The 72,089-nt window shown below is 43.5% G+C and overlaps 3 protein-coding genes across 3 annotated transcripts in view; 1 reads left to right on the forward strand and 2 right to left on the reverse strand.

Moving 5' to 3' along the window:
- Positions 1-198, reverse strand: part of LOC311139681 (tumor necrosis factor receptor superfamily member 11B-like) — a 2,053-nt gene extending 1,855 nt beyond the window's left edge. The window contains exon 1 of the mRNA XM_084174600.1: positions 1-198. This exon is cut by the window's left edge and continues 203 nt beyond it. Coding sequence (XP_084030726.1) covers positions 1-152 — 152 coding nt within the window. The 5' untranslated portion in view covers positions 153-198.
- Positions 199-6,141: 5,943 nt separating this feature from the next.
- Positions 6,142-26,508, reverse strand: LOC311140116 (tumor necrosis factor receptor superfamily member 11B-like). Its single transcript, XM_084175053.1, has 6 exons — positions 26,439-26,508; positions 15,042-15,411; positions 11,499-11,714; positions 8,992-9,216; positions 7,742-7,953; positions 6,142-7,429 (listed from the first exon to the last, which is right to left on the reverse strand). Exons 1-6 carry the CDS (start codon positions 26,484-26,486, stop codon positions 7,250-7,252), a joined length of 1,251 nt encoding a protein of 416 aa, XP_084031179.1. The 5' UTR covers positions 26,487-26,508; the 3' UTR covers positions 6,142-7,249.
- A 33,162-nt stretch (positions 26,509-59,670) lies between these two features.
- Positions 59,671-72,089, forward strand: part of LOC311139506 (collectin-10-like) — a 13,973-nt gene continuing 1,554 nt past the window's right edge. Inside the window, exons 1-5 of the mRNA XM_084174389.1 lie at positions 59,671-59,808; positions 62,500-62,571; positions 68,481-68,552; positions 70,110-70,163; positions 71,966-72,061. Coding sequence (XP_084030515.1) covers positions 59,691-59,808; positions 62,500-62,571; positions 68,481-68,552; positions 70,110-70,163; positions 71,966-72,061 — 412 coding nt within the window. The 5' untranslated portion in view covers positions 59,671-59,690. The remainder of the gene's footprint in view (positions 59,809-62,499; positions 62,572-68,480; positions 68,553-70,109; positions 70,164-71,965; positions 72,062-72,089) is intronic.

Here is a 72,089-nt window from a genome sequence, read left to right on the forward strand (position 1 = left end):
GGACACGACGTACACACGGTCTGTGTGGTGGCTGTGCAGTGCGCAGACATATGATGGCCAGGTGGACAGCGATTACAGGTGAGTAACTGGCCGGTGGTGGGGTCCAGGTGGTGGTAGGTGGTCGGGGTCTGACTTTGAAGAACCTCCATCATTGCGCCACAGCTGAGATCAACCGCGGCCAGCACTACGAGGATTGGGAACAACTGTAAACATGAGAAAATAATGCGCTTAGTTTAATGCACTTTGTTTAGAGCACGTTGTGACAATTGCTGACGTAAAAAAGGGCTTTATTAAATACATTTGATTGATGTAAAGGTTTCAACTACCGTAGGCTAGGGGCCACCAATTAATTAGTCAACATTATTATACAATTTACTAATAATCACAAACAGCTTTTTGGTCATGGGAATATTAGATTGTTGTCACAGCATCACATTCCCATTGTACAATATAGCTAAATATTTGACTTTAAATGTTGCAAATATATAAATAATGTTTTAAAAAGGAACATCATTGTACTTTAACTGTATTACTGTATGTTTCATTATCCCATAATCAGAAGTGTGACTCACCATGTTGATGTTGTCTCTTGTCCAGCTGTAAAAGGACTTGATAATGGGTCCTTCTCTCTGTCCTTTATTGTCAACCGTGGAATGGAAAGAGGAAGGGGAGGAGACTGAGGTATTTGACCAGTCAGGAATGGAGACATATCCTCTATTAGTGGCCGATTCAGACCTTACCATCCTTTATTGTCAACCGTGGAATGGAAAGAGGAAGGAGAGGAGACTGGGGTATTTGAACAGTCAGGGATGGAGAAATACAGTGGGGGGAAAAAAGTATTTCGTCAGCCACCAATTGTGCATGTTCTCCCACTTAAAAAGATGAGAGAGGCCTGTAATTTTCATCATAGGTACACGTCAACTATGACAGACAAATTGAGAAATTTTTTTCCAGAACCACACGGGGGGACCTAGTGAATGACCTGCAGAGAGCTGGGACCAAAGTAACAAAGCCTACCATCAGTAACACACTACGCCGCCAGGGACTCAAATCCTGCAGTGCCAGACGTGTCCCCCTGCTTAAGCCAGTACATGTCCAGGCCCGTCTGAAGTTTGCTAGAGTGCATTTGGATGATCCAGAAGAGGATTGGGATAATGTCATATGGTCAGATGAAACCAAAATAGAACTTTTGGGTAAAAACTCAACTGGTCGTGTTTGGAGGACAAAGAATGCTGAGTTGCATCCAAAGAACACCATACCTACTGTGAAGCATGGGGGTGGAAACATCATGCTTTGGGGCTGTTTTTCTGCAAAGGGACCAGGACGACTGATCCGTGTAAAGGAAAGAATGAATGGGGCCATGTATCGTGAGATTTTGAGTGAAAACCTCCTTCCATCAGCAAGGGCATTGAAGATGAAACGTGGCTGGGTCTTTCAGCATGACAATGATCCCAAACACACCGCCCGGGCAACGAAGGAGTGGCTTCGTAAAGAAGCATTTCAAGGTCCTGGAGTGGCCTAGCCAGTCTCCAGATCTCAACCCCATAGAAAATCTTTGGAGGGAGTTGAAAGTCTGTGTTGCCCAGCGACAGCCCCAAAACATCACTGCTCTAGAGGAGATCTGCATGGAGGAATGGGCCAAAATACCAGCAACAGTGTGTGAAAACCTTGTGAAGACTTACAGAAAACGTTTGACCTGTGTCATTGCCAACAAAGGGTATATAACAAAGTATTGAGAAACTTTTGTTATTGACCAAATACTTATTTTCAAATTTTACTTATATGCAAATAAATTCATTAAAAATCCTACAATGTGATTTTCTGGATTTATTTTTTCTCATTTTGTCTGTCATAGTTGACGTGTACCTATGATGAAAATTACAGGCCTCTCTCATCTTTTTAAGTGGGAGAACTTGCACAATTGGTGGCTGACTAAATACTTTTTTTCCCCACTGTATCCTCTATTAGTCCATATTATAACACCTTCATAACACGCCTGGTGTCCCCGGGTAGTCATAACACGCCTGGTGTCCCCGGGTAGTCATAACACGCCTGGTGTCCCCGGGTAGTCATAACACGCCTGGTGTCCCCGGGTAGTCATAACACGCCTGGTGTCCCCCGGGTAGTCATAACACGCCTGGTGTCCCCCGGGTAGTCATAACACGCCTGGTGTCCCCGGGTAGTCATAACACGCCTGGTGTCCCAGGGTAGTCATAACACGCCTGGTGTCCCAGGGTAGTCATAACACGCCTGGTGTCCCCCGGGTAGTCATAACACGCCTGGTGTCCCCCGGGTAGTCATAACACGCCTGGTGTCCCCCGGGTAGTCATAACACGCCTGGTGTCCCCGGGGTAGTCATAACACAGGTCGCTTTCCATTGTAAATAATACAATCTTTCAGCATCTCTGATTTGCATGACATGCTGTGCAGATGTGTCAACCTTGGCAGTCGTGCATTTATTCCTCTGTCAATAGAAGAAAGGTACGTACTATATTGACTCACTGCTCGAATGGCACCCTATTCCCTCTCTAGTGCACTACTTTGCCCTATGGGCCCTGATCAAAAGTAGTGCACTATAAAGGGAAATAGGGTGCCATTTGGGACGCAAGCCTCTTGTTCTGCCAGCTAATGCCAATTAAATCATATATCCTAAACCACTGGCTAAGACACTCAGAAGTGAACAGAGTTTTGAGGTGGGTGATTCATATTAATGCTGATATCATTTGTATCCCACTAGGCTATTATTAAATATCTTTAATTAAGAAGAAATTAGGATAGTTTAGATCCATCTGTCTTGCTCTCTCAGTCACTCACACACATTATCATCACACACACATACACACTCTCAGTCACTCACACACATCATCACACACACATACACACTCTCAGTCACTCACACACATCATCACACACACATACACACTCTCAGTCACTCACACACATCATCATCACACACACATACACACTCTCAGTCACTCACACACATCATCATCACACACACATACACACTCTTAGGCCCCAAAAAATTGTCAAAAACTCCAGTCACCCAAGTCATAGACTGTTCTCTATGCTACCGCACGGCAAGCGGTACCGGAGCGCCAAGTCTAGGACCAAAATGCTCCTTAACAGCTTCTACCCCCAAGCCAGAAGACTGCAGAACAATTCATCAAATGGCCACCCGGACTATTTACATTGATTTGTTTTTACACTGCTGCTACTCACTGTTTATTATCTATGCATAGCCACTTTGCCCCTACCTACATGTACAAATTACCTCGACTAACCATTGACTCGGTACCGGTACCCCTTGTATATAGCCTCGTTATTGTTATTTTGTTGTGTTACTTATTATTTTATTTTGTTTTACTTTAGTTTATTTAGTAAATATTTTCCTAACTCTTTCTTGAACTGCATTGTTGGTTAAGGGCTTGTAAGTAAGTATTTCACGTTATGGTCTAAACCTGTTGCATTCGGCGCATGTGACAAATAAAAATTGATTTGATTTGATTCTCTCTCTCTCTCTCTCTCTCTCTCTCCCTCTCTCTCTCACACGCCCACACACACTCACTCCACGACAACCAAACAACTCTATAATCATATCTGTAAAGGTCACAACTACAACTTCCTAAAGTTAAAATATGGAAGTTCTAACTGTTGAAGGATGCTGGGTCCCTATGTAAACAGAGAGAGACCACAGCAGAACAGTCATGAGGATGTAGAGTCAGGGTTACTTCCTATGGAGGATCATAATATTGTTATACATGTTACTATGATATCTTTAAAAGGTCAGCTGACCCGAGTCTAGCCTGATCCCAGATCTAGTTTGTACTGTCTTACCAACTCCTATGGTCGTTGTTGCTGCCTATGACCATAGGACCTGGCAAGACAGCACAAACAGGTCTGGGATCAGGCTAGACAGGGTCTGCTTTCTGGTTTAAAACAGGTGTTTCTTCCAAAGAGTTATGGTTCGTTTCTGAGGAGCAAGGTGAGCCACACATGGCGTGACAATGACAATAGGTACAAAGGAACACAAACCAACAGGGACCAGACTAGTTGTAACCAGATCAGACTAGTTGTAACCAGATCAGACTAGTTGTAACCAGATCAGACTAGTTGTAACCAGATCAGACTAGTTGTAACCAGATCAGACTAGTTGTAACCAGATCAGACTAGTTGTAACCAGATCAGACTAGTTGTAACCCGATCAGAGTAGTTGTAACCAGATTTGACTAGTTGTAACCAGATCAGACTAGTTATGACTAAATACAGAGGAGCAATATCAGCAACAAATGGCCTGACAATGAGACAATGACCCTAGGCGTTAGGAAGACATCACAAACAGATCTGGGACCACACTAGTGGCGGTGAGAAAGGGAATAACCTTCCAGGAGACATGATGACACAGTGAATAACCTTCCAGGAGACATGATGACACAGTGAATAACCTTCCAGGAGAGACAGGATGACACAGTGAATAACCTTCCAGGAGAGACAGGATGACACAGTGAATAACCTTCCAGGAGAGACAGGATGACACAGTGAATAACCTTCCAGGAGAGACAGGATGACACAGTGAATAACCTTCCAGGAGACATGATGACACAGTGAATAACCTTCCAGGAGAGACAGGATGACACAGTGAATAACCTTCCAGGAGAGACAGGATGACACAGTGAATAACCTTCCAGGAGACATGATGACACAGTGAATAACCTTCCAGGAGACAGGATGACACAGTGAATAACCTTCCAGGAGACAGGATGACACAGTGAATAACCTTCCAGGAGAGACATGATGACACAGTGAATAACCTTCCAGGAGACAGGATGACACAGTGAATAACCTTCCAGGAGACAGGATGACACAGTGAATAACCTTCCAGGAGACAGGATGACACAGTGAATAACCTTCCAGGAGACAGGATGACACAGTGAATAACCTTCCAGGAGACAGGATGACACAGTGAATAACCTTCCAGGAGACAGGATGACACAGTGAATAACCTTCCAGGAGACATGATGACACAGTGAATAACCTTCCAGGAGACAGGATGACACAGTGAATAACCTTCCAGGAGACATGATGACACAGTGAATAACCTTCCAGGAGAGACTGGATGACACAGTGAATAAACTTCCATGAGAGACAGGATGACACAGTGAATAACCTTCCATGAGAGACTGGATGACACAGTGAATAAACTTCCAGGAGAGACTGGATGACACAGTGAATAACCTTCCAGGAGAGAGAGGATGACACAGTGAATAACCTTCCATGAGAGACAGGATGACACAGTGAATAACCCTCCAGGAGACAGGATGACACAGTGAATAACCTTCCAGGAGACAGGATGACACAGTGAATAACCTTCCAGGAGACAGGATGACACAGTGAATAACCTTCCAGGAGAGACAGGATGACACAGTGAATAACCTTCCAGGAGAGACAGGATGACACAGTGAATAACCTTCCAGGAGACAGGATGACACAGTGAATAACCTTCCAGGAGACAGGATGACACAGTGAATAACCTTCCAGGAGACAGGATGACACAGTGAATAACCTTCCAGGAGAGACAGGATGACACAGTGAATAACTGTCACATACTCATTTTACAGGTGAGTAAAGATGTGAACATGTCAGCTGTACACTGAATCTTCACATTCCATGATATTTCCAAGCGATGAATACCATGTCCTTATTGAGTCAGTATACCGAGTAAGCTATTTTGTGCTTCTTAATAAGCAAATTGTTACGAGACTGAAATGCCCGTAACAAGACTGAGTCATGCTTCTTAATAAGCGAATTGTTACGAGACTGAAATGCCCATAACAAGACTGAGTCATGCTTCTTAATAAGCAAATTGTTACGAGACTGAAATGCCCATAACAAGACTGAGTCATGCTTCTTAATAAGCGAATTGTTACGAGACTGAAATGGCCATAACAAGACTGAGTCATGCTTCTTAATAAGCGAATTGTTACGAGACTGAAATGCCCGTAACAAGACTGAGTCAATAGGAGGAGGGGTCTGTTTCAGGAACAATGGACCTTCTGTCAGGCTCAGGTTACTGCAGGACAGTAATGTCACTGGGACTCTACATCCACACAAATGTGAGGGGAAATCAAAATACAACACTTATCATTTTAAAAGTCATACAACAATTTTATCAAATGGATTTTAAATCAGATCATTCGACATAATGTTCACAAATATTAGGACTTGAAAAAGGGCCGGTCAAACCAAAAATCTAAAATAAAGATCCATACCTTTTTTATACAAAAATGATTTACAAAAAATCCCTTTGGCTTCAGACAAACAACATTGTAACTTCAAACCTGCAGCATTCAGAATCCAGTTTGGTAATATAGAGATAAAAAAACTACAAACTTTTACAAAACAAATCTGGTAAGAAAAATTACATTTAAATAAAACAAATCGCACTCCTTTGTACATTCATAAAAGCTGACAATGTTTGAACTGTTTTGACAGTTTCAATAGAGCTTTGCATGTCAGCAGTCCACACAGAACAGCAGGGGGGCGTCCCAAATAGCACCCTATTCCCTAAATAGTGCACTACTACCCAATGGGCCCTGGTCAAAAGTAGTGCACTAAATAAGTAGTAGTGTGCCATTTGTAACGCACACACACGAGGAAACATTTCATTATGAAATAAATCTCCTCTTTTTAAAACAGTGAAAAAGCAAGACGACCCTCTCCCTACCCCCCCCCCCCTTCTACCTCTCCTTACAAATAGTGGACTTATACACAACTTTTAAATAGTTTTCTCTTTTTTCGCCAGGGTTGGGATCAATTCCATTTTAAATTCAGTCAATTCAGCGAGTTAATTCAAATTCAATTCACGAACTGAAAATAAAATCCTAATGAATTGAATTTCAACTAAATTGACCGCAACCCTGCTTTTCAAACAGTTAGGACTAATCATCATTTCCACTTAAATTGAATTTTCACTTAGTCATGCATTGATATCAACGGGAGACCAGGTGAAAATTCAACGTAAGTGGACGTTAGGATCCACCCCATCAGACCTGGGTTGCAAATACTTTAAACATTAAATTTAAATCCTTTATCTGACCCTGTTTGAGTTTGCCTGGATTAATAAACCAATAGAAATGTCTCAAAACGTCAAACCCTGCCCATCTTGCACTCCAGGCAGACTCAAACAAATGCTAGATTTTTCAAGTGTTTGAATCCCAGATCAGCGTCCCTTAGCCCCGTCCCACTCTTCCTATTGGTTGTAGGGTTCGGTCTTGAAGCAGGTCCCGTCCTCGATCATGTTGAGGAACATCTTCTCGTACATCTTGTGTACGGAGGAGGTGGAGATGATCCGGTTGATCTTCTTGATGCTCCTGAGGAGCGGGCGTGGTGCCCCCTGCTGCCGGAGCCTGCTCAGGCTGTGGGCCAGACCCTTTAATTGATTGATTAATTGATTGATTAGGTTCATTTAAATACAAAATACAGACAGTAGTTGTTTTAACTATCAAGGAGAACACAAAGTTATCAAGTCAATTACTTATTTCCATTGTGTTCCTTTCGTCAAAACTAAGGCAATCGGAAATGGGAAACCCAGCACACTTCTACTTGGAGATTCCTATCTAGTTGTTGGTGCGTAGAACAGAAAATAATCCATGAAGAAAAGGAATATGAGGAATGTTCACACTCAGTATTTGGCTAGATGAAGGCAGGCATGTTAATGTGCATGGTGGTGGCGGAGCAATACCTTGTTGATGTCTAGGTCCTTGTTCTGGTTCTTCCAAAGGTGTAGGAGCTGCAGGAGGTACTGCTGGGAGCGGCATGAGGAGACCACGGCCCTGACGTCCTCCTCGTCAGCCCGGACCCCTGGGAGACTGTCCATCACCGTCAGGAGGTCACCCATGGTCAGGTTCTTCAAACCCGCACATCTGGACACCTTCCGCTCACAGTTGTTCACACCTGAGATAACAGGGTAGAGGAGGAAGTCAGGTTAAAACTGATACTACTGTTAGACACCTGGACACCTTCCGCTCACAGTAGAGGGAAACGGTAATGGAGAAATATTAGCAATGAAACGACTCTTAGCCACCTGGACTATAGGGCTGGCACAACTACCGTATAACCGTGGAACCGACGGTTATGGATGAAGACCATCATGAAAATAAAATAACCCTCAAATAATGTTTTATTGTTTTGTGGAACGAACAGCTGACTAAAGCCGGGATGGCTGGGCATTCGTGCGGTTGAGTCAGTTTCTGCTCTATCATGGACTCTACAACTTGATGAAACTTTGCTGCTCCTTGCTGAAACAAGCAAGGTGTTGTAGCAGATGAGTCTTTGGTTGCCTAGGCAACACCCCCCCCCCCTCCCTGCAGCGGCAGCACATGCAGTCAGGAGCAGAGGAGAACGTTTTCATTTTCTTTGTTGTTGTTGCTATTCCAACGGTTACTACGGTGACTACAGTCAGCCTTAACCTGGACACCTTCCGCTCACAGTGGTTCACTGGATAGTAGGTATAATGAGCTCAGGACATAACAGGACCCTCTCACTGGATAATAGGTATGATGAGCTCAGGACGTAACAGGACCCTCTCACTGGATAATAGGTATGATGAGCTCAGGACATAACAGGACCCTCCCACTGGATAGCAGGTATAATGAGCTCAGGACATAACAGGACCCTCCCACTGGATAGCAGGTATAATGAGCTCAGGACATAACAGGACCCTCCCACTGGATAGCAGGTATAATGAGCTCAGGACATAACAGGACCCTCCCACTGGATAGTAGGTATAATGAGCTCAGGACATAACAGGACCCTCCCACTGGATAGCAGGTATAATGAGCTCAGGACATAACAGGACCCTCCCACTGGATAGCAGGTATAATGAGCTCAGGACATAACAGGACCCTCCCACTGGATAAACGTCTTCAGGACGTAACAGGAAGTCATTTGCAGCAGCCAGTAGCAGAGCTCTACTAAACGGATCCTACTGACCTTGAATGACGCCGTAGAGTTTAACCTGATCTTTGTTCTGTTCTCTCCAGAGTCTCAACAGGAGTAGTATCTGCTGCTGGGGGGAGCAGACCTTTTTCAGCCTCTCCAGACTCTTCCTGTCAACCCTCTTCCCAGGCAGGCTCTCCAGGAGACGCTCCAGTGGGACGGAGGACAGACGGAGGGACGCCAGAGACTGGAAGATGGCCTCCTCACACAGCGACACGTCTGAGACAGAGAGGGAGAAAGAGGACACTGACGTTACATCCTGGTACTTACGTACTTGTTTTCTTTATGATACATTGAGATCTTGATTGATCCTGTGTGAAGAGCCAGATGTGTTAGGTTTGCTCTATTGGGACCATAATGGTATCTTATTCCAGAAACAGACTTTCTGTGTCAGGTTATACCAAATAAACATTTGTTAATTCTATTGAACAGATGACGAGCAGGAGATGGACCTCAGCATCCCCCCTGATACGGCTCACTGCGATACGTCACACAGCAGACCTGGTGTGATGGAACACAGGTGTTCTGTGTGTGTGTGTGCATCGTTCCGGTTCTAGAATGAGAACTCAGTACTGTGTTTGGTCTCCTGGGAGACTCATCAGGCTCACTCTGACGTGGTGTGGTTATGTGGTGTGTGTGTGTGTGTGTGTGTGTGTGTGTGTGTGTGTGTGTGTGTGTGTGTGTGTGTGTAATGGAGGGTGTCCAGTCATTACCAGACCAGATAATGAAAACATCACGTCCTCTCACTTCTTTGTTCCATCCCAGCTGCGACACACTCATTTCCCTCACAGCCTCTCCTCCTTCCTCCTTATTTAGTTTTGACTTCATTCCTAAGTCTGTAGTTGACTCCCAAATGGCACCCCTTTCCCTTTATAGTGCGCTACTGTTGACCAGGACCCATAGGGATCTGGTCAAAAATAGTGCACTATATAGGAAATAGGGTGCCATTTGGGATGCAAATCTGACTTTCAGCATTTTCTCAAAATCTAATCTAACTGAACATTGGCTTGGATTTGAATCCAGCATTGGCAAAGACATTTTCCCCTCAATTTGACATTTGTACTTCAAACTATTTTCTAATTCATTGCAAACAATCTGTGGTGTCACCATAGAAATAGAATGACTGAATCATTGTAATTGTATGGGTGTCGTATCCCACTAAAACAAATTCTGAATGAATTGTTAAGGAGAGCATCACTCCCCTGGGAAAGTAACAGTTCTGGGAGTTCTACCCTGATAGTTGTTAGTCATGCTATAGGAACTCAGTTTAATGTGAAGAGTTCATCCTCGTGGAAGTCAACCTCCCCCCTGATACGGCTCACTGCGATACGTCACACAGCAGACCTGGTGTGATGGAACACAGGTGTTCTGTGTGTGTGGGCATCGTTCCGGTTCTAGAATGAGAACTCAGTACTGTGTTTGGTCTCCTGGGAGACTCATCAGACTCACTCTGATGGGTTGTGGTTATGTGGTGTGTGTGTGTGTGTGTGTGTGTGTGTGTGTTCTCAGCAGCATTCTTCATGGTTTCAGTCTGAGTAAGACCATAAACCAGGGTTCTCCAACGGGCGGCCTGCGGGCCCAGGTTTTTTAAAATTATTGGCCCCTCAAGTTTTCTGAGCAAATAAACAAAAAACTATTAATTGTTGGACATAAAATACTGTAAAAACACCAGGAAATCAGCACCAAGTGATTTTAATTTTGGAAATCTGTTCCCAAGTATTCCCACGCATAATATAGAGACACGTGATCGTATACAAATGTAAGCAAGGTTTGAAATGATTATGTATTAGTGAAATATTATATCTGTTTGGGCTTCTTGCGGTCAATTTGCAGTCTACAAATTATCTGTAATTATAATAATTCCGGCCCCACGACCATCCGCTCAAGAAGAAAACGGCCCGTGGCTGAATCTAGTTGATGATGCCTGCCCTAAACCCATGTCCCCATGTCTCCTCTTTGACTGACTCAGTTTCCTCTCTGGTGCAAGCTTCCAAGGTCCAGGATATAACAGTCACACACACTAATCATTACATCATGGCTCTTGCTGGATTTACAGGAGTTAGCGGGATGACGTCAACCTGTTGCTCAGGTGAAATGCTGTAGGCAGCTGAGACAAACTGGGTTTGAACATTTGTTGCCTGCTGCCGCAAGAGTTTATCCGCTGAGATTAAGCCTAGGTATTTTTTTTGGGGGGGGGAGCTAAAACAAGTCGTCTAGCCTCAGGCAAAGTTACTCATGAACCTCTTTAGTCAGTGTGAAGCTGAGCCGGGTTGTCGTGCAGTGCTGTAGATTAGGATTATTCACTCCTTTTTAATAAACATTACATGGTGTGTGTGTTGTGGCTCAGTTGGTAGAGCATGACGCTCACAACGCCAAGGGTAGTGGGTTTGATTCCCACTGGGGCCACCCACACAAAAACATTTTAAGTATGCGTGCATGACTGTAAGGCGCTTTGGATAAGAGCGTCTGGCATGTATCACCATTATCCTGTATGTTCTCACCAGTGTGACACTGCGTGTGGTGATGGGAGCACTCCAGGACAGATCCTTTAGCCTCGTTCTCACACAGTGTGTCCTGGGTGGTGGTCCCCGGTCGGAGGGTCTTCAAGCCCAGCTCAGAGCAGTTCCTGTGGGACACACACGGCTCGCTGGCAGACACCCGGCTGGAGAACAGGCCCTGCGAACACGCCTCACACACTGTGTCAACCTCTGGTGTACCTAGGAGGAGAAACACAAAACAAACAAACAAACAAACAAACTGCAATTTACGAACCAAGATCATTCTTACAGGTGTGTCATTCTTACATGTTATACATTTCCAATCTGTCAAGTCACAAGTTGTGGTACGTGGTGCTGGTCATAAAGCAGCTGAGTTTTGTGAGTGGAAGTGTGGAGTTTCTGTAGCATTGTTTAGAGCGGCGTAAACTACAGCTCTCCTAATAGAATGGGTGTCAACGGTCTCTACCACATCCTGTTTCAGAACAGAGATGAAGTGAGAGTCAGAGAGAGTGTAAAGGTCCTTCGTGCATCCAGTATGATGACCTTGGACTTGGTTCCCCACCACCCACAGAGATGACAAGGCATATGACAAGGCATATTTGTGTGAGAAAATATAACAAAGATGACAAAGCATATATGACAAGGAATATTTGTGTGAGAAAAGATAACAAGATGACAAAGCATATGACAAGGCATATTTGTGTAAGAACATTAACTCACAGGTCTATATGAAAATTACAAGTGACAAGCAGAGCATCTTCATTAGGTCATGGATCATCAGGTTGACAAGCCATACAGTGCATTCGGAAAGTATTCAGAGCCCTTGACTTTTTCCACATTTTGTTACGTTACAGCCTTCAACCCTTCCAGTTGAACCAGTATCATACTGTATTCCTGGAGCCCTTCCAGTTGAACCAGTATCATACTTTATTCCTGGAGCCCTTCCAGTTGAACCAGTATCATACTGTATTCCTGGAGCCCTTCCAGTTGAACCAGATCATACTGTATTCCTGGAGCCCTTCCAGTTGAACCAGAATCCAATTCCAATGGTTTCACAAAAAGAAGGGCACCTATTGGTAGATGGGTAAAAACTGGAATATATACTGAGATCATGTGACAGATCATGTGACACTTAGATTGCACACAGGTGGACTTTATTTAACTAATTATGTGACTTCTGAAGGTAATTGGTTGCACCAGATCTTATTTAGGGGCTTCATAGCAAAGGTGGTGAATACATATGCACACACCACTTTTCCGTTATTTATCTTTTAGAATTCTTAGAAAATATTTTTTCACTTGACCAATTTGGACTATTTTGTGTATGTCCATTACATGAAATAAAAATAAAAATCCATTTAAATTACAGGTTGTAATGCAAAACAATTGGAAAAATGCCAAGGGGGATGAATTCTTTTGCAAGGCACTGTAAATAACAGACTGAAATAAAAGAAGCCTTTACAGAATAAAAAAATATTCCAAAACATGCAGCCTGTTCGCATTTATGCTCGTCATCGGCATAATATGCTCGTCATCGACCTGGATAGACCTGGACCAACCACTGACTGGATAGGCCTGGACCGACCACTGACTGGATAGACCTGGACCGACCACTGACTGGATAGACCTGGACCGACCACTGACTGGATAGACCTGGACCGACCACTGACTGGATAGACCTGGACCGACCACTGACTGGATAGACCTGGACCGATCACTGACTGGATAGGCCTGGACCGACCACTGACTGGATAGACCTGGACCGACCACTGACTGGATAGACCTGGACCGACCACTGACTGGATAGACCTGGACCGACCACTGACTGGATAGACCTGGACCGATCACTGACTGGATAGGCCTGGACCGACCACTGACTGGATAGACCTGGACCGACCACTGACTGGATAGACCTGGACCGACCACTGACTGGATAGACCTGGACCGACCACTGACTGGATAGACCTGGACCGACCACTGACTGGATAGACCTGGACCGACCACTGACTGGATAGACCTGGACCGACCACTGACTGGATAGACCTGGACCGACCACTGACTGGATAGACCTGGACCGACCACTGACTCTTTACTCATCATTTCACTCTGCTGTATAATGAACCAGACTTTGTAGAAGCTGCAGAGAAGAACTCAAGCTAAAAAGAGTCCTCCTAACTGTCTGACACAGAGACAGAGAGGAAAGATGGAGCTGAACCAGTCTAACACAGAGACAGAGAGGAAAGATGGAGCTGAACCAGTCTAACTGTCTGACACAGAGACAGAGAGGAAAGATGGAGCTGAACCAGTCTAACACAGAGACAGAGAGGAAAGATGGAGCTGAACCAGTCTAACTGTCTGATACAGAGACAGAGAGGAAAGATGGAGCTGAACCAGTCTAACACAGAGACAGAGAGGAAAGATGGAGCTGAACCAGTCTAACTGTCTGACACAGAGACAGAGAGGAAATATGGAGCTGAACCAGTCTAACACAGAGACAGAGAGGAAAGATGGAGCTGAACCAGTCTAACTGTCTGACACAGAGACAGAGAGGAAATATGGAGCTGAACCAGTCTAACTGTCTGATACAGAGACAGAGAGGAAAGATGGAGCTGAACCAGTCTAACTGTCTAACACAGAGACAGAGAGGAAAGATGGAGCTGAACCAGTCTGTCTCCAATAGAATTCATCATCTCTCACAGAGACGTTCAACAGACTATTGCTAGTAAAACTCTGGCCAGAAACAATTCCCTCCTCTTTCCTTCACCTCTCCCCTCTCCTCATCTGGCCTGGAATACATCTGAATCACAAACCAGGACTGAAGGCTGAGGAACGTTATGACTAAAAACAGGGGAAGGAGGCCAGTGAGAACGAAGTACAAATGACAAAGACGTAGTTCAGTGTCTGGCGTGATCTCGATCCTGCTTAGCTTTGGTAGTGTCCCAAATGGCACCCTATTCCCTATACAGTGCACTACTTTTGACCATAGGGCTCTGGTCAAATGTAGTGTACTATATAGGGAATAGGGTGCCATTTGGGACACAACTTCTGAGTGATCCGACAAGAGAGAAGAGATCCTGGTGATGATAACTGCCAGGCAGTAGAGTTATTCTGTCTGATGACTAGGCCTGCCACTCACAGCTCTGTCTCTGTCTGGCCCTCTGCCAACACACTGATTACTACCAGTTGGCTCTCATAGAGAACGGAACAGGTCAGGACCATACCCCAGTGGATTCTGGGTGATGTAGAGTACAGTACTGTTATATTATAGACTGATTAGACCTACCACAGGCTGAGTAAACACTTCCCCCTCTGAGGACATGGGCTGACTAGGAATAACATTTCCAAACCATTATGTATGAGTATATAACTGGAAGTAATAATCAAAAGAGAGGGAGGATCTTCAGCCAAGTTAAATAAACCAACAGTAGTTAAATAATGAAAAAGAGACTCCAGCACCATAGCTTCATTTGCATCTCAAAACATCATTTCAGTCAATCAATTAATTAATTTAATTTGTTAATTTGTAATTACACATATATCACCTACCTAGAGCCGAAACGCCGTAGCCAGGTTGACAGGGGGTGTGTTTGATGCAGAACTCCACCACCAGGTGGTAGCCTGGTACACACTCACACAGCTGGTCGTGGGTGCTGTTACACTCCTGCCTCACCAGCTGCCTCTCCTTGCAGACCGTCGTGCAGTACTGGCAGCTGTCGCCCCAGTGCCAGTGTTCTGAGAAGGAGCGGTCGGGGCACGGCGAGCAGGCGGTGGGGGTGTCGGCGGTACAGTGGGTCAGGACGGCCGTGCCGGGCGGACACTGGTCACACAGAAGGAGTTCAGAGGTCAAGGGGTCGTGGTGCTGGTACTTGGGCGGTGGGACCTCGTGGAACGCCCAGGAGAAGGAAATGGTGAAGAGCTGTGGAGAAATAGAGAGAGAGAGAGAGAGAGAGAGAGAAAGAGAGAGAGAGAGAGAGAGAGAGAGAGAGAGAGAGAGAGAGAGAGAGAGGAGAGAGAGGAGAGAAAGAGAGAGAGAAAGAGAAAGAGAGAGAGAGAGATAGAGAGAGAAAGAGAGAGAGAGAGAGAGACAGAAAGGGCGAGAGAACAGAGAGGAGAAACCCCAGATTAGACAGAGCGGATGTTTACAGCCTAGCTGATGCCAGAGACACTAAGCATTCAGGCTTTTCTTGTTGTGATTGACCGGGTGTAACCCAAGCCTCTAGTGATCGACTGAGTGACTGAGTGTTACATGAAGCCAGAAACCAGGCAGAACTAAATAGAAGCTTGTCTGTGATCGACAGTGTCAAGCAGCAGTAAGCAAGGCAGCAGCCTTCACCGCTGTGGCCCAGATGTCAATTCTCCCTCCGTGGACTTCCCCCTACCCCACTGCCATGAAAAACACTGTGTCCAGTCAGCAATGTCCCTCTGCATCTCCTGCAGCACTGTATAAGCCTTGGCCTGGGGTGACCTATACTGGCCATGGGGTGACCTATACTGGCCATGGGTGACCTATACTGGCCATGGGTGACCTATACTGGCCTGGGGTGACCTATACTGGCCTGGGGTGACCTATACTGGCCTGGGGTGACCTATACTGGCCATGGGTGACCTATACTGGCCATGGGTGACCTATACTGGCCTGGGGTGCTATACTGGCCTGAGGTGGCCTGGGGTGACCTAAACTGGCCTGGCCAGGGGTGACCTATACTGGCCTGGGGTGGCCTATACTGGCCTGGGGTGACCTATACTGGCCATGGGTGACCTATACTGGCCTGGGGTGCTATACTGGCCTGTGGTGGCCTGGGGTCATCTATACTGGCCTGAGGTGGCCTGGGGTGACCTAAACTGGCCTGGCCAGGGGTGACCTATACTGGCCTGGGGTGGCCTATACTGGCCTGGGGTGACCTTTACTTTGCCTGGGGTGACCTATACTGTCCTGGCCTGGGGTGACCTATACTGGCCTGGCCTGGGGTGACCTATACTGTCCTGGCCTGGGGTGACCTATACTGGCCTGGCCTGGGGTGACCTATACTGGCCTGGCCTGGGGTGACCTATACTGGCCTGGCCTGGGGTGACCTATACTGGCCTGGCCTGGGGTGACCTATACTGGCCTGGCCTGGGGTGACCTACAGTGGGGAAAAAAAGTATTTAGTCAGCCACCAATTGTGCAAGTTCTCCCACTTAAAAAGATGAGAGAGGCCTGTAATTTTCATCATAGGTACACGTCAACTATGACAGACAAAATGAGAAAAATAAATCCAGAAAATCACATTGTAGGATTTTTAATGAATTTATTTGCAAATTATGGTGGAAAATAAGTATTTGGTCAATATCAAAAGTTTCTCAATACTTTGTTATATACCCTTTGTTGGCAATGACACAGGTCAAACGTTTTCTGTAAGTCTTCACAAGGTTTTCACACACTGTTGCTGGTATTTTGGCACATTCCTCCATGCAGATCTCCTCTAGAGAAGTGATGTTTTGGGGCTGTCGCTGGGCAACACAGACTTTCAACTCCCTCCAAAGATTTTCTATGGGGTTGAGATCTGGAGACTGGCTAGGCCACTCCAGGACCTTGAAATGCTTCTTACGAAGCCACTCCTTCGTTGCCCGGGCGGTGTGTTTGGGATCATTGTCATGCTGAAAGACCCAGCCATGTTTCATCTTCAATGCCCTTGCTGATGGAAGGAGGTTTTCACTCAAAATCTCACGATACTTGGCCCCATTCATTCTTTCCTTTACACGGATCAGTCGTCCTGGTCCCTTTGCAGAAAAACAGCCCCAAAGCATGATGTTTCCACTCCCATGCTTCACAGTAGGTATGGTGTTCTTTGGATGCAACTCAGCATTCTTTGTCCTCCAAACACGATGAGTTGAGTTTTTACCAAAAAGTTATATTTTGGTTTCATCTGACCATATGACATTCTCCCAATCCTCTTCTGGATCATCCAAATGCACTCTAGCAAACTTCAGACGGGCCTGGACATGTACTGGCTTAAGCAGGGGGACACGTCTGGCACTGCAGGATTTGAGTCCCTGGCGGCGTAGTGTGTTACTGATGGTAGGCTTTGTTACTTTGGTCCCAGCTCTCTGCAGGTCATTCACTAGGTCCCCCCGTGTGGTTCTGGGATTTTTGTTCACCGTTCTTGTGATCATTTTGACCCCACGGGGTGAGATCTTGCGTGGAGCCCCAGATCGAGGGAGATTATCAGTGGTCTTGTATGTCTTCCATTTCCTAATAATTGCTCCCACAGTTGATTTCTTCAAACCAAGCTGCTTACCTATTGCAGATTCAGTCTTCCCAGCCTGGTGCAGGTCTACTATTTTGTTGCTGGTGTCCTTTGACAGCTCTTTGGTCTTGGCCATAGTGGAGTTTGGAGTGTGACTGTTTGAGGTTGTGGACAGGTGTCTTTTATACTGATAACAAGTTCAAACAGGTGCCATTAATACAGGTAACGAGTGGAGGACAGAGGAGCCTCTTAAAGAAGAAGTTACAGGTCTGTGAGAGCAAGAAATCTTGCTTGTTTGTAGGTGACCAAATACTTATTTTCCACCATAATTTGCTAATAAATTCATAAAAAATCCTACAATGTGATTTTCTAGATTATTTTTTTCAATTTGTCTGTCATAGTTGACGTGTACCTATGATGAAAATTACAGGCCTCTCTCATCTTTTTAAGTGGGAGAACTTGCGCAATTGGTGGCTGACTAAATACTTTTTTCCCCCACTGTATACTGTCCTGGCCTGGGGTGACCTATACTGGCTGCAGGCCAAATAAACATAGGAAGGAAAAAGTAGGGAGGAGCCTAATTTACCAAGCCAATTTTCTTTTACTCCTGGGGAATGCCCCTGTGCATTCTGTACATGGAAGTTCTGGAATAAAATACGTTGTTGAACTTTTAACCTTTCACCATTCAGTTGGAAGTCACCATTCAGTTGGAAGTCACCATTCAATGACATTCTGCCTCAGCGCTCTAGACCCAAAATTACACGCTGCTCTGTCGCCCACAATTACAATGTTCTGATCATCTGAAGGGAAGTCACATAGGATGACTCCTGTGGCCGCTCGCCAGCTGAGAGGGAACGTACATCCCCTCAATCAGACAGACTGAGAGGGAACGTACATCCCCTCAATCAGACAAGAGGCTGCGTCCCAAATATATCCCTATTCCCTTCATCGTGCACTACGTTTGACCAGGGCCCATAGGACTCTATAGGGAATAGGGTGCCATTTGGGACGCATTAAGAGTTTGCTAGTGTATTACACAGTAGTCAGTCAAGGAGATGTTATTCAGCTCGTCAGTGTCCAAACCCGCTGAATGACACGAGCGTTGAAATCAGGGTTGGAGCGTGATTTAAAAATCGAAATATTACTTCCTCTAACTAACTCAGGGCATGGAGTGTGATTTCAAGTCAAAATATTACTTCCTCTAACTAAATTGCTGTAGCCTAAATCGCTTTCCATATTCAACCTAAACCACCATCTACCCCGGAGGTATGACAGACAGTCATTTCGATGTGTATAATTTCCTGCTTTAAGCAGTGAGGAGGAACACACCCAGCAGCTGACTGAGAGGAACGCACTGGAAGACCTAGGCAGCGTCCCAAATGGCACCCTATTCCCTATATAGTGCAGTAGGGCTCTGGTCAAAAGTAGTGCACTACATAGGGAATAGGGTGCCATTTGAGATGTACGCCTAGGTTATGTCCTAATTATCTCTCCTTCCTCCTAAATTGTGCACTTGTTCACTTCCCTTAAAGCCCCAATGCAGTCTTTTTAATGTTATTTTTTTAAAATCATCACTGTATGTCTAATAAATCACTGTGTTTGTTTATTTCATGTAAATAACTCAAACTATATTTTTGATCATTTATTTCCCTGAGCATCCTTTTGCCATTGAAATGCGCAGTCCGATCGTGTGGGCGTCGATACACATTTTTATTTGTTTCCTTACACGGCCCTGATTGGCGGATAGGATCGTCTAGACTCGAGCAGGGGTCTCCAACTGGTCGATCCCCAGCTACCAGTAGCACGCAGCCCACCGATGAGTGGCTCCCCAAACAATTCTGAAAGTACATGCAATTATGACATGTTCCAACGCAAACTGTCATAAACAAACCTCACAAGTATCAGACACCGCGAGCTCCCAGCTACTATCTAATCAACGCAACATTGACATTATCCCACCCCTGGTTAGCCACTATTGGCTTAAAAAGCCCAAACTAAAACAATACCTGCCAATTAATTTCCAGCAATATTGCCCCTGGTGTGAGCGTTTGTCTATCACTCCTCACTCCGTGTGTAGCCATTTGATGTGATAACCGTCCTGTGGGTTGACCGAAATACTTTCCCCAAAAACATTCTCAATTAAATGTTAACTGCAAAGTAGGCTTACCTGGCAGAAGTATTTAATGAGTAGATGTAATTTGTATCTATCATTTGTTATTTGCTAACTTTGCCATGAAATGAGCAGGAGCAGTACAGAACCATCGCTAGACCGGCGTGTTAGACCACACACGTTCTTCACTCGCTAGATATATGCATTTAAAGGGCCAGATGCCCCATTAAAGAGGAATTACACAAAACAATAAAAATTGTTCCAGACCTGAAGAAAAAAAAAAAATTGGTATTCTGATGCGATTTAAGCATTAACATGGACTCAGAACATCACATGTTGTTGCTCCTCTATGAACAATCGTTATTTTGAGAGTGAAAAACTAAAAAACTGAAAAAAACATCACAGATTTTATAGGGCCCCCCCCCCCCCCTTAGAGTTGTTTATTAACCATTATTTTACCAGGTCTATTGACAGAAAACATAGTGCACAACTTTCTCTTGTACACTAAGGACCCGGGGAACAGTTGCAGGGGAGAAGAGAAGAGAAGAATGAGCCTATTTGAAAGCTAAAAAAAAAAAAAAAAAAAAACTCTGTAGCTCGCGACATGTTTTTCTTTTAAAAAGTAGCTCTCATGCTAGAAAAGGTTGGAGACCCCTGGTCTAGAGCCTAACATAGGAGGACACAGGATGGATGTCAAATGTGACTGGTCATTGGACAGAATAATCACATCAGATTGTGATGTGATGCTGTGGGCCAAAAACGTCATCCCACCAGAACAGGCTGAAATTCCAGGCAACAACAACAAAAAAGCTCTTATACTAAAAAGGACAATCTCATAATTTTCACAATTTGAGAGTGTTATTTTGACCTCATAGTGTGGAAATATCATTTAAAAAACTGGAAAATCACGTTTTTGACTGCACTGCCCTTTTAACTAATTTGAAAGGAGATGACTGGTACATGAAATATGGTGCAGATTCCCACTAGCCCATCCCTGCACCGATCCAATGCTTTTAGATTTGTGGGAAGTACTGAACGAATGCACACTTCAGCAGAAAGTAGACTCACCTCCAGCCGTTCTAAGTTCGGCAAAACATGTCAAGCAACACAAGACTACGGAGGACCAAACACACATAGCGGTGCGTGCCTTTGGATAACAGGGTCGGCTAAATGGTATGTACTGCTAGGCCTGTTTCAATGGAGGATCAGAAGGCCGGAGAGCTGAGCGATAGATGGATGGAGTCAGTACTGGTGTGCAGGTGGGGATTTCAGCTCTTTAGAGGCATCAAACACACAAACAGACTGACCTCTATCTAAACTGACTGCTGTAAAATCCCTCAAAGGTTACTTCCCAAATGGCACCCTACTCTCTACATAGCGCACACTACTTTTGACCAAAGCCCTATAGGCCATGGTCAAAAGTAGCACACTATATAGGGACTAGGGTACCATTTGGGATGCGGAGAAAAGCCCCCTACTAGTGGGAGGCCTGGCATCAAACAGCTCCTCTCTGTGAAATCATAAAACGATCAACGGCCCCAGCTATGAGCAGATGAGACGGTCAGCTAGCCATAATAACACACCCAAGCCATGAGACATTACAACTTAATAAGCCTGTGTTGTACATAATGACACAACTGACATGCTCAACTCTTACAATAAATATTTGGGTTAATAAACCCACCCAGTAACTTTTAGAAACATGTAACAGTACACACAGGTAGCCAAGTATTAAAGCAAAACAGTAGCCGCCATAGCAGAGCGTCATACCGTACGTTTAACAATGGGAGGGTATGGCATTTATCTCCTCATCATTTAGCCGCAGGTTTTGTTTCACTGCCTCTGCCTCTGATTTCTGCAGCGTTCCATCTAACCGTTTATGAGTGGGAGGCTGTAGCAGGAGTTTGGCACGGTCATGTGGGTTAATGATTAACGAAAGATAATATAAACATTTCCGGCAAAACTGTGTCTGATATATATATACAGTACCAGTCAAAAGTTTGGACACACCTACTCATTCCAGGGTTTTTCTTTATTTTTACTATTTATTACACTCTGCGGTCCGACTCATCCCAAACCATCTCAGTTGGGTTGAGGTCGGGGGATTGTGGAGGCCAAGTCATCTGATGCAGCACTCCATCACTCTCCTTCTTGGTAAAATAGTCCTTACACAGCCTGGAGGTGTGTTGGGTCATTGTCCTGTTGAAAAACATATGATAGTCCCACTAAGCCCAAACCAGATGAGATGGCGTATCACTGCAGAATGCTGTGGTAGCCATGCTGGTTAAGTGTGCCTTGAAGTCTAAATAAATCACGGACAGTGTCACCAGCAAAGCACCCCCACACCATAACACCACCTCCTCCATGCTTTACGGTGGGAACCACACATGCAGAGTTCATCCGTTCACCCACACCACGTCTCACAAAGACACGGCGGTTGGATCCAAAAATCTTCCATTTGGACTCCAGACCAAAGGACACATTTCCACCGGTCTAATGTCCATTGCTTGTATTTCTTGGCCCAAGCAAGTCTCTTCTTCTTATTGGTGTCCTTTAGTAATGGTTTCTTTGCAGCAATTCGACCATGAAGGCCTGATTCACACAGTCTCTTCTGAACAGCTGATGTTGAAATGTGTCTGTTACTTGAACTCTGTGAAGCATTTATTTTGGCTGCAATTTCTGAGGCTGGTAACTCTAATGAACTTATCCTCTGCAGCAGAGATAACTCTGGGTCTTCCATTCCTGTGGCGGTCCTCATGAGAGCCAGTTTCATCATAGAACTTCATGGTTTTTGCGACTGCACTTGAAGAAACGTTCAAAGTTCTTGAAATGTTCCATATTGACTGACCTTCATGTCTTAAAGTAATGATGGACTGTCGTTTCTCTTTGCTTATTTGAGCTTTTCTTGCCATAATATGGACTTGGTCTTTTACAAAATAGGGCTATCTTCTGTATACCCCCACTACCTTGTCCCAACACAACTAATTGGCTCAAACGCATTAAGAAGGAAAGAAATTCCACAAATTAACTTTTAAGAAGGCACACCTGTTAATTGAAATGCATTCCAGGTGACTACTTCATGAAGCTGGTTGAGAGAATGCCAGTTGTGTGCAAAGCTGTCATCAAGGCAAAGGGTGGCTATTTGAAGAATCTCAAATATAAAATATATTTGTTTGGTTACTACATGATTCCATATGTGTTATTTCATTGTTTTGAAGTCTTCACTATTATTCTACAATGTAAGAAATTGTAAAACAATAAAGAAAACCCCTTGAATGAGTAGGTTTGTCCAACATTTTGACTGGTAGTATATATATATATATATATATATATATATATATTCTGTTTATTTTTAATGATTCTTTCATTGGACATTTCTACCAATTTCCGAAACATTTTAGAGGATGTTTACACACACCACCTAACTCACCTGAGAACTACGTGAAACTCTAAATAGAAAGGTGTTCCTGTAATGATTTCCACAGTATCTGACAACAACTAGAACAGTAGAGAAAGAGGATAGAAACAATGTGTCTCAGTGTTTCCATGTTATTAGAGTAATGACTGTTATGACTGTTATGACTGTTATGACTGTTATGACTGTTGTGACTGTTGTGACTGTTGTGACTGTTGTGACTGTTGTGACTGTTATGACTGTTATGACTGTTATGACACAAACACAACACTCTACTGACTGCATCACTTCTACTGCTGATGTAAAAGAGGAAGTTACTGTAGTCACTGTACAGAAGCTTCCCTGCAGGATGAAGTGTTCCTTTCTTTAAAAAAACGTTAGGTGGTGTGTATGTGTGTGTGTGTGTGTGTGTGTGTGTTTGTCTTTGTGTAAAGCCTCAGTAATTTGACAAAAACCCAGAATTGTGTTTATTCTGCAGGGCGTTACAAGGTGACCTTTTGACGCACCTCTCTCTGTCTCTCTGTCACCTCGTGAACGGCTAATTTTGGGGAAGTTGTCTCTAACTGACACCACCGAGCGCAGACACCACCGAGCGCAGACACCACCGAGCGCAGACACCACCGAGCGCAGAGCATAAAGATAAAGGGTTCAAAGATAACAAGCCACATGTAGAACAATCCCCATTGAAGAATGGCTCCCTGCTCTGCTTACAAATTAATACCACCTGCATTCATTTACACAGGAGGCAAGTGTAGCCTATCATATCAGACACAGTGTGTATCTGTGTATCAATGATTTAAGAATAACACACACACACACACACACACACACACAGACTATATAAAGAGTTATATAATGTTATTTTCTTACAAGTTCTCTACTGGTTCCTATCTGATACAGATCTCAACAACATGGACATATGCAAACCACTTTATGAGGCCCAGATAGGAAGAAGCATGCAAAACCCCTCAAAGGAAACAACTGTGCTTTCTGTACCAAAACAGAGAGGTGAGAAGAGGTGCACTACACTACTAGCAGTGTACTAACCTAGCATTGTTATGGCACATCATCATCTCCTGAGTACTAACCTAGCATTGTTATGGCACATCATCATCTCCTCCTGAGTACTAACCTAGCATTGTTATGGCACATCATCATCTCCTGAGTACTAACCTAGCATTGTTATGGGTCATCATCATCTCCTGAGTACTAACCTAGCATTGTTATGGCACATCATCATCTCCCGAGTACTAACCTAGCATTGTTATGGGTCATCATCATCTCCTGAGTACTAACCTAGCATTGTTATGGGTCATCATCATCTCCTGAGTACTAACCTAGCATTGTTATGGCACATCATCATCATCTCCTGAGTACTAACCTAGCATTGTTATGGCACATCATCATCTCCTGAGTACTAACCTAGCATTGTTATGGCACATCATCATCTCCTGAGTACTAACCTAGCATTGTTATGGCACATCATCATCATCTCCTGAGTACTAACCTAGCATTGTTATGGGACATCATCATCATCTCCTGAGTACTAACCTAGCATTGTTATGGGACATCATCATCATCTCCTGAGTACTAACCTAGCATTGTTATGGCACATCATCATCATCTCCTGAGTACTAACCTAGCATTGTTATGGCACATCATCATCATCTCCTGAGTACTAACCTAGCATTGTTATGGGACATCATCATCTCCTGAGTACTAACCTAGCATTGTTATGGCACATCATCATCATCTCCTGAGTACTAACCTAGCATTGTTATGGCACATCATCATCTCCTGAGTACTAACCTAGCATTGTTATGGTACATCATCATCATCTCCTGAGTACTAACCTAGCATTGTTATGGGACATCATCATCATCTCCTGAGTACTAACCTAGCATTGTTATGGCACATCATCATCATCTCCTGAGTACTAACTTAGCATTGTTATGGCACATCATCATCTCCTGAGTACTAACCTAGCATTGTTATGGGACATCATCATCATCTCCTGAGTACTAACCTAGCATTGTTATGGCACATCATCATCTCCTGAGTACTAACCTAGCATTGTTATGGCACATCATCATCTCCTGAGTACTAACCTAGCATTGTTATGGGACATCATCATCTCCTGAGTACTAACCTAGCATTGTTATGGGACATCATCATCTCCTGAGTACTAACCTAGCATTGTTATGGCACATCATCATCATCTCCTGAGTACTAACCTAGCATTGTTATGGGTCATCATCATCTCCTGAGTACTAACCTAGCATTGTTATGGCACATCATCATCATCTCCTGAGTACTAACCTAGCATTGTTATGGCACATCATCATCTCCTGAGTACTAACACCCGGTTGAACCAGAAGAAAGCACTTTTAGGATCAATTCTCACAGCAGTCGCTCACTGTCTATGGAATCCTGATTCACTTAAAATTGGTCCTACAAGAAACAAAACATGACCTACATTTCAACTCCATTAGCCTATTGACTTATTAAAATAAATACTACTGCAGGACATGGTTCCTTTTTTTTTTTTTATTATTGGTTTAGGAAAATTAAACACATTATGTGTAAGGTTGGGAACCATCATTAACCAACAAGTTATGCAAATTCAGCTCGAAATAAATTCAGTCATGACACACAAAGGTAAAGAAGGAGAGTTTAAATACAATACACACCTTGTCAGAAGAGTCACGTGGTCGAGAAATATTGCTGCATGTTGGCGATTAGGCCCTATGAAGCCGAGACTATTTATAATAGTCAATGACGCATCCCTCATAATAAACATTATTGACTTAGTTTACATTCAAATACAAAATAGGAAATATTTAATAGCAATTTGATCAAAACTTTCGTCCATACAACGACTAGTTCGCTTGTTTAAAAACAATCAACGTTTGAAACTTCTCATTTCTATTAATATTAGTCTCCCCTTCACCAAAGACAAAGAGCTTCTATCATCAAAGACGCTTTAAACACAGAACAGGCTACCTACCTGTGCTGCGTTTTGTTGAAGAACAGCGCATCGCATCGAATACAACCGGCATTTATCGTTCATCCGCACACTGTTCTAATCTCACAACTCACTCGTTGGAATAATCTATTCAATCGTTAGAATAAACCCCCTCGCCAAACATAGTCCACGGAGAATATAAACAACGTGAAGGTAAGATACTCACCACATATAATTTCATTGCTGGCTGTGGTCTCATAATGTGAGCGCTCATCTCTGTCTCCTCTGTAGTAGAAATCCGTTAGGACGAGACGAGGTTGTTTCCATACTTATACTTAGGAAGTGTGCACACCCACTTTGGTGGCATTACGACTAGCGGGCTTCTTCGCTTTGCTTTCTTCCAGGATTTCTCCCTAAAATAAATGCATACGTGCTATGATTGCGTCATCACTTACGTAGACTACAGAGGCAGGTTTTTAGAACATCCACTTATGGCCTAGCACTGGAAATTAACATTAATTGTTTACAATTTGATGTATCATGCCGTTAACTCATATGAACCAATAGCCTAATAAGTTATTTTAAAAAATACTTATTAAAATAATTACATGAACAAAGCAGGGCATTGATCATTCTTGCCTAATACCTGTAATGCCTAATGTATTGGTTATTGTTGTCTCCTTCCCTGGACGGGGAAGACAAGGGATTGGTCCAGAGAGAGGCTGGGTGACGTCTGTCAAGCCCATCTTGAGAAGACAACAACCTCACAGAGGATGAACCATATCCATCAAAAATACCTAACATATTTCCTGGTATATTACAGACAGAACGTAATGGGTGGTCCTCTGTAGCTCAATTAGTAGAGCATGGCGCTTGTAACGCCAGGGTAGTGGGTTCGATCCCCGGGACCACCCATGCGTAAAAATGTATGCACACATGACTGTAAGTCGCTTTGGATAAAAGCGTCTGCTAAATGGCATATTATTAATATATACTGTACAGTGAGTCCCTTCACAGAGTATTTGTACCCCTTGACTTATTCCACATTTTGTTGTGTTACAGCCTAAATTCAAAATATTAAAAAAATCTCACCCATCTACACAGAATATCTCATAATGACAAAGTGAAAAGACGGGTTTTTAGATTTTTTTTTCTCTCCAATTTTATTGAAAAGGAAATATAGAAATATCTAATTTACATAAGTATTCACATTCCTGAGTCAATACATGTTAGTATCACCTTTGGCAGCAATTAAAGCTGTGAGTCTTTCTGGTAAGTCTCTAAGAGCTTTGCACGCCTGGATTGTCTCCCAGTGTCTATTGGAAAACAGACTGAACCAGGTTTTCCTTTAAGATTTTGCCTGTGCTTAGCTCCATTCCGTTTATTTTTATCCTAAACAACTCTCTAGTCCTTGCCTATAACAAGCATACCCATAACATGATGCAGCCACCACCATGCTTGAAAATATGAAGTGGTACTCAGTGATGTGTTGTTGGATTTGCCCCAAACATAACGCTTTGTATTCAGGACATAAAGTTTATTTCTTTGCCACATTTTTAGCAGTTTTACTTTAGTGCCTTATTGCAAACAGGATGCATGTTTTGGAATATTTTGTATTCTGTACAGGCTTCCTTCTTTCCACTCTGTCAGTTAGGTTAGTATTGTGGAGTAATTACAATGTTATTGATCCATCCTCAGTTTTCTCCTATCACAGCTATTCAACTCTGTAACTGATTTTAAAGTCACCATTGGCCTCATGGTGAAATCCCTGAGCGGTTTCCTTCCTCTCCGGCAACTGAGTTAGGAAGGACGCCTGTATCTTTGTAGTGACTGGGTGTATTGATACACCATACAAAGTGTCATTAATAACTTCAACATGCTCAAAGGGATTTTCTGCTTTTTTTTACCCATCTACTAATAGGTGCCCTTCTTTGCGAGGCATTGAATCTGTGTTTGAAATTCACTGCTCAACTGAGGGACCTTACAGATAATTGTATGTGTGGGGTACAGAGAGGAGGTAGTCATTCAAAAATCATGTTAAACACTATTATTGCACACAGAGTGAGTCCATGCAACTTATTATGTGACTTGTTAAGCACATCTTTACTCCTGAACATATTGAGGCTTGCCATAACAAAGGGGTCGAATACTTATTGACTCAAGACATTTGAGCTTTTCATTATTTATTTTTATTTATTTTTATTTATTAAAAGTATAAAAACATAATTCCACTTTGACATTATGGGGTATTGTGTGTAGGCCAGTAACACAACATCTCAATTGAATCCATTTTAAATTCAGGCTGTGACACAACAAAATATGTAACAAGTCAAGGGGTGTGAATACTTTCTGAAGGCCCTGCACTGTATGTCTGGTATTTGTAATCAAATTAATTATGGCTAAACCTCCTCTCACCCGAGAGTTATTGACTATGCAAATCCTATGTACAGGTGTTAGGGAAAGTAGGACTGGGATTTATGAGGTGGAAATCTAGGAAGCGATCATTTGTATAGTTTGTAAAGTATAGTTGTTCTCCTTGGGTCCACGCCAGACCATTCAAACTGCAGCGCTGGAAGATAATAGGGGACCTTTACAACCTCTGGTCCCTGATGACTGTACTACTACCTTTCTATACCAGGACACCGCGTCCCAAATGGCACCCTATTCCCTTTTGGCGTGCACTACTTTTGACCAGGGCCCACAGGACTCTATGAATGGGATAGGGTGCCATTTGGAACTCACAGCATGTAGTTGCCCTCTGCCCTGCTACAGGTCACAGGTGATGTCTCCTGTAAGTCGCTCTGGATAAGAGCGTCTGCTAAATGACTAAAATGTAATGTAAAATGTGATGTCAACAGCTGCTTGTAAAAAACACTTGAATGTTCAAAACGTTATTGTCCGTTCTTTTTAGGAACAGGAATTAGTCTTTGTGTTACAGGCATGTGGCTCATGCACGTAGGAAACACACAGACAGAAAACACAAACAGTATGTCTAAATTCTATTAAGTTTCTGTGTTACAACAAAAATATGTTTGTGACGTCTTTCTGATGGACTTATTTCTATAACTGCGCTGACTGTAAATCACTCTGGATAAGAGCGTCTGCTAAATAACCAAAATGTCAATGTAAAATGTCAATGTGAGTGTCAACTCCCGCCTAAAGATATGAACATGTTCCTAAAGATATTAACATATTCCTAAAGATATTAACATATTCCTAAAGATATTAACATATTCCTAAAGATATTAACATATTCCTGAACCCTAATAGTTCCTCCCTATTTCCATACTACACCTTTATCTGATTGACGTTTAGTTGCTGTGGAGTTAAAATGTTTATTGGCCTATTCTTACAACTCAACCAATTTAGATCAAACGTTATAATAGTTAATGTATAATTTATTTTCATAATAAATACAGTTTTTCTGTCTGGACAATAATGTAGAGTCCATAGCCATTACTCACTATAGCATTGGTATGAATAAAATGAAAATGGTCCAGGATTCTTTTTTACATCTTTATAAACAGGAAAGCAGTTTTGTCTGGACTTTTAGCTGGAATATTTATGTATTGACTGACATGAGTTTATTTGACCTAGCATTCGTTATCATTATTTTGCATGTGTAGTGTCCATGCTATCATAATAATATATTTAAGTCTGGAGACTGGATGGCCATTTTAAAATGTTGATTTTGTGGTCAGTTAACCATTTCTTTGTGGATTTTGATGTGTGCTTGGGGTTATTGTCTTGTACTGTGTAAAGTTCATGATGCTGTTGACCTTAACAAGAGCACCAGGACCAGTGGAAGCAAAATAGCCCCATAACATCAAAGATCCACCACCATATTTTACAGCAGGTATGGGGTTATTTTCTGCATATGAATCTTTCTTTCGACGGCAAATCCACCACTGGTGTGCATGGCCAAAGAGCTTTATTTTCAAGTCATCCAACAAAATGTGAACGCCTGGAGTTCGCTAAACGGCGTTGGCAATTGGATTGGAACCGGTGCTATGGTCAGATGACATGAAAATTGAGTTCTGAAAATAGCGCAGGCGAAGGCTATCAAGGATCTGGAAAGATTATGTGTGGAAGAATGGTCTATGATCCATCCCAATGTATTCTCCAATCTCATAAAAGATTGGAGAATAGGGCGGCAGGTAGCTTAGTGGGTAAGAGCGTTGTGCCAGTAACCGAAAGGTCGCTGGTTCTAATCCCCGAGCCGACTAGGTGAAAAATCTGTCGATGTGCCCTTAAGCAAGGCACTTAACCCTAATTGCTCCTGTAAGTCGCTCTGGATAAGAGCGTCTGCTAAATGACGTAAATGTAACTTGCCTACATATTCTGATGTGGTCCTCTGTAGCTCAATTGGTAGAGCATGGCGCTTGTAACGCCAGGGTAGTGGGTTTGATCCCCGGGACCACCCATATGTAAAAATGTATGCACACATGACTGTAAGTTGCTTTGGATAAAAGTGTCTGCTAAATGGCATATTATTTATAAAATATTTGAGAAAAGGCTGTGTCGTTATCTTGGCAAGGTGAGGCAACAAAGGTATTCAAAACATGGCTGCCAATCATTTAGACATTTCTTTTTTATATTATTTATATTACTAAACAAAATCTCTTTCTCTGAGCAATTGTATTATTATAAAATAATATAATTTACCACATTTGTGGAGCATACACTATAGCTCAGTATTGGTACCATCTATGTTATAGTTGTTATTGCTAACCTGTATCAATGGTGTCATTAAATATGGACTTGACTGTACATTGCTCCAGGGGTGCTGTGTGTGTGTGTGTGTGTGTGTGTGTGTGTGCGTCAGTGACGCGTGGACGAGGCGTGGACGCCTGGTCGGCTGTCCCGTGGTGAGGTCTCTCTCCTGACACCAACGGACTCACAAAGGAGACGAGGTAAACCATCTACTACACAGCTTAGCCCTGGTCTCTCTGACCAAGTGGAAACCCTTTTACCCACACACCAATTACACATCACAATACTGCACCCTTTGGTGGCTAGCTTAGCAGCACTATTTTCACAGACTAGACTGCTGGCCTTGGCCCATGAATAACTCCTGGGGTGCGTCCCAAATGACCCCCTATTTCCTATATAGTGCACTACATTTCACCAGGGCCCATAGGGCTATAATCAAAAGTAGTGCACTATATACGGAATAGGGGGTCATTTGGGACACATCCCTACAACTACTATGAGTTTGTGATTTATCTTTGCTACTTTTGGAAGCGGCCGACGCCAGACCTTTAAAATCGAGATCTCAGTGACGTTTGCTGTAATTTACAATTTGTCATATGCGAAAGTTGGTGTCACATGCGTTCGTTGGCTAAATCTCTGTGTTTTCGATTCTGCAGCAATCTCTGATTTAAATACAACATATTATTTCACCTGCATCGCAAAGAGGGTTAAGGGGCCAAGTGGCACCCTCTTCCCTGTGAAGTGCACTACTTTTGATCAAGGCCCATAGGGCTCTAGTCAAAAGTAGTGCACTGTATAGGGAATAGGGTGCCACTTGGGGACACAACTAAGGAATCTCATGCCATCTCATTTGCATCTTCTGCAGGCTGATATGAGAGGGTTCACTCTTCCTTTTGTTTAGCCATTCGTTCTCATGTGTTCCTGTTAGCCTGCAAAGCTAACCAAACACAATTAATTTCCATAACAGATCTCATGAATGAATGGAAAAAGGAACCTTAACTGATGGCTGGCCTCTAGCCCTGAACAACCGTCTGTTGTGTGAGAGAGAGCCTGGTTCAACCTGAACAACAGTCTGTTGTGTGAGAGAGAGCCTGGTTCAACCTGAACAACAGTCTGTTGTGTGAGAGAGAGAGCCTGGTTCAACCTGAACAACCGTCTGTTGTGTGAGAGAGAGAGCCTGGTTCAACCTGAACAACCGTCTGTTGTGTGAGAGAGAGAGCCTGGTTCAACCTGAACAACCGTCTGTTGTGTGAGAGAGAGAGCCTGGTTCAACCTGAACAACAGTCTGTTGTGTGAGAGAGAGCCTGGTTCAACCTGAACAACCGTCTGTTGTGTGAGAGAGAGAGCCTGGTTCAACCTGAACAACCGTCTGTTGTGTGAGAGAGAGAGCCTGGTTCAACCTGAACACTATAGGCAGAATCCCTCACTGACGAAGAATAGTTTAGCAGTATGATACGTATTAAATAAAACTGGAAACACTGGATAAATATAATTTAATCACCCAATCTAATAATAGAAATGCACAAAGATCAAACTATTTACACAACCTTCAAAGATCATGTTACCATATTACACAAAGATCTATTTGTAAATGTGTTGATCTTTCCTTCTACGTACATGAGAGAGAGAGATCCGTTTTCAGACAGTGAGTGGATGGAGAGACTGACACAGTCATATGCCAGATAGCACAAGTTGAAGTCTCTCTGGCCAGTCAATTGCATGCGTGGCAGACTCAGGCGGGGATGATACTGGCCAGGCCCAGGGCTACAGTAGGTTGGGTGGAGGACTGGAGGTATTACTAACCAACCCCTTGGCCTGCGGCGGGGTGGCCAGACCAGACCTCGGCCGGCTGGACACACAGCGTAGAGGATCCATGTGAGCTCTGTGACCTTCTCATGTTCTCCTTCGCCGGAGCCTTGCGGTCTTCCTCAGAGTTCTCATTTCGCCATGTTTTTCATCTCTCAGTTTCCATGCCTCTCGAACATAAATCAACCGGACAACACTTTATGAATGCGTCCCAAATGGCACCCTATTCCCTATATAGTGCACTACTTTTGACATTGGTCTCTGGTTAAAAGCAGTGCACTATATAGGGAATAGGGTGCCATTTGGGACATAAACCTATTTGTGCTTGACGTAACGTCACAAAGGCATTTGAAATGAGGGATCAATATGGAGTATGCCTTCTGACGAGGCTTCCAGCCATCACCCTGCTGTGGTGTCCGTGCCAGTTAAAGCAGTGAGTCACATGACATCTTGGGAAGAAATAACACTGGAACTCCATCCGAAAAGTTAAACGGCAGCTGATATGGTGCTTGCCTTTTCTCTTGCTGTGGTGTTTTTGAAATAATTTAGGGGAAACTGTACACTTAGCAGAGGAACGGAAGTACCTATTTACACCACCGTTCAAAAGTTTGGGCTCACTTAGAAATGTCCTTGTTTTCGAGAAAAAAATAAGCAATTTTTTTGTCCATTAAAATAACATCACATTGATCAGAAATACAGTGTAGACATTGTTAATGTTGTAAACGGCTATTGTAGCTGTAAACGGCTGATTTTTTATGGAATATATTTTTTGTTTCTGGCCATTTTGAGCCTGTAATCGATCCTACAATTGCTGATGCTCCAGATACTCAACTAGTCTCAATAAGGACAGTTTTATTGCTTCTTTAATCAGCACAACAGTATTCAGCTGTGCTAACATAATTGCAAAAAGGGTTTTCTAATGATCAATTAGCCTTTTAAAATGATAAACTTGGATTAGCAAACACAACGTGCCATTGGAACACAGGACAGATGGTTGCTGATAATGGGCCTCTGTACGCCTATGTAGATATTCCATTACAAATCAGCCGTTTCCAGCTACAATAGCCATTTACAACATTAACAATGACTACACTGTATTTCTGATCAATTTGATGTTATTTTAATGGACAAAAAAATTGCTTTTCTTTCGAAAACAAGGACATTTCTAAGTGACCCCAAACTTTTGAACGGTAGTGTATGTGCTGTTGGGTTGTTTGTTAGTTGAATTGTTTGTTTGTTTGTTTGTTTGTTAATGACTTTGTCAATGATTACATTTCAAATGGGATAAATGTTTGGGAATGAGATAAAATGTGATTCAAGCATGAATTAATTAATACCAAAAGTCTGGCCCAAGAGAGTTAATGGAGTAACCAGAACACGTCCAGATGGAGCCGGGCTGGGCGAGGTCAGCATGAACTATGGAGACCATAGTTAGCCGTGAGCCTATGGAACAACCTTGAGATTCCTTGGCATAACTATGCTGTCCTTTATTAGCGTGCTAAACACGAAACGCTTTAAATTCTTAATTATGTCCTCCAGCCATATCAAAACCAGCTTTATGTCCTCCAGCCATATCAAAACCAGCTTTATGTCCTCCAGCCATATCAAAACCAGCTAACATCCAGCTATGTCTTCCAGCCATATCAAAACCAGCTAACATCCTGCTATGTCCTCCAGCCATATCAAAACCAGCTTTATGTCCTCCAGCCATATCAAAACCAGCTAACATCCTGCTATGTCCTCCAGCCATATCAAAACCAGCTAACATCCTGCTATGTCCTCCAGCCATATCAAAACCAGCTTTATGTCCTCCAGCCATATCAAAACCAGCTAACATCCAGCTATGTCTTCCAGCCATATCAAAACCAGCTAACATCCTGCTATGTCCTCCAGCCATATCAAAACCAGCTTTATGTCCTCCAGCCATATCAAAACCAGCTAACATCCTGCTATGTCCTCCAGCCATATCAAAACCAGCTAACATCCTGCTATGTCCTCCAGCCATATCAAAACCAGCTTTATGTCCTCCAGCCATATCAAAACCAGCTAACATCCAGCTATGTCTTCCAGCCATATCAAAACCAGCTAACATCCTGCTATGTCCTCCAGCCATATCAAAACCAGCTAACATCCAGCTATGTCCTCCAGCCATATCAAAACCAGCTAAAAATCCTGCTATGTCCTCCAGCCATATCAAAACCAGCTAACATCCAGCTATGTCCTCCAGCCATATCAAAACCAGCTAACATCCTGTTATGTCCTCCAGCCATATCAAAACCAGCTAAATTCCTGCTATGTCCTCCAGCCATATCAAAACCAGCTAACATCCTGCTATGTCCTCCAGCCATATCAAAACCAGCTAACATCCTGCTATGTCCTCCAGCCATATCAAAACCAGCTAAAATCCTGCTATGTCCTCCAGCCATATCAAAACCAGCTAAAATCCTGCTATGTCCTCCAGCCATATCAAAAGCAGCTAACATCCTGCTATGTCCTCCAGCCATATCAAAACCAGCTAACATCCTGCTATGTCCTCCAGCCATATCAAAAACAGGTAAAATCCTGCTATGTCCTCCAGCCATATCAAAACCAGCTAAATTCCTGCTATGTCCTCCAGCCATATCAAAACCAGCTAACATCCAGCTATGTCCTCCAGCCATATCAAAACCAGCTTAAAATCCTGCTATGTCCTCCAGCCATATCAAAAGCAGCTAACATCCTGCTATGTCCTCCAGCCATATCAAAACCAGCTAAAATCCTGCTATGTCCTCCAGCCATATCAAAAGCAGCTAACATCCTGCTATGTCCTCCAGCCATATCAAAACCAGCTAACATCCTGCTATGTCCTCCAGCCATATCAAAACCAGCTAACATCCTGCTTCATATCTAATAGTGCAGTGCTAGTTCTCTCAAATCAAAGTTTGTCAGATGAAGTAACGGGTGTGCTTCAAAGATCCAGTTTGTGGTTTAGTGAGACTATCCTATACTGACTGACTGAATGTGTTGCCATAGAAACAATCTGTTTATTGTTTTGCATAATAAATTATCCTCCTGAGCTGAGTCATCAGCCATGATAAACACAGTGATATGCACTAGACCATGGATTACATGCTTAACACAGCAGCAACAGCTCTGAATGAGCCGTTTAACAGACAATTCTTGCCAGGAATGCGCCAATATGTATTTCAAACAAACTTGAAAATGGAAGTAAGTGAGCTTCTCTCCAGGAGGAAAACTGATGGTTGAGGAAAGTAAAGAAATGTAGGTCACTGCTTGTTGTTTGTTGGTTTCATTGGTTTTATGGGAAGCAACATGAATGTATGTTTTGTGCATAATGTTTGCAATCCAAAACTAGAGTCTGGTTGAGCAGTTTCTTCACTGGGGCCACAATCTCCTGTGGAGTCGGACCAAAATAAAGAGCAACTTACTGTGCGGGCACTGTAAGGTTTCACCCCTGAACACTGCAGACCCTCACTAATGAAATAATTACCTTGAAAGCTAATTATAGTCATCGGAAATGGAGCTTGTTGCCTCAGTCTCCAGGATGCCACACATTTGGAGAAGTGTAGTATTTTTATTTCTCACTAAGAAACGTTGAGTCACTAAAATAAATGTGGATCTTTGAGCCGGGATAATCTGGCATGTTAATGAAACTGGAGGCAGTGTACTACTCTTCATACGATAACAGCGAGGTGCGACATTTACAGACAGCACATGATCTACTTCTAAATCAAGCCTGTTGGTGTATCCATTTCCACATTGGGTCTTCCTGACTATGTTTTTCCCAACACTATCTGTGTAAGCATGTTCCATACAGTACACCTCCACAGTTCTCTGGTTACCTTGGAGACACCTCCACAGTTCTCTGGTTTCATTGGAGACACCTCCACAGCTCTCTGGTTTCCTTGGAGACACCTCCACAGCTCTCTGGTTTCCTTGGAGACACCTCCACAGCTCTCTGGTTACCTTGGAGACACCTCCACAGTTCTCTGGTTACCTTGGAGACACCTCCACAGTTCTCTGGTTTCATTGGAGACACCTCCACAGCTCTCTGGTTTCCTTGGAGACACCTCCACAGCTCTCTGGTTTCCTTGGAGACACCTCCACAGCTCTCTGGTTACCTTGGAGACACCTTCACAGTTCTCTGGTTTCCTTGGAGACACCTCCACAGCTCTCTGGTTACCTTGGAGACACCTCCACAGTTCTCTGGTTTCCTTGGAGACACCTCCACAGCTCTCTGGTTTCCTTGGAGACACCTCCACAGTTCTCTGGTTACCTTGGAGACACCTCCACAGTTCTCTGGTTACCTTGGAGACACCTCCACAGCTCTCTGGTTACCTTGAAGACACCTCCACAGCTCTCTGGTTACCTTGGAGACACCTCCACAGTTCTCTGGTTTCCTTGGAGACACCTCCACAGTTCTCTGGTTACCTTGGAGACACCTCCACAGTTCTCTGGTTTCCTTGGAGACACCTCCACAGCTCTCTGGTTACCTTGGAGACACCTCCACAGTTCTCTGGTTTCCTTGGAGACACCTCCACAGCTCTCTGGTTACCTTGGAGAACATGACAAACAGTCTACAAGTAGCTCTCTAATAAATGACTGGGCGTTCCAGCAACGTCAACAGAGTTCACTTATATCCCAAGGGCTTTCCTAAGACTATCAAGGGGTACCTAAAGACATGGGGTGCATCCCAAATGGCATCCTATTCTCCATGTAGTGCCGTAGGGCTCTGGTAAAAAGTAGTGCAGTATATAGGGAATAGTCTTCCATTTGGGAAACAGACCTAGTCTATGTTTCAGGATCCTTGAGAATTACACTGTAGGTAATCACAGTGCAATTAACAGCTTTAGATACAGCTAGGAGAGACATTACTGAGGGTTGTGTGGGATGGGGGGCTGGGTATCCATACTTACATAACTAATGATATTCTCCCACAGTAAACTATCCGACCGTCTGTCTCAGCGTAGACACATTCACTGTTATTTTCACTAAGTTTTGATTGATCTTCTTTTCCGTTCCATGGCCATAGGATTTTTAGTATTCATGTTTCACATGTCCTATCATTAGACCAGCCAGCCTTTGTACAATGGTCAGACAGGCACATCATAATGAAAAAGCTTTTCATGGGAAAAGAGGAGTTAATAATGTAAAAGAATTCACAGCAGCAAACAAGCCGGGAATGGTCCTCAGTTTTATCATGACTCAGTCAAATAAAACCATCCTGGAAAATTACTTTCTACAATGATGTTTACTTCCCGGAAATCGTTAGCAGAAATGGCTATACAGTATTGCTCGAAACCGGTGAGGCAAGAGGCAAGTCAAGTTTTTTGACTATTCAATGTGCACTACCCACGTACCCTAAACACTGGTATATTGTGCCTTTATACACTCTAAACCCTCGTATATTGTGCCCCTTACACACCCTAAACCCTCGTATATTGTGCCCCTTACACACCCTAAACCCTCGTATATTGTGCCCCTTACACACCCTAAACCCTCGTATATTGTGCCCCTTACACACCCTAAACCCTCGTATATTGTGCCCCTTACACACCCTAAACCCTCGTATATTGTGCCCCTTACACACTCTAAACCCTCGTATATTGTGCCCCTTACACACCCTAAACCCTCGTATATTGTGCCCCTTACACACCCTAAACCCTCGTATATTGTGCCCCTTACACACTCTAAACCCTCGTATATTGTGCCCCTTACACACTCTAAACCCTCGTATATTGTTCCCCTTACACACTCTAAACCCTCGTATATTGTGCCCCTTACACACTCTAAACCCTCGTATATTGTTCCCCTTACACACTCTAAACCCTCGTATATTGTGCCCCTTACACACTCTAAAGCCTCGTATATTGTGCCCCTTACACACTCTAAACCCTCGTATATTGTGCCCCTTACACACCCTAAACCCTCGTATATTGTGCCCCTTACACACTCTAAACCCTCGTATATTGTGCCCCTTACACACTCTAAACCCTCGTATATTGTGCCCCTTACACACTCTAAACCCTCGTATATTGTGCCCCTTACACACTCTAAACCCTCGTATATTGTGCCCCTTACACACTCTAAACCCTCGTATATTGTTCCCCTTACACACTCTAAACCCTCATATATTGTGCCCCTTACACACCCTAAACCCTCGTATATTGTGCCCCTTACACACTCTAAACCCTCGTATATTGTGCCCCTTACACACTCTAAACCCTCGTATATTGTTCCCCTTACACACTCTAAACCCTCGTATATTGTGCCCCTTACACACTCTAAACCCTCGTATATTGTTCCCCTTACACACTCTAAACCCTCGTATATTGTGCCCCTTACACACCCTAAACCCTCGTATTTTGTGCCCCTTACACACTCTAAACCCTCGTATATTGTGCCCCTTACACACTCTAAACCCTCGTATATTGTGCCCCTTACACACTCTAAACCCTCGTATATTGTGCCCCTTACACACCCTAAACCCTCGTATATTGTGCCCCTTACACACTCTAAACCCTCGTATATTGTTCCCCTTACACACTCTAAACCCTCGTATATTGTGCCCCTTACACACCCTAAACCCTCGTATATTGTGCCCCTTACACACTCTAAACCCTCGTATATTGTGCCCCTTACACACTCTAAACCCTCGTATATTGTGCCCCTTACACACTCTAAACCCTCGTATATTGTGCCCCTTACACACCCTAAACCCTCGTATATTGTGCCCCTTACACACCCTAAACCCTCGTATATTGTTCCTTTACACACCCTAAACATTCAGGTGCAGATAGATCATTATTCATTTCTTTTGCAGGACAGTCATCGTAAATAGACATGATGCCACCCCAGAAGAAATGTAATTAGCTGTGAATCTTCTCAAGGTCTGAACGTTAGTTAAACTTCCCCCATTTGCTTTTCTTTCGATTATCCATGATTGTTTTCTGATGACTCGTAGTCCCGGGCATATTTTACCTCAATGAGCCATAGGATACACAGAATGCAGATTATTCCATACTCAGGATCAGACAGACAGACAGATGCTTTGACTACTGTAAAAAGCCAAACAAGGAGAGCTAAATCAAATGAATTCATTGCCAGTAAAAGGACGTTGAAACTATATTTGTCTGCCGAGGTTTTGTGACTGGAAAGAGAACAGAAGAAACTGTTTAATCCTTCAGTAGAAATTGATAGGTGCAGAATGGAAATAAGTCTCTCATTCAGAAACAGATCCTGTTCCGAAGGGGAAAGAAAGAAATATCAGTGAATGTGCTCCTTGGTTTTCACCGCACCATATTTGTTTAAGGAGTTGTTAAGAGAATTTTCTTAAGCTGCTCCATCCAGAGGAGTTTTGTCCCAAATGACCCCCCCTATTCCCTATATAGTGCATTACTTTTGACCAAGCTCATAGGGCTCTGGTCAAAAGTAGTGCACTATATAGGGAATAGGGTGCCATTTCGGACGCATCCCCTGAAACCACAGTGGTGGCGCGCTGAAGTTCACTCTGCTGCGGCATTACGGACCGGTTCTTCTTTCTTGGAAGTACGAGATTGACCACATGAATGGCTTCAGGGAAGCCCAAGTCTTCTGCCCCTCCGTTTGAAAAGGGCTCCGATGAAGATGACTCGTCTTCTATAGGGGGATAACCTGGGCATCCCAGACACTGCAGACTAGCATGAATGACCTCTTCATCAAGTGAGGTTATGATGCGGGGAACCAGCACGAGAGATTCCTGGAAATCTGGGGAATGTTCGGTGTGAGAGTGAGGTTGTGTCCCAAATGGCACCCTATTTATATATATATAGTGCACTACTTTTGACCAGAGTCCTATTGGGCCCTGATCAAAAGTAGTGCACTATGAAGGGAACAGGGTGCCATTTGGGATGCAACACAGGTCTCTTGGGAAAGGAACAGAAGCTATGAACCTGGGCCAACTAAACAGGTGTTGGCTATTATAGTCTGATTCTATAACTATGGCCTTGGGTCGGTGGATCGGTGGCATTTTACGGACTATGCTTTGAAATGTAATCAATCCGTCAAACTATATTAAGTAAAATCTTCTTCGTTCATGTGATATTTGACAGTTATTCCATTCAGTCAAATCGAAAAAATGGAAGACAATTCAAACATTTCCTGGTTTAAACCACTAATCCTCCCAGTCTGTCAAACTGTCCAGTGGTACCATCTCTGTAGCAAGAATCAGACTCTGAAAATGAATAATATTTTACACCGCAGGATGTAAGCACATAAACCCTTGCATGACCAAATTACTTCCGTGTGTGAAGTCAGTTAACAGGCGACTAAAACCAGTAACCCAGGTGATGTGGAAAAATCAAGAACTGAACCAAAGTGTTGCAATTCCTCCCAGTTCAGAAACGATTTATTTCCACATGGAGAGCATTAGAGAACATAACATGATGTAACCACTGGAAACACAGTCGGTCAGGGTAAGGGTTGGTAGAGTCGGCGGAGGCAGCGACGATGTGTCTTGAAAGGCTGGGTTTGAGGCAGGGCGTGATGTTGGTGGGACTCTTTGCCAGATGGATGGAGGTGTGCCGTGGTACAGTAGACCTATGGGGGGGGGGTGAGCTGGAGGTTGGTTTGGATAGGTTCTGAAATGTGTCTCTCCTACGCTCCCATGCTTCAGCGCTCCAGTCTGCCCCTGTTGAAGGCAGCTCAATGACAACACCACCACCGCCGCTGTTCCATGTAAATGCGGACTGGCAGAAACCCCTAGGAGAACCCAGAAACCACAGCAAGTCTTAAATTCACACTTGTCGGAGCGTTGCGTCGTACAGTAGATCTTGAGTGAATCCTGCGGTGCGATGAGTCAAAGTTCTCCTGGTTTGACTAAAAGGCTGAGGGCATCGTAGGCTGGGCTGCGGCAGGCAGAAGGTGAGTTATGTATTGGGCTAATTTTTATCTGGAAAGCAGGAGGTGTAGGGCTGTGAATGCTACTGTACAGTGCGGTCCAGTTCTACTTTCATAAGGGTGTGATTCAGCGGTCTTGAACTGTGCAGTAAAAGTATTTCCATTTACAAACATGACTCAGGCTCACAAAACTGAGGTAAAAAGGTACGCTATCAGGGAAAGGGAATCGAGGCAGGATATCCTCGCGCTGTATCATGAAAAAACAAGGCCCAAATAGCAATGGAGTGAATCAATGATTTATTTGGTTGTTCCTTACAAGAGTCCCCAGTTATTGGAAACTGCCACACTACAAAGACCAGTGGAGCGATCAACATCTGGCCCTTGAAGGCAACATCAGAGCCCCAGTGTGTGGTTGGCCGTGGCTAACCAGAGCATGAACGAAGCTCAAAAGGTTCTCTAAATCTACCGAGTTTCAAAGACTCCCAAAGGGTTAGAGGGAATGCCGCTTCATCATCCTCTTTTACCATTTGTTGAGAACTGTGGTCCAAGAGGAATGGACGTAGGCCTACCAACTGCTTCAAACATGGGTACGGCCCCCCCGCGGGGAGACAAGGCAGGTTCAAATGGTCTGAATACTTGAGAAGAAACATACAGTATATAAATGTACAACGTTCTTCCTGTATGGTGATCAGGCCACCAAGATAAGGCCTGGGTTATTCCTGCCATATCGATCCTACCTCAGACATGTTGAACTTTGCTCTGCTACGTTTTGGTCCCTCCCTTCTATCCAACAGAGAAGTCCTCCCTGTCCTTTTCATGTCCTTTCCTCTTAAACGGAGCTCAGTCCAGGCTATACTCATCTCAGTGTCCTTTCCAATTACACAGTGCTTCCTGATGTCAATTTGGTTTCTGCTAAACGACTCATCAGCCTCCAAGAGTTAATGCCATGTATTCAGGCAGTGTCCCTACTAAAATGTGACTTTAAAGTCCTGACTCTGACCATGATCCTCCAGAGGGTAATTCCTTTTCCAAGCTCGCTGTTCTTTGATTAAGTAATTACCATTTCAAATCTGTCCCTCTCTATAAGGTTGTACCATGCTGTATTTTGTGAATGGATGAACTGAGTTTGGGATCATTCGTTAGTTCCTTTGAAGTCTGAGGGCTGTTCTCTATGCTTCTACAGTGATTTAGGATGAGGGCTGTTCTCGCTGCTTCTACAGTGATTTAGGATGAGGGCTGTTCTCTCTGCTGCTACAGTGATCTAGGATGAGGGCTGTTCTCGCTGCTGCTACAGTGATCTAGGATGAGGGCTGTTCTCGCTGCTGCTACAGTGATTTAGGATGAGGACTCTGCTGCTACAGTGATCTAGGATGAGGGCTGTTCTCGCTGCTGCTACAGTGATCTAGGATGAGGGCTGTTCTCTCTGCTGCTACAGTGATCTAGGATGAGGGCTGTTCTCGCTGCTTCTACAGTGATTTAGGATGAGGGCTGTTCTCGCTGCTTCTACAGTGATTTAGGATGAGGGCTGTTCTCTCTGCTGCTACAGTGATCTAGGATGAGGGCTGTTCTCGCTGCTGCTACAGTGATCTAGGATGAGGGCTGTTCTCGCTGCTGCTACAGTGATCTAGGATGAGGGCTGTTATCGCTGCTGCTACAGTGATTTAGGATGAGGACTCTGCTGCTACAGTGATCTAGGATGAGGGCTGTTCTCGCTGCTGCTACAGTGATCTAGGATGAGGGCTGCTCTCTCTGCTGCTACAGTGATCTAGGATGAGGGCTGTTCTCACTGCTTCTACAGTGATCTAGACTGATGGCTGTTTTCTCTGCTGCAACAGAGATCTAGGATGAGGGCTGTTTTCTCTGCTGCAACAGTGTTCTAGGATGAGGGCTGTTCTCTCTGCTGCAACAGTGATCTAGGATGAGGGCTGTTTTCTCTGCTGCTACAGTGATCTAGGATGAGGCCTGTTTTCTCTGCTGCAACAGTGATCTAGGATGAGGGCTGTTCTCGCTGCTGCTACAGTGATCTAGGATAAGGGCTGTTTTCTCTGCTGCTACAGTGATCTAGGATGAGGGCTGATCTCTCTGCTGCAACAGTGATCTAGGATGAGGGCTGTTCTCTCTGCTGCTACAGTGATCTAGGATGAGGGCTGTTTTCTCTGCTGCAACAGTGATCTAGGATGAGGGCTGTTTTCTCTGCTGCAACAGTGTTCTAGGATGAGGGCTGTTCTCTCTGCTGCTACAGTGATCTAGGATGAGGGCTGTTTTCTCTGCTGCAACAGTGATCTAGGATGAGGGCTGTTTTCTCTGCTGCAACAGTGATCTAGGATGAGGGCTGTTCTCGCTGCTGCTACAGTGATCTAGGATGAGGGCTGTTCTCTCTGCTGCTACAGTGATCTAGGATGAGGGCTGTTTTCTCTTGTTCTACATTGGTCTAGGATGAGGATGGTAATGATGACATCACTGCCGATCCTACACATCCACCAGAGTGGTTTAATGATGTAAACACAGAACCTTGGTAGGAATCCAACCAGGAAAAGATACACCCCTCCCACTCCATCTCTTCAGATGTGTGCAGTTCACCAAATCAACAGGACATCTGAACTGCCATCGGGGCTTTCTTGATCTTCGCCCATAATGGACCACCCGTTTCCCAAAGCCCAGGCAAGTGCCTTGGCGTTGGTGTGGCCGGGGCTGCTGCCTCTGAACCAAAGGAAGGCCTGCTTCCAAGAACACCAGCTGCCTGAAGCCATTAGGCCACAGAGGGCTTCCTCCAGCGTTGGAATGGATTTGTTCAGAGGGAGCTCATGTAACAGCAGCCACAGACACACCCCCGTCCCTGCACCAGCCTGCAGCTGTCCTGGGACATTGTGAAAGAGATGCTTCATCAAAGTGTTGGCTGCCCAGACCTTTTGTTTTTCTGCCTTATGACTTTTTACCACAGCTCTGGATTAGAACCGTGGGCCGTTCTATGGTCACAACGTTTTTTTCTCTCCAATTTCCCTTTTTTATTTTACTTCTGCAGTTGCATCAAGGAGCAGCCAAATTAAATGTCTGAAGTCTGAGTTTAATCACTATTGCTGGTTCTTACTGGAAGATATTCCATGGAAGGATGGAGGGAGGCATTTATGGGAAATTGAAGGAAATGTGATACCACGCTTCTGTCACGTTCGTCGGGAAGAGAGGAGGACCAAGGCGCAGCGTTGCAGGCAAACATACTCTTTATTTGTGAACACGATCAAAACAACAAAACAATAACGTGACAGTCTATGGTCAAACACGAACAAGATCCCACAACAACTGTGGGAAAACAGCCTGTATAAATATGGTTCCCAATCAGAGACAACCAGCCACAGCTGACACTCGTTGCCTCTGATTGGGAACCAATCTGGCCAACATAGAAATGCACTACTAGATAATGAAATGCACACCCTGGCTCAACATACAAGTGTCCCCAGAGCCAGGGCGTGACAGCTTCAAAGAGAGCGTTTAAACGGAGGAGGAAGGACCGTCAGACACACATCAAGGTGTGGACATGCCGGATACCCATGAATCCAAAGAAATCCAATAAAACAGGAAGTGTAAAGTATCAGTGAGAGTAATTACGGAGGCAATAAAACCCGTGAAAATCAGCGATGATGAATGATGATGCCTCTGTGACTAGGGGGTCGGATCCTCTCCAGCCAGAAGCAACATAGCAACGTTCACCTTCCTCCATTCATCTCAGAGGAGACACAGCGGGAGCTGCAGTTTAGTAACACGTTCTGTCAACTATGTGAGAAGAATGGGGGGTCAGGCAGGTGAAGCCACCAGGGATTCAAACACTCCTGTACTACTGGTCTCCTTGGTAAAGTACTTCACTTCACTTGGTTTTAGCAACATCCTGTTTTACGATGCCCACGCCCATGGATGATTCCATTGATGACTAAAAACTAATCAAGCTAGTTAACTTAAATCCATGCTTTGATGATTTAAGTGGGCGGGAAAACAACTCTCTAATATTATATGGAGCTGAGTGACCGACCCAGACTTCCAAGAGAAGAAAAAATTGACAGATTTATTATTGTTATGAATTTCTTTAAGGATATGGAATGTTACGGGTGCTTTAGCAGTCCAACAGTTTTTCCACATTTTAGACAGTTAGTTATGATGGCCACACAAAGCCAAGCCTGATCTCTGGCTGTGACTGGGGAGTTTCCAGAGCTTCACAGTCAGCACCAGATGAATAGCTTACTTGTGTACTGTGGTTCTGCATAAACGTTTGCCCACCCCCTTTTTCTATCTTAATGCAAAATATCCCTCACTCTCTGGGTGTAGATGTTATCGCGTCATAACAAGTGTGAGGCGTACACAGCGTGTGTAGTCAGTCAATGCCTCATGTTTGAATTAAGACCAATTGCTCTTCCCCAAACCAAAATAGAAACATGCCTAATGCTATTATATATATTCTGACCAGAAATCAAAGGAGAAAGGCTAAGGAAAGCTTTTGTCAATATGATGCATATACCGTAACTATGTTGTTGGAACTTTTGGGGCCATCCATGTCCTTTCTTGTCAGGGACATATTTTATGCTGTGTGTCATGTCCTCTGACTCAGGCCATACAATTTGTGGCCACAAGCTTCTCCCAAGACACAGGATCGTGATTAGATATTAATAGGAAATTCAACTGAATGCGGCATGTCAGTTTGTCCAGAAAATCATGACTCCGATACGTTCTCCCGAGTCTAAATATGCAGCTGTGAATTACAATCAATCTGACCTCGTTATGAAGACAATGTGCGCGTCCCAAATGATACCCTATTCCCTATACAGTGCACTACTTTTGACCAGAGCCCTATTCAACATGGCGCCATTTGGGACACACAAAAAACAAGCGTCTGGACTTCGGCGCATTAATTACGGTCGAGAGGAATATTGTTCAGAGAGCGTGACCGACCCTATTGGACTACTCTGCACGGCGACAGTGCCAATATCACGTCTGGTTCTCTCAACAGACGGCCAAGACCAGAAACAGAACCAACTCTGTCCATATTTTGATTTGTCTGTTTACTTAATAATTTGTAGTCGCTCTGGATAAGAGCGTCTGCTAAATGACGTAAATGTGCCCTTGAGCAAGGCACTTAACCCTAATTGCTCCTGTAAGTCGCTCTGGATAAGAGCGTCTGCTAAATGACTAAAATGTAAAAAAAAATGTAAAATGTAATAAAGCACAAAGAAGGTCACAGCTTTGGCTCTTTGTTCAGGTCTGGGTGCCAGAGAGCGTCTCTCTCCACATTATGAAGCCTTCCAAGGCTGTTACTACTATGGTGCTGATCTAAATGACCCCTGAACCCTGAATCTAAACAAACTAACAACATGAATAACGGCTCCGTTCAGCGATGAAATGTAGACTAAATGAATAAAAACATGAAGAAGAACTCACTGGCAGGCAACTTTGGATGACATCGTCTGTTTCTTGTTGGACGATATTAACGGGCGTGTAAGAGGTCTCGTACGGTGATAAATTGCCATGTACGGAATAACGTCCTGGGATACTACAAACGATCCTGATTACCATGGCTATATTTCACCTTTAACCACATCATTTCAACCTGATTACCATGGCTATATTTCACCTTTAACCACATCATTTCAACCTGATTACCATGGCTATATTTCACCTTTAACCACATCATTTCAACCTGATTACCATGGCTATATTTCACCTTTAACCACATCATTTCAACCTGATTACCATGGCTATATTTCACCTATAACCACATAATTTCAACCTGATTACCATGGCTATATTTCACCTTTAACCACATCATTTCAACCTGATTACCATGGCTATATTTCACCTATAACCGCATAATTTCAACCTGATTACCATGGTTATATTTCACCTATAACCACTTAATTTCAACAATATTTTTGTAATATTTTTAATGGGATGTACAGTGCCCCTTGACTTATTCCACATTTTGTTGTGTTACAGCCTGAATTCAAAATGGATTAAGTATATATATTTTTCTACACACAATACCCCATAGTGACAAAGTGAAAACATGTTTTTAAATATATTTAACATATAACCACATCATTTCAACCTGATTACCATGGCTATATTTAACCTAAGTGCGATGATGAAACTGGCTCACATGAGGACTGCCACAGGAATGGAAGACCCAGAGTTACCTCTGCTGCAGAAGATGAGTTCATTAGAGTTACCAGCATCAGAAATTGCAGCCCAAATAAATGCTTCACAGAGTTCAAGTGACAGACACATCTCAACATCAACTGTTCAGAGGGGACTGTGTGAATCAGGCCTTCATGGTCAAATTGCTGCAAAGAAACCACTACTAAAGGACACCAATAAGAAAAAGAGACATGCTTGGGCAAAGAAACACGAGTAATGGACATTAGACCGGTGGAAATGTGTCCTTTAGTCTGGAGTCCAAATTGGAGATTTTTGGTTCCAACCGCCGTGTCTTTGTGAGATGCGGTGTGGGTGAACGGATGATCTCTGCATGTGTATTTCCCACCGTAAAGCATGGAGGAGGAGGTGTTATGGTGTGGGGGTGCTTTGTTGGTGACACTGTCTGTGATTTATTTAGAATTCAAGGCACACTTAACCAGCATGGCTACCACAGCATTCTGCAGCGATATGCCATCCCATCTGGTTTGGGCTTAGTGGGACTATCATATGTTTTGCAACAGGACAATGACCCAACACACCTCCAGGCTGTGTAAGCGCTATTTGACCAAGAAGGTGAGGGATGGAGTGCTGCATCAGATGACCTGGCCTCCATAATCCTCCGACCTCAACCCAATTGAGATGGTTTGGGATGAGTCGGACCGCAGAGTGAAGGAAAAGCAGCCAACAAGTGCTCAGCATATGTGGGAACTCCTTCAAGACTGTTGGAAAAGCATTCCAGGTGAAGCTGGTTGAGAGAATGCCAAGAGTGTGCAAAGCTGTCATCAAGGCAAACAGTGGCTAAAATATATTTTAATTTGTTTAACACTTTTTTGCTTACTACATGATTCCATATGTGTTATTTCATAGTTTTGATGTCTTCACTATTATTCTACAATGTAGAAAATAGTAAAAATAAAGAAAAACCCTTGAATGAGTAGGTGTGTCCAAACTTTTGACTGTACTCCTGAGTGGCGCAGTGGTCTAAGGCACTGCATCGCAGTGCTAACTGTGCCACTAGAGATCCTGGTTCGAATCCAGGCTCTGTCGCAGCTGGCCGTGACCGGGAGACTCATGGGCGGCGCACAATTGGCCCAGCGTCGTCCAGGGTAGGGGAGGGAATGGCCGGCAGGGATGTAGCTCAGTTGATAGAGCATGGCGTTTGCAACGCCAGGGTTGTGGGTTTGATTCCCACAGGGGGCCAGTATAAAAAAAATATGTAAATCGCTCTGGATAAGAGCGTCTGCTAAATGACGTAAATGGTAGTGTATGTAAATGAGATATTTCATTTTAAATAAATGTTTTCACTTTATCATTATGGTGTATTGTGTAAATTGAATTCAGGCTGTAACACAACAAGACGTGGAATAAGTCAAGGGGTATGAATACTTTCTGAAGACACTGTAACCAACCCTGATTACCATGGTTATATTTCACCTATAACCACATCATTTCAACCATATTTTTAAAATGTTTTTAACGGGATGTAATCAGTGTTTTCCTTTCCCAGAAGTGTGCAAACGCAAAGATCCCTAAAGTGCAATGATGTTACGGCACTTATGTAATCAAGATGAAAATCATCCGGGAATCTGACTTTGTTGACAGCACGGCAACCAACCGTGTTTTTGACACAACATGGTTTTGACACAAACCAGTGAAGTCAACCGCTCCTCTCCGATAAGCTGCGAAATCCCAATCAATCACCTGCTGTGGTGTTGCGTTCAGGGTCACCAGCGGTCTGCCCAAATGGCACCCTATTCCCTATATATATATATATATATGGGCCCTGGTCAAAAGTAGTGCACTATAAAAGGGAACAGGGTACAGTTTGGGATGTAACCCAGATCATGTGTTTCTATGGTTCCCCCTGGGAGGAATCTGTTAGCAGTCTGCTGTCACTGCTCTCCGCCGCCCTGCTATCAATCCATATAGGCTGATCATTCATCTCTAGTCTCCCTGCATGACTCTACCAGGCATTAGGTTACAGCCAAACCATATGGCACAGTTTAACACTGATTTATTTCATTTCGAATTTGTTTACAAGTTGGAGAAAGTTTTACCACCTACAGTGAGGGAAAAAAGTATTTGATCCCCTGCTGATTTTGTACGTTTGCCCACTGACAAAGAAATGATCAGTCTATAATTTTAATGGTAGGTTTATTTGAACAGTGAGAGACAGAATAACAACAAAAAATATCCAGAAAAACGCATGTCAAAAATGTCATAAATTGATTTGCATTTTAATGTGGGAAATAAGTATTTGACACCTCTGCAAAACATGACTTAGTATTTGGTGGCAAAACCCTTGTTGGCAATCACAGAGGTCAGACGTTTCTTGTAGTTGGCCACCAGGTTTGCACACATCTCAGGAGGGATTTTGTCCCACTCCTCTTTGCAGATCTTCTCCAAGTCATTAAGGTTACGAGGCTGACGTTTGGCAACTCGAAATTTCAGCTCCCTCCACAGATTGTCTATGGGATTAAGGTCTGGAGACTGGCTAGGCCACTCCAGGACCTTAATGTGCTTCTTCTTGAGCCTCTCCTTTGTTGCCTTGGTCGTGTGTTTTGGGTCATTGTCATGCTGGAATATCCATCCACGACCCATTTTCAATGCCCTGGCTGAGGGAAGGAGGTTCTCACCCAAGATTTGACGGTACATGGCCCCATCCATCGTCCCTTTGATGCAGTGAAGTTGTCCTGTCCCCTTAGCAGAAAAACACCCCCAAAGCATAATGTTTCCACCTCCATGTTTGACGGTGGGGATGGTGTTCTTGGGGTCATAGGCAGCATTCCTCCTCCTCCAAACACGGCGAGTTGAGTTGATGCCAAAGAGCTCCATTTTGGTCTCATCTGACCACAACACTTTCACCCAGTTCTCCTCTGAATCATTCAGATGTTCATTGGCAAACTTCAGACGGGCATGTATATGTGCTTTCTTGAGCAGGGGGACCTTGCGGGCGCTGCAGGATTTCAGTCCTTCACGGCGTAGTGTGTTACCAATTGTTTTCTTGGTGACTATGGTCATCTGGATCTGATTGATTGATTGCTTCTGTGGACAGGTGTCTTTTATACAGGTAACAAGCTGAGATTAGGAGCACTCCCTTTAAGAGTGTGCTCCTAATCTCAGCTTGTTACCTGTATAAAAGACACCTGGGAGCCAGAAATCTTTCTGATTGAGAGGGGGTCAAATACTTATTTCCCTCATTAAAATGCAAATCAATTTATAACATTTTTGACATGCGTTTTTCTGGATTTTTTTGTTGTTATTCTGTCTCTCACTGTTCAAATAAACCTACCATTAAAATTATAGACTGATCATTTCTTTGTCAGTGGGCAAACGTACAAAATCAGCAGGGGATCAAATACTTTTTTCCCCTCACTGTAGGTATGTAACATACTGTATGAAGGAGAATTGTATAGGAGATTCATTTATTCTACTACGGGTTGGGAACATTTCCCCACCTATTTAACATATGAAGGAGAACTATATAGGAGAACGCTTTTGGACAACTGCTGTGTTTCACTTACAGCCTGGGTCTATATTTCATATATGCTCTGAAACCACACCAAGGTATAGTTTAATAAAGGCCCTGAAATGGTTAATAAAGGCCCTGAAACCACACATAAAGGAAGGGTTTAATAAAGGCCCTGAAACCACACAGCAAGGTATAATTGGTTTCGTAAAGTCAGGCTCTTCCTAACTCTGGACCAGTCTGCTAGCAGCTCCAACTTCTGTCTGTAGTCTGTAGTCATTTCATAAATCATAGACCACAAATTAAATATTGTGTGTGATTTATGCAACCAGGCAAAAGCATGAAAGTACAAAATCTCTGTCTTGAATGTTTGACTTAAAGCAATGTTCGTAACAGTTTTTCAACCTGAGAAAATAACTTTCAGAACCACTTTTATTCAGACCATTATTCTTCAAAAACAATTTTAGTGGACCCTGTGATATTGTCAGTTAATGTATTATTGCAACTCTGATTCTCAACACTCTCAAAATTCGTATCTTACTCATCAGCATGACATGACTGACAGCTAACTTTCCCCTCTCCTCTGTGAGTGTGAAACAGAGTGCCACCAACTGGTTGTGGTCTCCGGAAGAGGTGCCGGTTAAATATCAGTACAATCGTCCCGGCACCTGTGTTAGAAGGCGTCGCAATGACCAGTAGTAATGACCTCTGTTAGAAAGCTTGGTAATGACCAGTAGTAATGACCTCTGTTAGAAAGCTTGGTAATGACCAGTAGTAATGACCTCTGTTAGAAGGCTTGGCAATGACCAGTAGTAATGACCTCTGTTAGAAAGCTTGGTAATGACCAGTAGTAATGACCTCTGTTAGAAAGCTTGGTAATGACCAGTAGTAATGACCTCTGTTAGAAGGCTTGGCAATGACCAGTAGTAATGACCTCTGTTAGAAAGCTTGGTAATGACCAGTAGTAATGACCTCTGTTAGAAAGCTTGGTAATGACCAGTAGTAATGACCTCTGTTAGAAGGCCTGGTAATGACCAGTAGTAATGACCTCTGTTAGAAGGCCTGGTAATGACCAGTAGTAATGACCTCTGTTAGAAGGCTTGGTAATGACCAGTAGTAATGACCTCTGTTAGAAGGCCTGGTAATGACCAGTAGTAATGACCTCTGTTAGAAGGCCTGGTAATGACCAGTAGTAATGACCTCTGTTAGAAGGCTTGGTAATGACCAATAGGAGACAGATGTACAGAATACGCTTTACTGCAGGCTCAAGACAGGCACACACACACACATACACATATTTAAAATAAAATAAAATAAAATCATCAGATCAAATGTTATTGGTCACATACACATATTTAGCAGATGTTAAAGTGAAATGCTTGTGTTCCTAGCTCCAACAGTGCAGTAATATCTATCAATTCACAACAATACACACAAATCTAAAAGGGTACAAGAATGGAATTAAGAAATATTAGGATGAGCAATGTCGCATACTATTAAACATTCTTTTTTTTCTGCATACTCAAATGGCCTACTATATAGAATGCAAGTATGTCTCCTGAGTGGCACAGTGGTCTAAGGCACTGCATCGCAGTGCTAACTGTGCCACTAGAGATCCTGGTTCGAATCCAGGCTCTGTCGCAGCCGGCCGCGACCGGGAGACTCATGGGCGGCGCACAATTCGTCCAGGGTAGGGGAGGGAATGGCCGGCAGGGATGTAGCTCAGTTGATAGAACATGGCGTTTGCAACGCCAGGGTTGTGGGTTCGATTCCCACGGGGGGCCAGTATAAAAGAAAAAAAAATGTATTCACTAACTGTAAGTTGCTCTGGATAAGAGCATCTGCTAAATGACTAAAATGTAATGTAAAATTATTCGGACTTGACTGTGATGGGCTTTACTACAGATTGAGTTTACACAAAGGTGAGTCCTGGCCATAAAAGACGGATGAATGACGTCTACTCATTCGTTAATGTTGCTTCCATGCTAAATCTAACCCCCTGCTGTCAAAGGCCCTCAGGCTTAGGCTTGTGTCCCAAACGGCTCCCTATAGGCTAGTGTACTACTTTTGTGAGGCTTAGGTCAAATGTAGTGCACTAAATGGGGGAATAGGGTGCTGTTTGGGACACAGATTTTACGGCTTCAGGAGTCCTACCACTCAAGAGCTTGATGGGCTGTGTCTGGTGGAATGTAGCGGTCAATCTCCATGGGCACAGCTTGTTACTGCCAGACAGACACAGAGGGGAGTGAGAACTAGCCCGGGGAAGTACTGGTGTTTCACAATGTGTTCGAGGGTAGGTGGGGAATTTTCTTAGCTTAATTCGGTCGGTCACGATGGCGGCTCTTCATTAAAAGACAATCAGAGATTTCCCCTCCCTGGCTTTTTATTCTCAGTCAATTCCCTTGGACCACACATATGTCCCACTAAACAAGGCCGTCGTGACTGCACACTAAAACCAAATTGCTTGACTGGAATAGCGAATAAACTTTACAGAACAGATACATCCTCTCTCAGAAAAAGAAACACCTTCTTTGTCAATTCCCTTGGACCGCATTTACGTATGCTGCTAAATCAAGGCCACCATGCCCATAACTGCACTAAAACTAAATTGTCCGACTGGAAGGAACATAAGCTTTCTCAGAAAAAAACACCTTTGTTTTCGTAACCGAGCGTTTTCTGAGGAGGACCAGACCTACTCTTCAATGTTCACCATGACATTTGAAGAGATCTGTGCTTTTAACACCCTCCTGAGTCATATTGCTGTCACAATCGTCAAAAGGAGTGGACCAAGGCGCAGCGTGGTAGGCGTACATCTTTAATGGAGTACTTAATACAATGCAACAAAAAAACGATACGTGAAGTCTACGGTCAATAACACAAACCTACACAGAACAAGATCCCACAATACACTGTGCCAAACAGGCTGCCTAAGTATGGTTCCCCAATCAGAGACAACAAGCAACAGCTGATTCTCGTTGCCTCTGATTGAGAACCACCCCGGCCAACATAGATACACATGAACTAGATCCTAACATAGAAACACAAACACATAGAATCTACACACCCTGGCTCAACATGTAAGAGTCCCAGAGCCAGGGCGTGACAATTGCTTGGCTGTTGCTTCTGAAATAGTTCTGCTAATCCCACATTTCATCGACAGTGAGGAAAATACATAATGGTGGGCAAGCCTAAATCCTAAAGCTTGGGAGTTAACACTGGCACATCATCAGATATTGTCTGTATCGGAGGCCATTGAAAATATTACCACATCTCTAAATAAAATCATTGTGTGTCAGTGAAATCCCTTTTTATTTGTATTGTAATTGCTTAATTTAGGATTTTGGCAACAACAGAAACGATTAAAAACCCAGTCTTTGCATAGTGATGTAGTAAGTGCTGGCATACCAGTGCATAAGCACAGCCTCTCAGTGAAACAATTGAGTGCTGCTTTGTCAAACCCTAACCCTAATCCTCCTAGCACACAATTAAAAATAAAAAAACACTTAATTGCAGCTCAGCTTACATTGTAGTCACATTTTAGTCATTTAGCAGACGCTCTTATCCAGAGCGACTTACAGTTAGTTGCATAATTTTTATTTATTTTTTCATACTGGCCCCCCCGTGGGAATCGAACCCACAACCCTGGCGTTGCAAGTACCATGCTCTACCAACTGATCTACATGGGGGGGCTGAGGTAGACCTAAAGGAAGCACATAACCCACACAACAGTTGGTATAAACTGTGTTCCCCACAAGAATATGAGTGTCTTGTGGACTGGAAAAAGACAGTCGTGTTTCAGCAGTGATGTCATCAACACCAATGTCCAATGAGAGGTGATGGATCGGAGCAGAACCAAAAGTGTGACAGGAAGTCCTATATTTAAGACACACAGCAAGGCCGCATCCCAAATGCCACCCTAGTCCCTACAAAGTACTGTTGACCAGGACCCATAGGGCTCTGTTCAAAAGTAGTGCGCTATATAGGGAAAATGGAGTGCCATTGGCTCCAAACCGACTGACACAACTGAGGATAACACAGAATCCCTCTTGATCCATACGATTGGTCGTTAAAACACGGTGGCACGTTCAGCGGGCCAACAACAAGCCCAGCTGAAAAGGGGTCAAGTCGTCACAGCTCCAACAGTACATGGTGAAGCATGTCATAACGGTGTCAAGTAGCTAAGTTGTCCCAACTTGACACCAGTTGTTATGACTGGCTGGGATCTATTACGTCATGCTCATGACAGCTTTATGATACATGGTTAATGGACATAGTAGAGTAGGACCATGTAACCACCAGCCATTGACAACGCAGCCACAAAGACATGTTATCTCTGCTCATTTGAATAGCTGGTTACCCTTTGATGATATTTGACATTTAGCTCACTAGAACATCTGCATAAAAAACGAATAAGGTACAATTTGTTTACAGGATTCACGGAATGAATCCCATGTAATCATTTGGAATATGACAACATTGAGATGCTATATTCCATGCACACACACACACACACAAGAAGTCTGACCACAATAGTAAATTTCTCTCTAATATCCCAACTCTTCTTGACAGAGAAACATGAAAACATTTCTCTGAAAGTGAAATCATAAAACCAGACGACCAGTGAAAGTGTGCATGTGGTCATCATCATGTTGCATGGCTCCCAGCTCTCCAATAGCTGAGAAATCAGTTGCATGGATTTCCCACAACAGTCATTAAAGAAAACCAACCTTGCAATGCAGTCGGTCAGTCATCGTTCCTGTAAATAATCAGTGGCACAGCGTTGCTCACCAACAACGTAAACATCCTCGGTCCAGGAGTGTGAATCACACTAAATGAAAGGGCTTCTATTGAACCCCATGTCAACAATTAGCCCTCATGGTAATAAGTCTGTCAGTACTATTTATACTGATGTAGCAGGACTGATGATGGGTGCAGAGGGAAGAGGCCCCGGAGAGGAAATATTTTAAGAGAGCGAGACAGATAGAGAGCCCATATACAGTATGCCAATATAGGCCCTTTGAATTGAATTGAATTGAATTGAGAAATAGAGCAGAAAGAAAGAGAGGGAGGGAGGGAGGGAGGGAGGGAGGGAAGAAGTGAGGGAGAGCGGGAGAGAGGAAGTGAGGGAGAGAGAGTGTCACACCCTGGCTCTGGGACTCTATATGTTGAGCCAGGGTGTGTTCATTCTTTGTGTTATATTTCTATGTTGGGGGTTCTAGTTCTTCTGTTTCTTTGTTGGCCTGAGTGACTCCCAGTCAGAGGCAACGAGTGTCAGCTGTGGCTGGTTGTCTCTGATTGGGAGCCATATTTAAACTGTCTGTTTTCCCTTGGTGTTTGTGGGTTTTTGTTCCAGTTGGTCTTTGTTACCTAGGACGTTACGAGTCGTTTTGTTGTTTTGTATCGTGTGTGCACTTTAACTAATTAAAGTATGTTCGCTCAACACGCTGCGCCTTGGTCCTCCTCTATTAACGACGATCGTGACAGAGAGAGGGAGAGAGAGAGGAAGTGAGAGAGGGAGAGAGGGAGACAGGAAGTGAGGGAGAGAGGGAGTGAGAGAGAAAAAGGAATACTGAAGAGAGAACAAGAGTGCCATACCCTGATTAGGGTTTAATCAAATCAAATCAAATATTATTGGTTACATACACATATTTAGCAGATGTTATTGCGGGTGTAGTGAAATGCTTGTGTTCCCTGCTCCAATAGTGTCTTTCTACATCATGTCTTTTTACAGATTAGAGGCTCTTGGAAAGAAAATATGCTCCCTCCTCCCCTTTAAAGTTTGAGATCCCTGGCGTCCCTCCTCCCCTTTAAAGATTAGAGCACCCTGGCCTCCCTCCTCCCCTTTAAAGATTAGAGGCCCCTGTCCTCCCTCCCCCCCTTTAAAGATTAGAGGCCCCAGTCCTCCCTCCCCCCCTCTAAAGATTAGAGGCCCCTGTCCTCTCTCCCCCCTATAAAGATTAGAGGCCCCTGTCCTCTCTCCCCCCTCTAAAGATTAGAGGCCCCTGTCCTCTCTCCCCCCTATAAAGATTAGAGGCCCCTGTCCTCCCTCCCCCCTCTAAAGATTAGAGACCCCTGTCCTCTCTCCCCCCTCTAAAGATTAGAGGCCCCTGTCCTCTCTCCCCCCTCTAAAGATTAGAGGCCCCTGTCCTCTCTCCCCCCTATAAAGATTAGAGGCCCCTGTCCTCCCTCCCCCCCTCTAAAGATTAGAGACCCCTGTCCTCTCTCCCCCCTCTAAAGATTAGAGGCCCCTGTCCTCTCTCCCCCCTCTAAAGATTAGAGGCCCCTGTCCTCTCTCCCCCCTATAAAGATTAGAGGCCCCTGTCCTCCCTCCCCCCCTCTAAAGATTAGAGACCCCTGTCCTCTCTCCCCCCTCTAAAGATTAGAGGCCCCTGTCCTCTCTCCATCCCTCTAAAGATTAGGAGGGGCAACTCCACAACTCATTTCATATTGATGAAGAGCTAAAAGTACTGGAGGAAACACACATTTATGAGGAAACGGCTCTAGCCAAGACATGTGGTTCTGTGCAGACAGCTTTTCCTCTCAGAGGGAATTCCACTCCTCCAAACCCCGCTGTAATCAATGCATTTTTCATCACATGGTGTCAAACGAGGTGGACGCAATTATGGGAGAATGTCTCGGGGGAAACAGGGGTTTGGGGTTGATCATGGCACCGTCTCAAATAGCATCCTACTCCCTATGTGGCCTGGTCAAAAGCAGTGCACTATAAATGGAATAGGGTGCATCTTGGGACGCAGCCTTGTCGTTGGTCACGCCTGCAGGGATGAGCTGCTGGAACACACAGACACACCACTCCTCCTCCCACTCCAACTGCCGTGTCTGTCTCTGTGGTCAACAGGGTGGAGAGGAGGAGAGAGGAGGGGAGGGGAGGGGAGGGGAGGGGAGGGGAGAGGAGGGGAGAGGAGAGGAGAGGAGAGGAGAGGAGAGGAGAGGAGAGGAGAGGAGAGGAGAGGAGAGGAGGGGAGGGGAGGGGAGGGGAGGGGAGAGGAGAGGAGAGGAGAGGAGAGGAGAGGAGAGGAGAGGAGAGGAGAGGAGAGGAGAGGAGAGGAGAGGAGAGGAGAGGAGGGGAGAGGAGAGGAGAGGAGAGGAGGGGAGAGGAGGGGAGAGGAGAGGAGAGGAGAGGAGAGGAGAGGAGAGGAGAGGAGAGGAGAGGAGAGGAGAGGAGAGGAGAGGAGAGGAGAGGAGAGGAGAGGAGAGGAGAGGAGGTATTCCCTTGGTATTGATAAGACCTTCACACCCTCTGATTCAAGCAGTGTTGATACTATACTGACTAGAACATTGTAACCTTTCCATCTGTATGACAAGACCTAATGACGACCTGCAGATTGAACTGGCATGTAGATCAGATGTTTTATGGAACATAATTTTTTCAGTTCACTAACAATTATCTCATTCAACTTAAAGATGTTCCTGCTTCCCCTTTACCAGGACTCACAACATCATACTGTCAGAGACACTCCTAATGGACACTACATAAACGACATACTGTCAGAGACACTCCTAATGGACACTACATAAACTACATACTGTCAGAGACACTCCTAATGGACACTACATAAACTACATACTGTCAGAGACACTCCTAATGGACACTACATAAACTACATACTGTCAGAGACACTCCTAATGGACACTACATAAACTACATACTGTCAGAGACACTCTTAATGGACACTACATAAACTACATACTGTCAGAGACACTCCCAATGGACACTACATAAACTACATACTGTCAGAGACACTCCTAATGGACACTACATAAACTACATAATGTCAGAGACACTCCTAATGGACACTACATAAACTACATACTGTCAGAGACACTCCTAATGGACACTACATAAACTACATACTGTCAGAGACACTCTTAATGGACACTACATAAACTACATACTGTCAGAGACACTCCCAATGGACACTACATAAACTACATACTGTCAGAGACACTCCTAATGGACACTACATAAACTACATAATGTCAGAGACACTCCTAATGGACACTACATAAACTACATACTGTCAGAGACACTCCTAATGGACACTACATCAACTACATACTGTCAGAGACACTCCTAATGGACACTACATAAACTACATACTGTCAGAGACACTCCTAATGGACACTACATAAACTAAGACACAATAAAAAACAGTAGTGACAATACATTGATATAACATCATCCTGGGACAAATACAACATTGCAAAGAGTCACTCATTTGTTCACTCAAATTCCAGATACAAGAGTGAGAAAGAATGTGTCCCCCTACCTACTCTGGCTAATTACCTACCCTGGATAATGTTGTCTGACAGCATGACAGTGAAGTGATAAGGTTTGGTAAACAAAGATAGAACACAGCTCTGCCTCTAAATATACTGTATGGTCCTAGTGCTGTACTGAATCCTCATACTGAGAACATGGAACATCCCAACGACTTCAGCAAGGGGCTACTGGTGCTCTCTGTTCTTTCAACCATCTTCAATTCTCTCAATGCTGTCGAATTCTGTTCCAACACTATTCTACCGGGATCTAAAGGTGATGTTTTGAATCTTCCATCTTCTGGCTTTCTAAAGGATTTGTAGAACTATCTAGTGTTTCTCTGCAGCACAGCAATCTTTCTGATTTCATGGTGGCGCTTGGGAATAGTCAGGGCCGAAAAAACAATTGTAAACCTCATCGTAGATATTGCCATTTAATAGATATGTTATGCAAATTCAAAATCATTTAAAATGTAAAGCAAACAAATGATGATCTAAAGACTGTCTGCAGCATGTTAAACCAGGTGGTTAATGGAGATAGCGTGATCTGTCTGAACCATGTTAAACCAGGTGGTTAATGGAGATAGCATGATCTGTCTGCACCATGTTAAACCAGGTGGTTAATGGAGATAGCATGATCTGTCTGCACCATGTTAAAACAGGTAGTTAATGGAGATAGCGTGATCGGTCTGCACCATGTTAAACCAGGTGGTTAATGGAGATAGCGTGATCTGTCTGCACCATGTTAAACCAGGTGGTTAATGGAGATAGCGTGATCGGTCTGCACCATGTTAAACCAGGTGGTTAATGGAGATAGCATGATCTGTCTGAACCATGTTAAACCAGGTGGTTAATGGAGATAGCATGATCTGTCTGCACCATGTTAAACCAGGTGGTTAATGGAGATAGTATGATCTGTCTGCACCATGTTAAACCAGGTGGTTAATTGAGATAGCATGATCTGTCTGCACCATGTTAAACCAGGTGGTTAATGGAGATAGCATGATCTGTCTGCACCATGTTAAACCAGGTGGTTAATGGAGATAGCATGATCTATCTGCAGCATGTTAAACCAGGTGGTTAATGGAGATAGCATGATCTGTCTGCACCATGTTAAACCAGGTGGTTAATGGAGATAGCATGATCTATCTGCAGCATGTTAAACCAGGTGGTTAATGGAGATAGCATGATATGTCTGCACCATGTTAAACCAGGTGGTTAATGGAGATAGCATGATCTGTCTGCAGCATGTTAAACCAGGTGGTTAATGGAGATAGCATGATCTGTCTGCACCATGTTAAACCAGGTGGTTAATTGAGATAGCATGATCTGTCTGCACCATGTTAAACCAGGTGGTTAATGGAGATAGCATGATATGTCTGCACCATGTTAAACCAGGTGGTTAATGGAGATAGCATGATCTATCTGCAGCATGTTAAACCAGGTGGTTAATGGAGATAGCATGATCTGTCTGCACCATGTTAAACCAGGTGGTTAATGGAGATAGCATGATCTATCTGCAGCATGTTAAACCAGGTGGTTAATGGAGATAGCATGATATGTCTGCACCATGTTAAACCAGGTGGTTAATGGAGATAGCATGATCTGTCTGCAGCATGTTAAACCAGGTGGTTAATGGAGATAGCATGATATGTCTGCACCATGTTAAACCAGGTGGTTAATGGAGATAGCATGATCTGTCTGCACCATGTTAAACCAGGTGGTAAATGGAGATAGCATGATCTGTCTGCACCATGTTAAACCAGGTGGTTAATGGAGATAGCATGATCTGTCTGCAGCATGTTAAACCAGGTGGTTAATGGAGATAGCGTGATCTGTCTGAACCATGTTAAACCAGGTGGTTAATGGAGATAGCGTGATCTGTCTGCACCATGTTAAACCAGGTGGTTAATGGAGATAGCATGATCTGTCTGAACCATGTTAAACCAGGTGGTTAATGGAGATAGCGTGATCTGTCTGCACCATGTTAAACCAGGTGGTTTATGGAGATAGCATGATCGGTCTGCACCATGTTAAACCAGGTGGTTAATGGAGATAGAATGATCTGTCTGCACCATGTTAAACCAGGTGGTTAATGGACATACCATGCCTCGGTTGCTGTTTTGTTGTTTTACTACAACAGAAGCTTGTTTACTACAGAAACCCTGCTGGTAGCAAACGATAACCATGTGTTGAAATAGTACAGTCACTTCCATGTCCTTTATTGGTTGGTTTGAGAGGCTGCTACTGTTGTAGTGTTGTACAGTATTAACATGGTGTTGGCTATGTAGTTTAGACTAGAACTAACATCCTTAGACAGTAGAGGTAACACTTATTTGGGGATTTTAGGAGGAGTATATATATATATGTCATGAGTAATTTTTATACAAGGAAATGTTTCACTTTGTTTTGCGTGTTATTGCTAGCCACAGAGAAGTGGCCACTATGACTGTCTGGCTGACTGACTGTCTGTATTGAAACAGCTGCTCCACAATTGAGGAGTTTATTTAGTTAAGACCCATCCCCAAACAGTACTGTCTATATGGACTGAGAAACAATGGCTACGGTTTGTCTTGAAGTCAGTGAACCTGTAAACCCATGCACAGAAAAGCCAAGTCAGTTTTTCTCCGTTCAAATGAGACCCTTTCAGCCCCACTGAGCAAACCTCCGTCTCTATTTCTAGTCTCTTCTCTCTGTAGTTTTGCTTGATATATTTATTACGTTGTCATAAAATGGATGATATGCTGTATCTTCCTCTCATTGTGATTGGTCCTCTGAGTTCATGGGAGGCCATTTTGAAATGCATAAAAGCCTCATTGTTTTTATTTATTTATGTAAAAACCCTGAAGGCCAAAAGCCGAAACACGTTGGTTTTATTTGCAACAATAAAGAAGCTTTTTTTATTTACTTCCATTGGCCTCCCAAGAGTTGCTGAATCTCCTCTCGACTTTTCTTCCTCTCCTAACAGGAGACCTGGGTGAAGGAGGAGATCAGGGAGATCAGGGACGGCTGGGGAAGACCGGCCCACCAGGACTGCTAGGTTTCTCCTTATATATTTTTTATTGGTTTAATATTAAAATACATGAATCATTGAGAGATTAAAAGGAAGTGGTATAAAAGCCATGGAGTTGATTAAACTCTCCGGCATGTTCTACTGCTCCTTTTTAAATTGTTGTCTTGATTGTTTAAATGTGTGATTTGTAAACTAAACTAAACAGAGTTTCCTGACGCTTTTAAACAGAGTATCTGAACAGAGTTTGCTGATGGTTTTAAACAGAGTATCTAAACAGAGTTTGTTAACATCTAAGTGAGCTGAGGCGTTTTGTATACTCCCCAGAGATGAAGAATGTAAACCCCCTCAGTTGAAGGTAAATGCCTAAATAAGCCCTCAATACTCTAGATTCAGAAGCAGAACAGACTCTAGCGATCCCCCCAGTCTTTCTAGATTCAGAAGCAGAACAGACTCTAGCGATCCCCCCAGTCTTTCTAGATTCAGAAGCAGAACAGACTCTAGCGATCCCCCCAGTCTTTCTAGATTCAGAAGCAGAACAGACTCTAGCGATCCCCCCAGTCTTTCTAGATTCAGAAGCAGAACAGACTCTAGCGATCCCCCCAGTCTTTCTAGATTCAGAAGCAGAACAGACTCTAGCGACACACCCAGTCTTTCTAGATTCAGAAGCAGAACAGACTCTAGCGACCCCCCCAGTCTTTCTAGATTCAGAAGCAGAACAGACTCTAGCGATCCCCCCAGTCTTTCTAGATTCAGAAGCAGAACAGACTCTAGCGATCCCCCCAGTCTTTCTAGATTCAGAAGCAGAACAGACTCTAGCGATCCCCCCAGTATTTCTAGATTCAGAAGCAGAACAGACTCTAGCTATCCCCCCAGTCTTTCTAGATTCAGAAGCAACACTGTGTCTGACTCTGATGTGAGTGAGTGAGGTCTAATTGGCCCCAGCAGTGAGCTGAGTTACAGCGGAGTAGCCTAGGCCAGATCCGACAGCCTCTGTGAGCCTGACTCTCTGCTTTTCCTTGAAGGAAGTCACATCAGAGCAGAGGGAAGCAGACGTGTTAAACGCTGCTACAGGATGGCGGGCGGCGGGAGCACCACATGTGTTCTGCGGGTGGTAGAACTAGGAGGCAGAGAGGCAGGGCCAGGCGCTAAATTGACTTCTGGCTGGCTGGCCTCTTAAAACATCCCCTACATACTACTGTAGTTGACTAAGCTAAGATTGACTGAAGCCAAAGGGTAATTGCCTTTAATTTGTGTATATAGCACAACTTTACTTTGCATGAAAGGGCCACTAAACTAATCTGCATCCCAAATGGCACCATATTCCCTAAATAGTGCACTACTTTTTACCAGGGCACATAGAGCTCTGGTCAAAAGTAGTGCACTATGTAGGTATTGGGAATAGGGTGTCATTTGGGCCACTAAACTAAAGTTTACTCAGAACCTTTCCTTACCATCAGCTGCTGGTGCCTTCAACACCTGGGAGGAGGGGAGTCGTTAGACAACTTAGAACGGTTGGCCTTTGAAAAGGGGGTAGTGAAATGAGAGAATGTTATCTTGAACTTCTGATTGACGGTTGAACTGGCAATACAGTTGAAGTCGGGAGTTTACATACACCTTAGCCAAATACATTTAAACTCAGTTTTTCACAATTCCTGACATTTAATCCTAGTAAAAATTCCCTGTCTTGGGTCAGTTAGGATCACCACTATTTTAAGAATGTGAAATGTCAGAATAATAGTAGAGAGAATGATTTATTTCAGCTTTTTTTCTTCACACACTCAATTAGTATTTGGTAGCATTGCCTTTAAATTGTTTAACTTGGGTCAAACGTTTCGGGTAGCCTTCCACAAGCTTCCCACAATAAATTGGGTGAATTTTGGCCCATTCCTCCTGACAGAGGACTGAGTAACTGAGTCAGGTTTGTAGGCCTCCTTGCTCGCACACAATTTTTCAGTTCTGCCCACACATTTTCTATAGGATTGTACTATACTTTTGTACCTGTTTCCTCCAGCATCTTCACAAGGTCCTTTGCTGTTGTTATGGGATTGATTTGCACTTTTCGCACCAAAGTACGTTCATCTCTAGGAGACAGAACGCGTCTCCATCCTGAGCGGTATGACGGCCGCGTGGTCCCATGGTGTTTATACTTGCGTACTATTGTTTGTACAGATGAACGTGGTACCTTCAGGCGTTTAGAAATTGCTCCCAAGGATGAACCAGACTTGTGGAGGTCTACACATTTTTTTGCTGAGGTCTTGGCTGATTTCTTTTGATTTTCCCATGATGTCAAGCAAAGAGGCACTGAGTTTGAAGGTAGGCCTTGAAATACATCCACAGGTACACCTCCAATTGACTCAAATTATGTCAATTAGCCTATCAGAAGCTTCTAAAGCCAATTTTCTGGAATTTTCCAAGCTGTTTAAAGGCACAGGCAACTTAGTGTATGTAAATTTCTGAGCCACTGGAATTGTGATACAGTGAATTATAAATGAAATAATCTGTCTGTAAACAATTGTTGGAAAAATTACTTGTGTCATGCACAAAGTAGATGTCCTAATCGACTTGCCAAAACTATAGTTTGTAAACAAGAAATTTGTGGAGTGGTTGAAAAACGAGTTTTAATGACTCCAACCTAAGTGTATGTAAACTTCCGACTTCAACTGTATCAGTGGGAAAATGTCAATAATCAGGGCCCAGATTCACAAAACCTTCTTAAGAAGACATTTCTTCTTAACTGCCATTTTTTTCCTTAACTCTATATAGACTTAAGAAGAAAGTTAAGCGAAGTTGCTATTCCTCAAAAAGGTTTTTGGAAATGTTCTTGTGCAATTTCTTACATTTCTCCTTAAGCAACAAGTTAAGAAGAAATTAGATTTTTGACAAATAAAGTTATTGGAAATGTTCTTAATTCCAAGATCGCTAAACCCTTGTCTTAAACTAATGGCATTGAGAGAAAAAGCGCATGAAAGCAATTGAACATGTTTAATTCACTCACAAACTTCATCTGAAAGTTTCAGTATTGATTATTTTAAACCCAAGAACATGTTTTAGAACAGTAATCTCAGTAGTAAATTTGCTAACATGATTGCCATTGCCAGCTAGATAGCTAGCTAAATCAGTTGCCTAGCAACAAACATCTTAAGAAGATTTGTAAGAAGATATTTGAGAAGTTAGTAGGAAAATCAATATATCTTAAGATATTGTTGAGGAATTGCACGTACGAACTATCTATGAACTTCTTTTTTTTTTTCCTTAAGATACTTCTTAAGTTTTTTTCGTAAGAAGTGTTTTGTGAATCTGGGCCCAGGCCTGTATAGGTAGTGGATAATTAAGCAATAAGGCCAGTATGAAAAATGTATGCACTCACTAACTGTAAGTCGCTCTGGATAAAAGCGTCTGCTAAATGACTAAAATGTAAATGTAAGGCACAAGAGGCACTGCTGTATTATGACTACAGTCACAGGTAAATGACATTGTTCGGCCTGACGTGATAAGGCACTGCCTTGAGTGCCTCATTGCTTTTATAAAACTCTTACCAACATATTTAAAATAACAATGGTTACATATTTTCATTAAAACATTATTTTGATAACTCAATACATACAATTTAATTATTCCACCAGAAGACAAAAATCTGGTTGTTAGTTATTTTGGTCATGTTGCTACAGACGTGACCGAGTTGTAAATGATTTTTGCATAGTTGCTATGCAAAAGGGGTGGTCATCCGTTGTAAATAAAATGGTTGCTATGCAGGCTGTATAGATAACGTTATTGTCACTTGCTAGCTAGCTAGCCGACTTCAGCTAACTCAGTCACGTCAAACATTGAACCTGGAATGACAGTACACTTGCTGCATTTTCGTTTGTTTGAGCTTTTTTTTCTATTTGCATTTACTTGGATATGTCCATGATAATGACTTTGATGGGTGATTTCGACTGGCTCAGAAAAAGTTGTCTAGTCTCGTCTGGGCACCGTTCACTGTATGGTACTACAGAGATCTAAATTCAAAAGTTAAACATTGTTTCCGAGATAGACAGTGAGGCTTATATTAACCCCCGCTGTACCAAACTAAATGCTAGGCTGGAAGCAAGGGGAAATAATGTGCGAGTTGGGATAAATACAGCAACATGAACATGATAGTTTTATGGAGGTGCAGTGATACTTTTCAGATGGAAGTGTTATCAGGCATGGGTGTGTCTGTGACGGCAAATACAACACGGTTTGGAATGCTGCCCGTCCAATCAGCATCCAGGATCCAAACAACCTGTTTCATAATGACTGTTCCTGACTAAATCAAACAATCTCTTCACGTTCAGTCTATCCTTCTAAATGTCCCACCTGCTAGAATGTTCCATGTTGAGAAATGTTTCCGTGTGTTAGGATCTTTTCTTATCAGAACATTATGCTGAAATTATTGTGCTGAAAAATGAGGACTGAGATACTTGAGCTGAACATATGGGAAAGGAAAGGGGGATACCCAGTCAGTTGTACAACTGAATGCATTCAACTGAAATGTGTCTTCTGCATTTAACCCAACACCTCTGAATCAGAGAGGTGTGGAGGGCTGACTTAATCAGTGGTGGAAAAAGTACCCAATCGTCATACTTGAGTAAAAGTAAAGATATGTTAATAGAAAATGACTCAAGTAAAAGTGAAAGTCACCCAGTAAAATCCTACATGAGTAAAAGTCTAAAAGTATTTGCTTTTCAAAAGTAAATGTAATTGATAAAATGTACTTAAGTATCAAAAGTAAAAGTATAAATAATTTTAAAATCCTTATATTAAGCAAACCAGACGGCATCATTTTCTTGTTTTTTATTTATTTATAAATAGCCAGGGGCACACTCCAACACTCAGACATCATTTACAAACAAAGCATTTGTGTTTATTGAGTCTGCCAGATCAGAGGCAGTAGATGACCAGGGATGTTCTCTTGATAAGTGCGTGAATTTGACCATTTTCCTGTCCTGCTAAGCACTCATCTACATTTACATTTTTAGTCATTCAAGTTTTAGTCTTCTCCAGAGCGACTTACAGGAGCACTCAAAATGTAAAGAGTACTTTTGGATGTCTGGGAAAATGTATGGAGTAAAAAGTACATTATTTTCTTTAGGAATGTAGTGCATTAAAAGTAAAAGTTCTCAAAAATAAAAATTGTAAAGTAAAGTACAGATACCAAAAAAGACTACTTAAGTAGTACTTGTGAAAAGCAATATTGACTGATGGTAGATGGTTCATGTGTGGTACAGGCTTTTGGGAAGTGGGTCCTGTGTCAGATTTATTTAAACTACTATCCATTTGCAGATGAATATTTCCAGAGGAAATACTCATTTTGGTCCTGGAAGAACGCCACAGGCATAAAAGCAGACTTCCCAATCCCTCTCACTCCCTCTCTCCCCTCTCTCTCCCCCTCTCTCTCTCACTCCCTCTCTCTCCCTATCGTTCTCCCCCCCTCTCTCTCCTCCTCTCTCCCCCCCCTCTCTCCTCCCTCTCTCTCTCCCCCTCTCTCCACCCTCTCCCCTTTTCTCTCTCCCTCTCCCTCCCTCTCCCCCTCTGTCTCACTCCCCCTCTCTCCCTCCCTCTCCCTCTACCCCCCTCTCTCTCTCCCCCTCTCTCTCTCCCTTCCCCTCCCCTCCTCTCTCCCTCTCTCCCTCCCCCCTCTCTCTCCCCCCTGCCCCCTGTCTCTCTCCCTCTCTCACCCTCTCTCTCTCTCCCCCTCTCTCTCACCCTCTCTCTCCCCCCTCGCTCTCTCTCTCTCTCTCTTTCTCTCTCTCTCTTTGGCCTTTAGTTACTCTCTTTAAATTCCAACAAGTAAACCTAACTGCCACACAAAATCATAAGAAAACAGCAATAAAGAAACAGATAAAAAACTCCCTACCTATTTACAGTTTTCTTTGGGTGGGCAGTTCACCAGTCTTCTCCTTCCCCTCTCTCAGGTTTGACAGGGGAACTCGGAGGTAAAGGAGAGGTGGGCCGGACGGGGAAGATGGGTCCTGCTGGAGACAAAGGTAATCATTTAGTAATCAGACTGACTGAGAAATATTCTGCTCATGGAGAAGAAAACTGTTCTGGCTGCATCTCAGGCCAATGATACAGAGGCTGTGTCTCTAATGCCACCCTATTCCCGTTATAGTGCACTACTTTTGACCATAGGAATGATCCTGTTATAGTGCACTACTTTTGACCATAGGAATGGTCAAAAGTAGTGCACTATACAGGGAATAGGGTGCCATTTTGGGTGTAGCCACAGAGACACACTGCCAGACCCAAACTACCTGGGCAAAATACTTTGAGCAAAGTATTGAAAGATTTCAAATAGTGTTTGAACCCAGGTCTGTCTAGTAGATGCATTAACAACCTGAGTGGCCTGCCTGGAGTATCAGATGGACAGGGGTTACAGGGTTGGGACTATTCTATCTGTCTATTTAGCCAGGCAAGCTCAATCAAGCACAGCTAAAGTATTTACATAGATGCCATTACCCCCCCCCCCCCCCCACCTCTCCATAAAACCTGTTTATGTGTGTGTATGTGTGTCTTTCTGAGGGGTTAAAAGCAGAAGTCAAAGTTCCGTTGGACCTTGTGTGCAATTGACCAATAAAGTGATCGTAATCTTCAAATAACGTCAAATAGTATTTGAACTCAGGTCTGCTGGTAGAGAATTATTTTCCATGGTCATCAATGTGATTAGCTTGGAAGGGACTCATATTTAGGCGTAAGGAACATGTGAAAACCCTGTGTACGTCCCAAATGGCATCTATTCCCTATATAGTGCACTACTTTTGACCAAAAGTAGTCAAAAGTAGTGCACTATATAGGGAATAGGGTGCCATTTGGGATGCTACCCCCCCTCTCTGAAGCGACATGTACGTATACTTCAAGGCTTAATCAAGAGTCTGGTCAATCCTGCCTGTAATGCTTTGAGAGCCTTACAGAAATCCAGACCTCACTTAGCAGGCGCAATAATGACATTGTCAACTTAGTAGGTTAAGATATGGGCCTAACAATAACCTAAACATGTCCACAATGGGTGATATGAAGACATTAAGCTAGTACCATTTTTCCAGGTAACTGTGGAAAAACATAGGTCATTTTCATTAAGCTGTATCAAGTCAAGAGAAAAGCCTTCAAATCAATCTCAGTGAAAATATCAGATCCTTGAGCTATTTTGTGACATAATAATGTGACACCTACACATTATTGCACCCCGGTAGTCTAACTGTCATAAAAACAACCTGTGTTGTGTTTGGAATCTAATTACTTCCCCTAAATTGTCAACTGTCAGTTAGGGGGTAAAACACCTGCTTTAGGGAGAGGTCGAATCACCCTCCTGTCAGTTAGGAGGTAAAACACCTGCTTTAGGGAGGAGGTAAATCACCCTCCAGCCACATCTCTGTGAAGTGAAGCACTGTGGCGTGCTGCTGTCTAGTGGTGATATCTTTCCACTGCAAATAGTTTTCATCCTGAAGCAGAGATCTACTCAGCAAAATGGATATGGCTGGTCGCTATCCTTACTGGGCTATGCTGCTGTCCCTTATATGTAGTCTAACTGTACATGTTAATTCCAGGGGACGCGGGAGAAGCAGGAGTTGAAGGACCCTCTGGACTGAAAGGGAAAGCAGGTGGACTCATTTATTATTCAGCCTCATTCTTTGTTCTTGTATGTTTCCAAACCAATGGAGATACAGTGAGGGAAAAAAGTATTTGATCCCCTGCTGATTTTGTACGTTTGCCAACTGACAAAGACATGATCAGTCTATAATTTTTAATGGTAGGTTTATTTGAACAGTGAGAGACAGAATAACAACAAAAAAATCCAGAAAAACGCATGTCAAAGATGTTATACATTTTTTTGCATTTTAATGAGGGAAATAAGTATTTGACCCCTCTGCAAAACATGACTTAGTACTTGGTGGCAAAACCCTTGTTGGCAATCACAGAGGTCAGATGTTTCTTGTAGTTGGCCACCAGGTTTTCACACATCTCAGGAGGGATTTTGTCCCACTCCTCTTTGCAGATCTTCTCCAAGTCATTATGGTTTTGAGGCTGACGTTTGGCAACTCGAACCTTCAGCTCCCTCCACAGATTTTGGGATTAAGGTCTGGAGACTGGCTAGGCCACTCCAGGACCTTAATGTGCTTCTTCTTGAGCCACTCCTTTGTTTCCTTGGCCGTGTGTTTTGGGTCATTGTCATGCTGGAATACCCATCCACAACCCATTTTCAATGCCCTGGCTGAGGGAAGGAGGTTCTCACCCAAGATTTGACGGCCCTGTCCATCGTCCCTTTGATGCAGTGAAGTTGTCCTGTCCCCTTAGCAGAAAAACACCCCCAAAGCATAATGTTTCCACCTCCATGTTTGACGGTGGGGATGGTGTTCTTGGGGTCATAGGCAGCATTCCTCCTCCTCCAAACACGGTGAGTTGAGTTGATGCCAAAGAGCTCGATTTTGGTCTCATCTGACCACAACACTTTCACCCAGTTCTCCTCTGAATCATTCAGATGTTCATTGGCAAACTTCAGACGGGCCTATATATGTGCTTTCTTGAGCAGGGGGACCTTGCGGGCGCTGCAGGATTTCAGTCCTTCACGGCGTAGTGTGTTACCAATAGTTTTCTTGGTGACTATGGTCCCAGCTGCCTTGAGATCATTGACAAGATCCTCCCGTGTAGTTCTGGGCTGATTCCTCACCGTTCTCATGATCATTGCAACTCCACGAGGTGAGATCTTGCATGGAGCCCCAGGCCGAGGGAGATTGACAGGTCTTTTGTGTTTCTTCCATTTGCGAATAATCGCACCAACTGTTGTCACCTTCTCACCAAGCTGCTTGGCGATGGTCTTGTAGCCCATTCCAGCCTTGTGTAGGTCTACAATCTTGTCCCTGACATCCTTGGAGAGCTCTTTGGTCTTGGCCATGGTGTAGAGTTTGGAATCTGATTGATTGATTGCTTCTGTGGACAGGTGTATTTTATACAGGTAACAAACTGAGATTAGGAACACTCCCTTTAAGAGTGTGCTCCTAATATCAGCTCGTTACCTGTATAAAAGACACCTGGGAGCCAGAAATCTTTCTGATTGAGAGGGGGTTAAATACTTATTTCCCTCATTAAAATGCAAATCAATTTAGAACATTTTTGACATGCATTTTTCTGGATTTTTTGTTGTTGTTATTCTGTCTCTCACTTTTCAAATAATCCTACCATTAAAATTATAGACTGATCATGTCTTTGTCAGGGGGCAAACGTACAAAATCAGCAGGGGATCAAATACTTTTTTCCCCTCAACTGTAGCACCTCCAAGTCACTAGCACACAATGTTGTGTCTTCACATTCTGGAGTGGGCTAGAGTTGCAAAAAGGGTTTTCCTGAAAGATAATGGTGTTTATTGTAAGACACTGCTGTACCTGACTACATGCATGTCTGACAGGAACAACATGTGACTGTGGGAGGTACAGGAAGGTAGTTGGACAGATGGACGTCAATGTCAGAAAGCTGAAGAATGCAGTCAAGTTTGTGAAAAATGGTAAGTCATTTTATTCTGCTTAAATCAT

The sequence above is a fragment of the Coregonus lavaretus genome (assembly GCF_964263955.1).
Source record: "Coregonus lavaretus genome assembly, chromosome: 13".
NCBI lineage: Eukaryota > Metazoa > Chordata > Actinopteri > Salmoniformes > Salmonidae > Coregonus > Coregonus lavaretus.

Coding starts and splice junctions, on each gene's coding strand:
- LOC311140116 (XM_084175053.1), bottom strand. CDS start 26,486: ATGAGCGCTCACATTATGAGACCACAGCCAGCAATGAAATTATATGTG. Junction 11,715..15,041: donor CTACGGCGTTTCGGCTCTAG/GTAGGTGATATA, acceptor TTCTCCTCCTAG/GTACACCAGAGGTTGACACA. Junction 7,954..8,991: donor ACTCTACGGCGTCATTCAAG/GTCAGTAGGATC, acceptor CTGTTATCTCAG/GTGTGAACAACTGTGAGCGG.